The 72,089-nt window shown below is 38.0% G+C and overlaps 1 protein-coding gene across 1 annotated transcript; it reads left to right on the forward strand.

The window, feature by feature from the left end:
- The first annotated feature begins 5,044 nt into the window (after positions 1 to 5,044).
- ALKAL1 (ALK and LTK ligand 1) lies at positions 5,045 to 42,109 on the forward strand. Its single transcript, XM_074897729.1, has 5 exons — positions 5,045 to 5,418; positions 32,180 to 32,233; positions 36,087 to 36,167; positions 38,498 to 38,574; positions 41,498 to 42,109. Exons 1-4 carry the CDS (start codon positions 5,091 to 5,093, stop codon positions 38,560 to 38,562), a joined length of 528 nt encoding a protein of 175 aa, XP_074753830.1. The 5' UTR covers positions 5,045 to 5,090; the 3' UTR covers positions 38,563 to 38,574; positions 41,498 to 42,109.
- Positions 42,110 to 72,089: the final 29,980 nt, after the last annotated feature.

A 72,089-nucleotide genomic window follows, 5' to 3' on the forward strand; every position in this document is an offset into this window, starting at 1 on the left:
GTTTTTAATGGTGAAGCCAGTAGAGATTATTATAGCTCTGTAGTAAAAAATATTTAGATGTGTTTGTAATAATAAAAATAATCTCCTATTTTTTAATTGGAAAGATAATCATCTTTATTTTATGGAATAAATATTTGAAGCCACTACCTAAAATCCAGTTAAGAATATCCCACAATTCTCTGCTATGCTATTTCTAAAAAAAAAAAAAGCTGAAAAAATAGCATCAAGTTATGAGATGCACTAAGTTTTAAGTCATGTTATATATATATATATATATATATATATATGGCACACTGATTCTCATATCTCTTTTAGAAATACTGTTTTACTTTAACTGCATGGCTTTCCACTGTCAGGCAGTTCGTTAGCATGTCCTGTGCCTTAAAAGCCGCTTTGCAAAAAATCTGTAGATTCACAGAAATAAAAGACTGCAAAAGTTATTTAAGAGATCATCTGATCAAGTCCTCTGCACTAAGGCAGGATCCAGTAATCATCCTCAACATATTATATGTACATATATATGTATATGCCTGTTCAAAAACTCTGATTTTAAGGGAATAGTGTGATCTGAAAACCAGCTGGAATCCTCTATTACTTATCAGAAATTACAGCAGCCATCTATAAATTACTGCCTTGGCTAATACATTCATGGTTTTGAGGGCATTTTTCACTTCCTCACCTCTCTATTAGTAACAACACTGCATTAAATCCTAGCTCAACACAGTCAAAAGGAAAATTCCCATGGACTTCAACAGAACCAGTTTTTCTTCTGTTTTTCTTCTTGATTTAGCTGAGTGGCCATGGAAATCTTTGGCTGACAGATTTATTTAGAAACAGTGAAACACCTAAAAATTTTAAATCTTGCTTTAGCCTGTCTTTTATTTTAGTGTGTGCTTTGGGAATACATTTAGATAATTTTTATGTTTCAGCGTAAATCCCAAAGTAAAATGTCACTACTAAACCAACATTTACCAATTGTTCATTTAACGGATTTGGGTTGAAGTGCTGAACTTGAGGGGAAAAGTTAGGTTTCTTACTGAGCCCTGATGACATAAGTGCAGTTAGCTGTGCCTTCGGCAATGGAAAACACTAGATCATCTCTCCAAGTCCCTGTCAGTCTTATGATACTTTAACTAGTTTGTTTTAACTTCAGTCAGACATAGACTTCTGGCTAAGACAGATCAGAAAATAAAAAGGACATGCCACAGGAAAAAAATGTGATGTGCTTGTTTAAATCCATTGGCTACAAGAAGTAAATAACCAGACTTATTTAGGCTCACTATGAACAGGTTTTCAGTTCCTAAATAAGATACTAACTGCAGCCTTAAAAAGCTCTCTGATGTAAATTTCATGCTCAGGTTCGTTCTTGATAGAATGATGAGGAGGCACATTAGAGCTACTAACAAAAGGGTCAGTGTAACTGTGACCTGAGAATGGGTTTTCAACCTGCCAGAATTGCCTGGGATTAGTAAAATGGTCATCTTCCTCTGGTTGCTCTCGGGTTGCCATTCTTTCAAATGTGCCCTGAAGAATTCACATATCAAAACAATTTAAAAAGAGACAAGGTTTTGCACAATCATAGAAAACAAATATTTTGTTTGTTTTTTAAATAAGTCTTTAAAGCTATTGGGCATAGAAAGAATCTGAAAAAGCTATTTAAAACTTGTGATTTATATGTGCTGTGGCTCTAATCAACTGATTCTTTTAATTTCAAGGCTTGCCCCAGATCATACAGCATTGAACGGGAATCATTGCAGTAACTTCAGGGCCTGATAGATCTGCCTCTCAAGCTGCTCTGCAGGGACACCCACTCTCTTGTTTCCTTGACTTCTTGTTTATTCTTTTGAAAATATACAAAGGAAAAAACACCACTCCAGGTAACAAATGAAGCAAACAACCTGTCTGTTTAATTTAAAACAGTAATTAAAAAACAGTTTATTGCCCTCTGGATGGATGTAATGTCAGTCCAAGGAAAGAAGGATGCAGCTCTTCCAAAGGAGGGAAACAAGTGACAGCACAGGTAAAGGACAAGAATAAAACTGTGTGGCTCATAATGGTAAAGGGCCTAGTTGGTGTCTGATACAAAGCTTTAAAACCCTAAATACTCAACATATAAGTTAAAGAACAAAATTTAGTGGTCTTAGTATTTGTAATGGTATTTGTATCTTAGAAACCCACTGAATGTGGGTGATGTATTTGACAGTCTTTGCTCAAGGAGTCACAAACGTTCCCAAACTCGAATCTCCAGGATGTCGTCCATCAAGACCGCATAGTCAGCTATAGCACTTGCAGACCTCTTAGATCTTTTTCTGGGATGTGGGGAAGAGAGGAGGGACTATTCACTTGCCCTCTGCAATACTGCCTTTAACTCTAATGAGTATTTTGCTATCTATCATCTGCCGCTAACAGACACCCAATAAAGACTGATTTTTTTATGAGCAGAAAAATTATTCTGTCTTAACAGTGCTACATAAATTTCCTTCCCGTATGACCTGCTCCCAGGGATAGAAGATGTAAACCCAATCCATGACTAGTTATGAAGGCGGGCAGAGGAGCTTGAGTCAAGGTAATGCTTTGGTCATTTCTAGCAGAGAATTCAGTCCCATTCTGTGGTGGCAATACGTGTCTCTAAGGGTAAAATAAAAGCAAAGAAACAAAAAGCAAACTGAGAGAAACTTTGGGATTTATTTTGGAGCTGGTAAATTAATATGCTTTGTTTCTCAGTTTATCACTGCTCTCCCTTTTCCTCTTCACTCAATCCAACCATCAGCTTGACCAAAGAAAACTCCTTAGATGCCCCAAATAAAGGTGTAAAGAGGAAATCATGTAGTGAGAAAGAAATTGACACTTCTCTTCCGTTAACCTGGGAATCCACAGGTAAGACCAGTGTATCTAGTACAGTACACTGATCTCTAAAAAAAATTTTGTGATAAAACCCTTTGTAGCCCCTCATTAGTTAAATTTGGTTTGATCTCCAGTCTCTGGTATCGCCCCCCCCCCCCCAAAGGTGAGTGAGGATGGCACAAGAGTAGGAGGATGTGAGGAAGAAGCCAGTTTCTTCAACAGTGATGATGCAGGCCCTGTGATATACAGCCCTGATTGTGCTCTTACTGAAACAACCAGAGAAGGGTATGAAGGACGGTTTTGAGAAAGAGACAGAGTTTGTAGGGAAAAGTCACATGTCAGTCAGATGCATAATAGTTTCAATCTCTTTCAAATTTAAATTCCCCCTTTTCCCATTTTCAAGGATATCTCAAACCCTTATTTTTCTTCCACTCTTATGAAGTAAATATCTCAGAAGTACCTTCCAACAAAGAGTTATAGTTGCAAATTCTGTCATAATGTTAAATGTTGTCTGGTATAATTTTAAAAATTTGCATTGCTTTTCAATCTACACTCAGACCACCTGTATGCACTGCTCTCTGGAAGTTGAGATCTTATTCACTAATTACCTGAGTACATATTTAGGCGTCTAGGAGGCAAGTTTTTTAACCTGTGGGTTTAATGGTTTCATTTGGTCAGTACCTTTTTTGCTAGCTTTTCTTTAAATCTCAATGTAAAAAATTTTTAAAAAGCTGTTTTGGAGAAACAAACTTTTACAAGCTCCTTAGGTTGTGAAGTCACCCGCCAAAGACAGTCTGCCACTTTCCTTGCCATCAAAACAGAACCAAATTTATACACCCTTCAGACTTCGCTCACGGTTGCTTTGTTCAATAAGAAAGGGGGGGGGGGGGGGGGGGGGGGGAATGGGGAATAGTTCTCTTGCTGTATTCCCAAGGGAACTCCGTTAAGTCAAAGCACATTTTAATCTCTTGAGCCAGCAGCTTTATTAGTAAGCGTTTCCCAATCTTCAGGGAAATCTAATTTCACAAATAGATCAGAGCCACTTCAAACGCAGCTTTCAGTTGCCATTCACCGGGGGACAAACGGGGAGGAGGAAGTTTGTCAGAACAGACCTTCTCTGAGCCCAAGAGTGATTACCAGAGGTGTCTCCATCGACTGCCACCCACCTAAAGTCGATACTACTCAAGTGAGTACGCCGGTGCGGACTATATAAGAGAAGCGCATGGCCCTGGAGGGCGCATCCCCCCTCTCCGGGCGCAGCACCGACCGCCCCGCTCCGCGCCCGGCGGAGTCTCCGCGGGAACGCGGGCTCTCCGCCAGCTGCCGAGGACGCTTCACCCCTGCCCGCACGCACTCGGCGCCCCTTGCCTCCCCCCGAAGGTAAGCAGCCGCCCCCCTCCAGCGAAGCCCCGGTCCTTGCCCGGTTACTCCCCGGGTTTGCCGTGCGCCCCGGCGGCGGCGGAGGGAGGGACGGAGGGAGGGAGAGCCCGGAGCCGTCGGGGAGAGCCGGCTCCCGTGCGGCTCCCATTAACTCCTTCGCCCAAGAGGATCCGCAAGGGAGGCCATGTATAAACCGGTTTGTAAATCACAGAATTTAGCTCCCTGCCCCTTAATCCCAACGGTTTGCTATAATTAGAATATCTTACTTAGGGGCATTAAGCACCGCTCGCGAAGCCTCAGCCTGTTGTATTGGGTTTGCCCTTTACACGCCGATTTGCAGCAGTTGCCGATGCCGCTCGCCCCTAAATGAACTCCGTCCCGTTGCCTGTCCGTACGCTCTCGCCCGAAAACCGCGGGGGAGGCGGGGGCCCAGGCTGGCCCCACCGGGGCTGCCCCGCCGCCCCGCTCCGCCGGCGGAGGAGGGAGGCGACCGCCGGCGCGAGAACTCCGGGGGTGAAGGGAGCCGAGCAAATCCCCCCGCGAAGCCCTGGACCGCGAATACGTGCGGCGGGGTTAACACCCTTCCCCTAATCCGGGGAACGGGCGAGCGCGGCGGGGCTGGCGGGGAGGCGCGGCGGGGCCAGCCGGTGGCGGCCCGTCGGGTCCCCGCACCGCGCCGCCGGCGCTCCGCGGGTCCGCGCCCGTCCCGGGCGTTGCGGGAGCGGCGGGCGGGTGCGCACCGCCTCCGCGCCCGCGGGGGTGCCCCCGGGCGCGGCATGGGGGGCGGGGGGGAGCGGGCGGGCGGGGTGCGGGCCGGGCCCGGCGCTGACCGCCTTCGCTCTCTGCCTCCTCCCAGCGCCGCAGAGATGCGAGGGGCGAAGAGACGCCAGGCGCTGCCCGCCATCGTGCTCCTGCTGCTGGCCTCGGCCCCGCCGGCCCCGGGCGCCGAGGGCCGGGACGTGCCCGCCGCCGGAGCCGAGCGGGGGGCGCTCCTCGACCTCCTCCTCCAAGCCCTGGGCGACGGCGGCCGCCCGCTGCCGCCCCGCCCGCCGCGGCGGGACCGGGTGATCGCCCGCCGCTACAGCAGCGGCGCCCCGCCGCCCGACCCCCGCCCCATCGCCGCCGCCCCCCGGCCGCCCCCGGCCGCCGCCGCCCCGCCGCCGCCCCGGCTCTTCGCCGCCGCCCGCCACGGAGGTAAGAGCGGCCGCGCAGCCCCGCGCAGGGGGCCCGGGGGATGCAGCCCTCCCCCCGCCCCGGCTCCCGGCCTCGCCGCCTCCTCCGGCGCCCGAGCCCGACGGCTCCTCCGCCGGGGCAGCCCGCGGCAGGCGGGAGGGGGCGAGCGGAGCGGGGCGGGCGCTCGCCGTCCCCGAGGCGGCAGCCCCCGCGCAGGTTTCTGGCTTTGCTGGGGTCGAGCCCAGCTGAGGGCGGCGCAGCCCAGCCCCGCGCCCCGGCAGGAGTTCAGCTGCGGGGGTACCCGAGACACGGGGGAGGGGGGGCCCGGGCTTCAGCATCTTCCGTTGGGAGGTTAGTGGCGGCCACCGTCGGTGCCCCAGTCCCTCCGAGCAAGCCTCCCCGCTGCCCCGCGTTGCAGCGCCGCCAGCACCGAGGGAGCCCCGTTTCTTTCCAAACTTGAGACTGCTCCTCTAATTCGCACGAGGAGGAAAAATGCCTAATCCGAGAGACAGATGTCTGGACTCGGTCCTCTGAACTTCCTCTTCGACTTGACTAGTTCCCGTGCGATGCGTTTTTCTAGTTTTGGTGGGGCAGGTCCGGGCGGTGCTGGGCGTGGGGGCTTCTTTCACCTTCCGGAGGGGGCTCAGGCTGCGGCAGGGCGCCCTCCCAGCACTGGCACTGGTCGGGCCTGGCCGTGACAAGCAGGGGCAGTTCAGGGACAGGAGCAGGCGCCTGGTGATCGGCACAGACTGTGTTTGGCCAGGAGGCTGGGCGGCGGGTCACCTCTGCCGCCACTGGTTTTCATGCAGAGCCACGCAAAACGTTTCCTGCTGGAGTGGAGCTGCCCAGGGAGTTTGTCTGAGTTAGGGTGGTGCAGTTCAGCAAGAAGGAGATTATAGTTATTGGCTTTTGGCTGTAGCCCACTAACATTTTTCTCTTGTTGCCTGCCAGAGAAGATACCTTACTGGAGAGGAAGCAAGATGAGGGAAACTAATTTTCATTTTTTAGGTATTTGTGTCGCTGGAGAGCGCCCTTGGGGTTGATGGCTGTTAACAGGTGAAGTCTAGATGCAGCCCTCCCCAAGTCACACTGGTAGACTTATTCTTCTCTGCCCAGTGGTCTGTCTTAAAGAAAATGAAACCCCATTTTTGGAAAAACTTGGAAGTTGTGTGACAAGTTCAGAAGTTAGTAGGTAACTGATTGGTAGGGCAGGCACTTGAACAGTGAGATTGCTGCACAGTCTTAGAACGCTGAACTGAAAAAATACAAATCAAGCAAAGAAGTAATTAATGTTCTGACCTTGGAAGCTTCTGCTGCATGTGATCTGCCCCATGTACCGAGCAGTCCATCAGTGAGGGGTTATAGTGTCCCAGTGAACTTCCAGATATTCTTGCTTTTTCAGATCATCAAGTCTGGGGTAGTTAACAGAAATCCAGCCCAAACTTGATTGCCACAGATTGGTTTGCTGACTGGAAAAGATGTTGCTGGTTACCAACATAACTGGTCATGAATGATTACTTAGTGTGGTGTAAATTCTTTATGTGCTGTGCTCAGTGTACACTTTTCCAGGGGGGAAAAAAAAAATAAAAACGTAAAAAGGTCTTTACATGAAGCCTTAGATGTGTCTTATTTTCAAGAGAATGAAAGAAAAGTATAAACCTATGAGCAATAGTGTCAGGTAGCCTGAGGAAAAAGTCTGTTGTGGACAACATTATCTCCTATCTGAGATATTTACTCCTAACTAAATAATTGTAATGAGCTATACAATGGAAGGTGTAAATATTTAATAAAATTTATGGAATAACTTTGAAGGGGAATTCTCTTGAATTCATCAGTAATATATGTAATAAAGCTTTGTTTTCTATTAATTGTTAGTTTTAGTAACTGTATTGTACACAAGAGGAGTGGAACTGCTGAACATCCTTAGAGAAGTTCTCTAGTTGTCCCTGGGGTAGATGCAGTGTCCTGTGGGCAGCCCCAGAGGTACTTTTTTCTCCAGCCTAGAAAGTGCAGATCTACAAGCAATTTTCATATTCATTCAATTTTTTATAAAAAGCAAGGATACAAACTAGAACCTGTTGTGATGGTATGTGTTTGGTTTTTGGGATAGAGAACTGTGACAAGGCTTTTCTTACGAGTCACCAACACTTTTCTCATAACTCCTGTAACCAACACATTAACAGCAGCCTTTTACTCCAGCTGGTAGTACCTGAATGTCAGCCAAAGAGGATAGCTCATCTTCGCATCACTCAGGAAAGGTGGTGTATTCAGCTGAGTACTCAGCCAAGCATTTAAAACCAGAGATATATATTTGAATTGGCTGTTGTTGCTGAAAATCAAACCCAGGTGTCTGATTTAAAAGAAAACTGAGCAGCCCAACTGTTTCTTTTGTTTGAAACAAAAAGCATTCAGAACAGTGCCATATACAGAACCGAGCATGCAAGAAGTATCATCTCTGTTTGTTTTATCATTTTTCATTTCTGAGGATGCTAATCTGTATTATTAATGAACTGATTAGCAGGAGGACTGAAATGTGATTCCCCTCGCGTTCTTCTTTCTTTCCCTCATTCTCAGCACGGGTTGCAGCCTTGGTCTAACCACATGATGAGCTAATTCAACTCACTGAACAGCACCTCAACACACACCTTTCTTTTATTTTATTTCATCTAGGGGGCTTGGTTAGCTATTTGTGTAGTGAAGACAGCTCATGTGGTGTGCCACTGGGTGAATTTTAGGAGCAGCGCAAGGCAAGTGGCCAGAGGATGTGACAAGGGGCAAGGGATGAGAGGGGATGGGACATCCTCCTTACTGTGATGGGGACCTCATTTAGCTCAGGACATAATGGAAAAGCACAACATCATAGGGTGTCTTCAATGAAGCTGGAAAAAGAAAGGTGAGACACTGTCAGACATCCTACATGTATCACTCATTTACAGATACATAAATAAGATGATGTAAAAGCAAGAGTTGTTGGTCTGTGATGCCCCATCTGGATGTGGGTTACAGGCAATTCAAGGGCAGGTCCTGGGCTAGAGCTATGTCATGGCAGTAACAGTTGTGCTCTACTTCATGTGGGTTTGTTGGGAGGCGAAGGGACACAACGGCACTGAAGTAGATGGATGCTCAAACCTGCCTTGTCTGTTGGGGCATTAAGATGCTGTGACCTGCCTGGAAATAACTCTTTAGGTCTTTTTTTCCCCTTAAAAGTTAGGGATATATTCCATGTCATGTGCTTCTTGGCCACATCAAGATTTGTTTCTTGTGAATCTTGTAGAACCCAGGACACCTCCATATGCAATGAAGATAGCAGTTTCACCATCACTTTAGCTGTCTTAACTTCATACCTCTTTTATCCCTACGTGTTCAAAAGTCTCATCTCATGCAGATCTGTCCCTGTTTTTCTTGATGTCCTGATTAATGAGTGTAAGGCTTATTGGAAGAGTATACTTAGAAGAAGTAATGTAATTTCAACTAATCAAAAAGCAGCCTTCATCTTTTGCTAGGATTTCTGGTAGGATGTCACTAAAAATACAAGTTGTTCCTTCAAATTATTTTATCTAGTGGGATTAAATTTTCTGTCACAACATCCTTTACTTGCCTGATTTCCATGAAGTTTCTATGCTTGAGTGTGTGGGTTTTTTGCACTAAGTGTCTCATAAAGTTTTTAAGCTTAGTGATGAAAGGTCCTCAATGGGCAATCTTTTCCATACCTATCCCCTGCTTCTGATGTGTAACTGTGGTCATTTTTTTAAATGAAGAACCTAAATATGTATTGTCACAAAGAAGACTCAGCATCTGGTTCTTTTTGAATGTCACGTTGGGGAGCTAGAATAGTTTGTCAGTCTTCTCAGATTTTCTTTGTTACCTTTATCCACACACTTTCCACAGAACCAAAATAGCTTCTATGTAATTAGATTTAAAGAAGTCTTGGGAAGTAAAAGAAGTCTGCATTAACTGTTCTTTCCTTACACATTCCCAACAACAGTGAAGAAATGAGCTATGTAAGTTTACAGGGGGTAGGGGGCTGAAATTTGTCTTTGTGTTGGGAGACCAGCAAGACATTTTAAAACATTTTGATTAGTTATTTTTCAAGCATGAAGGAATGAAGATAAATATTGCTCGCAATTTACCAGTGTGTTCAAATTAGCCTCTGGAGCATATCTACTTCAGTTTTAGAATAATATATCAAAGAAGAAAATTTGGCCCTCAAACTATTTCAGTTTTGAGGTTAAACTTAAGAGTTGAGTTTTATGCCAAAATTTCAGCAGCAGAAGAAAACTGAAAGTTGTCCCATGACATGGTGCTAATTTAAGTATTATTTGTAATGCATTAGATTTGAAAGATATGTTTGAGGTTTGTTTTAGTTTATGGCTGAATCAAAACCATGTAGCCTTATGTAAGGCATAGGAAAAGTTTTGTTCTTTTTACTCACTTAAAAAATCTCCTGTAGATGTAGTGATAGTTACGGCTGGAAGTCCCTAATTCTGCAAGACCTGCTGTGCCTAATACTAAACTACTTCAGTGAATGTAATTGCAGATCTGGAATAAAAAAAGGAGACCACTGAGGAATGTAAACCTTGTGTCTAGGAAATGAAAACGTATGGTGCGGCATAACACAGAGTTCTTTGTAATACTTATGTTTTGTCCAATTATTATTCCTCTTAATAAAATTGCTGGTTTGTTTTTTTTTTTTTTTTTTTAAGTATATTGTGTTAATAGGAATTGCCAGGCATTCAGGAGGCTTAAAAGAAGATGAGAGTTAATAAAAATCACATTCTCCAAAATCACATGCTTACCAAAGCAGACATTACCTCAGAAATTTGCAAAATAGTGGATGAAATTGGTTTAAAAGAAGAATAACTGTTACATTAAAAAATCAAAATAAATTCTGTTGGCTTATAGTAATTACTCCTGATTCCACATCCAATGTTTCTGAATAAATTATTTTTGCAGTGAAGTTAGTGGGTAGGCATTTCTGGAACAGAACCAGACAAATACGTTCTGCTCTCAGAGGCTTAATATGATCCATATTCTGAATGGTTAAGGGACTTACTTTCTTTATTTTTATTGAAATGGACATGATAGGCAAATAAATTATAACTCTGCACATTTAAGATCTAGTAATTAAAAGAAAATATAGTCTCATAAATTAACAAACTGAAAGAAATGTCAGATATTATTCCTCTCAACAGAATATCTATATGTCAGTCTCCATGGAAGGGTGCAACTGGTTTGGGTACTGGAAGCAGTAAAGAGGGCGTAGGACAATACGCTGCTCAAGCCAGTGGTTGCAGAGGCAGGAGCAGAGGGGCTGTCAGGATCTCGCCACACCATGATGCAGAAATATGAACAGTCCCAGTGAGCTCAGTGGAAATAACCATTATCTCTAATTGTGCCAATATTAGGTGTCAGTTGTACCCAAAATATATGAGCAGGCAGTATAAATTTTTGCTGCAGTGTTTCATTTGAGTGAAAAGAATTATTTTTCATTAAATGTATTGATAGCATTTTGATCTCAAAGCCATCTTCAAATTTTCCTTGATAATTTCTCCTAAACAAATGGATATTGACCACTTTTTAATGACTCACTACATAGTGTAATGAATATATAGTTCCACACACCGATAGATTTAATTCTGACAAGTGCATATTTGTACCTGTTTTTGCATTTGTAAGCACATTTCTTTTTCCACCATTTTTGCTATTTTTATGGAACGAGCCTTGACTTTACTGCCTTTCATTCAGGTCAGCTGTTATTTATCACCAGCATTTCCTTCCAGAAAGTGTTGCCTTTGTACTCATTCCCCAAACTGTAAAGTATCTGTGATCTCAGTACCTCCAGTTTGCATGCTGACTTTCTTAGTTTCTAATTTAATTAAGTCCCAAATGCTGCAGAGAGTGTGTATTCCTTTTGCCTTCAGTTCTGTGCAAGTCCTGGGATCTGTCATTGTGTCCGGCTTCTTCATGGTTATGATGCTATGACCTGTAACCCTGATGCTACATTTCTTTCCTTGACTCCTTGGGTTTTTATGTGTATTGTGCAGTATGCTTTGTCGTAGCAATATTGTTTGGCAAACATGACTGCCAGGCAATAGAGCTAGGCCACTGAACAGAAGGCATCCGAAATCTAGGATAAGCCAGAAATCTTCCATATCATGGTGGAGAATGTCGAGCTGACGGACCAACACTGGCAGTTGATGAATGAGTGAGCAAAGACAAAACGTAATTGTTATGTATATGGAGGTTTAAAATATAATGAAGTCTGTCAGAGTAGTCCTTCAAATGAAATGATGACATGGGCTCTCCAAGGGGCTCTGCTCTCACTTCGGTTAATCACAACTCAAACCAAGGGTGCTCGATACCTCACAGTACCGACCTGAGGTTGCGCACTGCCTGGGCACGTGAAGGCAGAAACCTTGTGGAACTGCAGTTCACTGGGCAGCAAACATTTTGGATGGCAGTATGCCATGCCAGGAGCAAGATAGCATGTCAACATATGGAAAAGCTTTTCTTTTTGAGCTATTGCATACAAGAAGTCAGTGACTTTTTCTTTATTCAGTATGAGGAGATCTTCTGGTCTTTGTTTTAGTTCTATTTCATATTTTTATAAAAATTATAGTTAGCATGGCAAGAGACACAATTACTAATGTGTACGGTTCTGGTCCTAGAAAAGTGAGTGTCATAATTTTTACTGAATTACACCAGGACTGGGCCTGAAGTACACCAGGACTCCTCCAATATGCAGGGAAGTGAATAACAAATAAAACAGAAGTTTCACTTCAGAGTAGATCCAAGACTGTAACTGTCTGTAACTCAGAAACTATAACATGCATTTTGAATTAGTCTAGCTTGGCCCTGAGCCTTTGAGCAAACTGAAGAGTTGATATATTTTGTATTTTTTTTCTTTACTGTAGACACGACTTAAATTTTCAATCAAGGAAGAATGGCAGGTTTTATTATTTCAGGTGTATTCCCTATTTGCTAGGGAAAGCCTCTGAGAGGTGAGAGAATGGTAGTGCACAGGTATAAGGCTTTGCAAACATTTATTGTTTTGTTAGATAAGCATTATTCTTGAAAATACACTGCTTCATGTCTGGAGATGATGTTGGTTTTTAAATATGTATGTATATGGGGAAAAAAAATTTAAAATGAGAAGTGTAACTATGTATATATGCATATACATAGGCACACACACTCATCTTTTAATTAATGGCTTTTGGTCAGTTTGAGGGAGAATGATGTGGTGTTTCAGGCTTACATGTGATTTGGAAGTTACAAAGGTGGCTTATAAATGTAGACAGAATTTTCAAAAGTGCTTAAAGCAGCATAAAAATCATTGCCTAGTAGTAATCACTCTGCAAAACTATAAGCAAAACCTCATAATTGATAAGGGACCTGAGAAAGGTGCACCCCCTGGGAAAATAGCCACTGGAAGGCTGCGGAGGGAAAGGGGAGATTGCTTCCATGTCTAAAGTATACATAGCGCCACTCTCTGCATTGGGATTCTTTTATTCTTGAAGAAGATCTCTCCAAGTGACCTGAAAGTAGTTTGTAGGAGGGGGAAAATATCCCCCTTATTAACACTTACCTGTTATCTAGAGAGCTAAAATTTTCAGTGGTGTTTATCTAGTACTTTTCACTAAAGTAAAAAGTAAAATTACTGAAAGGTGAGCAAATCTTATGTTAGTATTTTGTAAGACTTGTTTTAAAACATACCAAATAAGTGCACTTCAATAGTCATAGTAAATATCTTATTTTTCAGTAACAGCATACAGCTGATGCACTGAAAAAATTTTTTTTGTGATAATTTGTTGCTTACATTTGGTTTTTATGGCGAGGAAGAACATTAAAGCAGATTGTTAGAAAAGAATATGATGGTTTCTGAATGTATGCACACATGAGCAGTGTTACATGGGACAAGATACATGTTTTTAGTTGGAAAAAAATGTGTTCTCTGGCACTTTTTTTTTTTTTGGACACTTAAGCAATTACATATACTACTTGCTCCTGAGACCACAACTGAAACTTAACTCTGGTGAAGAAAATATGTCAAAATGAAACTTGCAAAATTACTAGAAATCAAGAGAAGATACATGATAGAAGGCATTTGGCTAGAGAAAGCACAGCTGATCTCCTGTGTTAGCTGATGGTTAGGCTTTTCTATGCAATTTAAGGATGAATGCTTCATTTTGTCACTTGTGAATTAGAGGTTACTACTTTTGTGGAAGTCCTACAGGCTATTCTTTCATGTTTTGGGTATTTTTAATGTCGGTAAATTGGAAAACAGTTGCTCCAGTGAGGGAATTGACTGACTATTGATTACATACCGAGGGTGCAATTCTTTATCTTTAGGGTATAAACAAAAGATTTAACACATGAAGGATCCAAGCATTTGATTGGTTAGTGGCCACTTTTATATTATCCTATGTTTTATTATATCTGCTGGGCAAAAAATCATTGATGTGCAACGCTCCACTGATTTTACTAAAACAGTGCATGAAAATGTGTTTGTTTACAATACAGTCTTTAATACCAATGGAAAATCCTGTTTGAAATTACAAATTGTGGCTTTTAAAACAATTTAAATACAATTAAAATAGTTTTGTAATCAAACAAATCCACTCACAGTAAAGTCACAATTTTGCATACTAAGCATATTTAAACTTTTTCTGTAAGTTTTTTTTTTTTTTTAAGTCTATTAGGTCTTTCTTTGTCAATTCAAGTAAATTGGTTAGATTGCATTTTGGTACAGGTTCCTCTTACTCCATGGTTTAAAATCTGTGTCTTTGACTAGAAGAAAAACATTTAAGGTTGCATCAGGAAAGCAACTATTGTCATGTTTCTTGCATATATATTTTGGACAACTTCAGGAGTAACATAGAACAAATCCGGTTAAGACTTTACTACTTAAATTATGTTCTTTTTACTTGAGCCAGTAAAATAAAGGTGAAAAGTAAAATAAAACCCTACTGGAAGAGTCAGACACCCTTTTTTCCTTAACCTGTGCTGTTTATTATCTCAAGCTGTATGTGGTGTGTTTCAGTAGAAGGAACCTTTGAAATGAAGTGTTAGGAAATGCATCCTCTTGAGTATATGTGGCAGTACTGGATATATGCACCAAATTAGTAAAACCCTTAAATCGCATTGGATTAAAATAGCTGAGGAGATAGCTGTGATGTTATTACTATAATCATGATAGAGTAATTACTTCTTCCTTGTCTGTTAGTGGCATAGCATGCCTGACATGTGAGAGACTTCTCTCTTGTCACTGAAATTTTAACTTAGGAAATTTAGGAAAAACTCTTCTTTTACACAGTGGACAAAGACTTACAGCCAAAACATACCAGTATGAGGATTTCTTGTGGTCTCTGAAGAAATCTTCTGGGATAGAAGACAATCTAGAGCAGACTGATCACTTTTGTTTTATGCTATGGGCCTAAAGTTTGAATGGTTCTGTTATTCAGTAGTAATTTGGCAAGATACCCCATACAATTTTTGTTTCCCATTATTATATGATCAAATCCCAAGTCTGCATGTCAACCTAACATACACAGATTTCCTTCCTATATTTAGTAACAAGCAGTTTTTTCCAGATGTCAGGCAGTTTTTAGACTTTCAGAAGAGGGATTACTACAAAATAAAACATTTGTGTAGATTATGACCTCCCCAGGTACAGCAAATTTAACACCGAGATGTACTGCTCAGAACAAGGTAACTCTACATCACCGTCATGGTGGAGTCACTCCATGTGTATGTGTGTATATGTGATTCAGATGCATGGGACTATAGAAGATTATTTAAATTTATTTAAACAGCAGTCAGGGCTTTTAAAATCCTTAAAACATATCCAGACTGTACATTTATACTGAAATCTGCTGACCTAGAACTGAGCAGCACCTCCAGAAAAACCTTGCTTCTCCTTCACTTTTGTCTGGGATAGCTATTCCTGTCCTGTCAGAGCAGGAAGTGAAGCAAGGAGTAAATCTGGAGATTAAATAATACTAACAAGATGAGTGTTACTTGAGAATAGATAGAAAACCTCCTGAATATTGAGGGTAACAGTTCCTTTTCTCTGCAGTTACACTCTCCATCTCAGAATACCAGGATATTTTAACAGTGAGACAGTATTAAAACCCAGGAAAATTAAACTTGCTCAGTCCCAGGATATGGAAAGTGTTTTCTGTTCTTTATTTAAGGTCAGCACTTTCTGTTCAGCACATTTTCACCCACTGAAATGTATGGTTTTCATGTATTTTACATCTGCTTATGGTCCTAAGAGATAAGACCGCCAATATCAGTATGTCTAAATAGCTCACTATGTTTGATACATTTATATGTAACACTTAAATAAAATATTTTGATCATTTGTAAGATGTCTCCTTATGTAACTGTGATAGGGTAAAATGACCTTAGACCGAGTATAATCATGGCATATATTCACTGGGAACACCTTTAAGATAGCAGTTTGGAATAAAGTACTTATAAGGGAGAAATGATGGATTATTAATCTATTGTGATAGTTCTGAATCTGTTCTAATTTGGGAAGAAATAGAAACATTTCTAAAATAAGCACAGGAAATGTAAAGTACAGTTAAACATTACCATTTGCACAGCAAGCAACCTGGAACCTATTCATATTTCAAAAAGAGCAGGGTCTAATTAAGCCCGGCAAACTCAATTCCATTTCCTTTCACTCTGATAGAGTTTGCCTATGTTTGTCAGTGCTAAGTTTGGCTTGTATGCAGTTAAGCACATGTCATCAGCTTTCATTCAGATGATTCAACTAGTTCATATATTGCTTTTGATGTATTGCAGCTGTTCTTGTGTTTAATTTATGCAAATATTCTAGAATCTACATTTTCTAGCAGCCATGATAACTAAAACAGAATACTTGCATAGAGTGCTGCAGAATTGCAAGAAGTGAATTTCCTCTTCATATTTATCAATGTGTAGTCTCTGTATCTCATTCTAAGAGTGGTTCTGCCTTCAGTCAAGAGCTCTCCAATAACTTTCCAGGCATAATTTGGAGTCTCTGGATTCAGCTGAAATATCTGCCTTGAGAGTTTAGTGATTTCAAATAGCTGATGGATGAAAGGAAGTTGTTATCTGTTTCAGAAAAAAAGCTATGAATAGGAAAAGATAGCTTCAATAAATTAATGTCTTGAATACTTTGACCAGTCTTACCTATATGCCTCATTATTTTCAGTGAATTACCCTTTTATAGTTTAATGAACAATTAGTATTGTAATACATCTTTCCTCTTAGAAAGAGTGAAGTACATATTCACAGCTTGGTATTCAAAGTAGTGAGGGTTTCATAATGCCATAGATTTTCCCATTTGAATTCCTCGAGGGATATCCTCTGTTTATTGGAATCTCTTAGAAAAAAAGAGAGCTATTTTGCAGAAACTCATTCATAATATCTGTAATTTTTTGAGATTTTTTCTTTTACTTTTCAAAATAGATATGTATTTCAATGTTTTCCATGTTCACAACTCTGACAGAGGAGAAAAAGAAGAAAAAGGGTGCTTTTGAATTATGCACACAGTACTTATCTGTATGTGTGGTGCTGTTTGAGCAGCTCAGTGAGAAGTATAGTTGCTAAATTCTTTTTACATTTCCTTTTCAAATGTAAAACTTGTCAGAATATGTTAATCTAGTTCTATATCCATTCCAGTTCTGTTTTCTAGAGTGATCACTAATAATAATAGTAGAAAAGTAATCATATACATTACATTTGGCTTATTTCTTGATCCCACAGCATTTTCTGATGGAAACAGGGATTTACAGAGAGGAAAGAAAAGAAATTCATGCTTCTTAATGTTCTTTTGCCAAACAAATATAAAGGTCTCCACAGGCAAGGATTAACTAATACAAATATGCTTTCTGAGCGGCTATTGAAGTATTACTAATAAACATCATTATAGCTGAGTTCAAGATATTCAACCTTGTAAATATGTTCTGTTATAATTTCATTACAGTTGGCTGAAGCCCTAGGAGAAGCCAATGTTTCAATCTCTTTGTTCAAGTCTTAATGAATTATTGGAAAGTGGCTGATTAGAAAGCATTGAATCAGAAGGGGCCACTGCATTCTGAATGTTACTCTCTTTGATGTTGTTTACCTCCCAGGTTGGCTCATTTCCTTGGACAGAAATCTTGGTACACGAAACTGTGAGCCTACTCTGCTGGGCATATAATGCCTAGTGCATGTCTGGAAGTCAAATGTGGTAGGTCACTACTTAGTAAACGTTGTAAGTGTTCACAGAAACTCACAGTTTTAGAATAGGATTCTGCCCAGAAGTGGGGCACAAGTGTATTGTAGCTAAACGAGGTACAACAAAAGAAGTGGGATGCCCAAGTAGAAGTTTAGTTTCTCCTTACGGTAGACACATTTTCCATACTTACTCCCCTACTTTCTTTCTATTTGGTGGATCTGCTTGCTTCCTGCTTCCAATTGCTTCTGAACTCAGTGCCTCTTCAGCTGTCCAAGGCAGAGTCTACATTGTAATGTGGAAATACATTAAAAATACATGAAAATACCTGTTTGTGACACTTGGGCCACCGCACTCTGCTGGATAAGAGCTTGGGCCTACACTATGTATCAGCATGTACTTGAGCTTTCTCTTCTGGACAGCTCCAGAGTTTAGGTGATGAAACACGAGCACAGGCACAGGCATAAGGGCTTCTGATTGGAGTCAGATCCTTGACTACTTCCTTAATAATGTAAACATATTCAAAGAGGTGGATGAAGTTTGAGTAATCAGTTCTGTCTTCACAGTGGCTTAGCGTGGTTCCACCGCTTCCCACAGCATACTTAGGGGGCAGTCCCTCTGTGAGGATTCACATTTCCCAGCAGATCATTGCCTAAAGTAAACTCAAATAAGAGCAGTGATAAACTACAGACTGATTTTTTCATCTCCATTAAACTAGTCTCATTTAAAGATCTTTTCATTGGGTACATCACCTAAAATAATGTAAAAGGAGCAGCCATTAATCACAAGATTCCCCACTCAGACAATGGTTGACAAACACTCTAATCAAACTGTGTTTTCTTTTCCAGTTGAACCTATCTTTGGGGTACCCCTGAACACAGCCTCTGCTCTCTTGGGGTGCAGAGAGGGGTTAAAAAATTAGCTTGCTTGAATTGAGGGTCTTTTCTTTAAGGATGAAGTTGCAATATGATTAAATTCTTAAGCATGGTATGCACAGATAGAAGCGACCTATAGTTTAAGGGTTCAGATCTGTTGAGAGGTCTTATATAAGGTAATACGCTTTGGACAGATCCTCAGTGGTATGTCTTCCGAAATATCGCAGAAAGAGCATCGTAACAGACTGTGTTTTTGCTTTAATTACAATAGCCTCTGGATTATTTAAAATTAACTGGATAGCTTTAATTTGAAGAAGCAAGTATGCAGACTAAGAATATTTGAAGCATGGTAATGAGGGCTGTAGCCAGGCCTCTTTCACATGAGAAGATGGCGAAGGTTCAGAGGGTGCAAATGAGGAAGGAAATAACATGAAAGCTGTTTTTGCCAGACAGGTAACGACTTATTCATGCTGGGAGAATATCCAGCTGGGAAAATCCACGGTTGTTATAGCCTTTGTGCCACCATAATAGAAAAAAGGGTTGGCTCAGAGAAGAGAAGAGAATCTGGCTCAAAGAACTTAAAATAAATATCAGATGTCAGAGCTGTGACTTAATTGTTTAGCTAACTAGATCATGTGAATTACACACAGATTGTGGACCTGTTTTTGCTTCTATTGAAATCAAGGAGAACGGAATCAGGCCATACTGTCCTTCCAGTGTCTTTCAGCCCTCAAAACTGTTATTTGAGAGTATTACAGCTCCTAGAATCATTTCTAGTACCAGTCTAGTACATAGCTGCTTTGTGTTTTATTACGGTAGACATAAGCTAGGACTCTAAACAGAATGCATTTCCCTAGTTGCTCTTGGGTTTTAATTCAAAATTTGACATACAAACAATGGGTTCTGTGACTTTAACTATGGAAATTGGAACTCCGGGTTTAGACATTGATTTCTGACAATAGACAATTTCACAGAGTTACATTGAAACTTACATGTATTTTCCTCTTTCTAAAGCAATTTCAGATAACAGATCTGACAGTCTCAGAGTTAGACCTATGTCCCAACACAAGGACATTAACTTATAAATATCCCCTTGAGAAACTGTAGTTCTGAAAGCCTTATAACTGTATAGTGAAAATTTATCTTTTTCTTCCTTAATGAACATGTAAGGGATGTTTGTTACCATTATGAATAAAAGGAAATCAAATATTTTCCTCTTATCAGTACACTATTTCATGTTTCCTTTGGCATTTTAGAATTTTCTATTAAATAAAAAAACCCCATGTTTAATCATGAAGGCTTTGCAGGAAGTGAGAAAACTATCAGAAGAAAGAGAGTGGCAGCTGAAAACTTGAATAGATTGTTTAGTTATAACCAAAGCTAAATTACCTGGAGCTGACTGACAATCTTACATTAAGGAAGATGCGAAAGGTTCTGGGAGAAGGTTTCACATGTGCAATTGAAAGTACATTTCCATTACCTGACTAACAGCCTTCACATAGTTCTACTGACAGGGTGAAATATTGGTAGATAGGTGACAGAAAGAAAAATATTTTTAAAAATCTAGAGCCAATTTGCAGACTGACATGTATTTCTACAACTTCTTGCTGGATGATGAATGGCTGTTGGTATAGCATGTAACTGATGACCTTATAAATAAACAGAGCATGGAGAAATTACTTAGTATCATATTTCTGGACATACTTGAAAGATAGTGCAGGAAATACTCTGATTTAGATATCGCAGTTTTTAGGTGCTGGTTTCCCCATTCACACTATAGAGGGCATCAGAGTGGCAAGCATCTCTGTGCCCTGGCCACCTAGGGTTCAGCCTCTCCAAGCTCATGATGATAATAACATTGCTGCAGTCTTTTAACCAACACATGATTTCTTTTTCTGAGAAATGGAAGTACAGGGCGAGCAATTACTTTCCCTTCACAAACGGTGAGTTAAGCAAAGAAAAATCAAAGTTTGAGGGAGAGAGGAGGAGCATAATATTAGCAGTGTTGAAAAACATGAACAGTTCATAGCAGGCAAAACTATCCTCCCCATCCCCTGTCTGCGTATCCTGACACTTCAGACATGATTATATGCTTCTTCTGTAGCTCAAGTGAGTTAGCTCCCTCCAGCCTCAGGTTATGTCCTTCCCACAATTTAGTGCCTAGGCTTGGAGGAGACAACTCTAGGGATAATCTGTTGCCCTTAAGAGGGTGTTGAACTGAAGGCTGGCAGCCCCTTTCAGGCTGTAAATAGTCGTTGCTCTGCTGAGGTAGGAAGGCCTCGCTGGAATTACTCTTCGTGCTGTTAGGTGTCTACTTAGCAACGATTGCTGCTAACTATTCCTGTCACTCTCTGTTCCCACTCACAGCTCAGCGGAGACCAGCCAAGGTGAGAAGGCCCAGCAGAGCACAAGGGAGGGGAGAAGGCAAAGTGCAATAGCTGGGCAAGAGTAGGGCATGGGCAGGGAAGAGTGGGGGCAGTGGCTGGTTGGGTCCTTCCCATGGATGTGAACAGGTATTTATCATCCTCCCATGACTGCAAGTCAACCTTTTATGCTGCCAAGAGTACTGGAGGGACTTAGTTACAGTTTTCCTCCATAGCTTCTGAAGAATTGACCTAAGTATGGGCGAAGGTAGGAATGATAAGTAGGTGTCCTTTTCCTGTGCCTTGTATCCTGTGTAGGTGCTCCAAGTGATACAAGGTGAATACCAAATGCTTCCATGCCTGATTCTCCTAATTCTGGATGCGTTTTCCAGCCTCCTCCCTTGTGCTGTCACAGGTGCTTTCACTTTTGTGTGATACAATAATGTGGATTACATGGAGTGGGAAACTCAGACAACATGAGCAGTTGTGGTATCTCAAAGGTGGTCCTGTAAGTTCAAGTCAGAAAGCTGAGTTATAAAGGCGCGAGTTTCCGTATCCTTCCCAAATAGCATCATAATGAAATGAAGAAGGGAAACTCACATAAAATTAGGATATATTTGCTTTGTTGGCTCTTACTGTTTTGATTTTGTGAAAGTTTCTGTTGAAGGACTGATTTCACTTGAAGCATAAAAACCCCTACAGACAAGAGTTTGTCTCAGAGGACTTTGTGTCACTTGCCTGAAAGAAGGCAGGTCTCCCACAGATTTTCCTTGAAAGGGACCGCATTGGCAAGAGTGCCATGATAATAGCACATGAGCTTTGACCAGGGACCTCTGCTTTCATTGTGTCCTGTGACATCCAGTACAGAGGTACAAGGATTACAGGACTAAAGGTCTTGCTTTCTTAAAAAAGAGGACAAACTTTGCTTTCATTCACTTTCTACCACAGATAAACGGAGAGAAAACTGCAGCAGTGAAGAAAATTTGGATTACAAATAAGTACAAATTTAGTGTATAAATGAGAACATAATGCCTTGCGGCAGCATCATGATTGTGGTTCTGATGTTTTGGAAAGAGAAACTTGACAAAAGTGGTCTGTTTTAAAAGTTATCTGTCTCATAACATACACCAAAGTTTATTTACTTTTAATGAAAACAGCAGTGGTTTACGATCTGAAATATCCAAAAAGGAGCAAGATAATGGACATACTTTTCATAAAAACTAACTGAATCAGTAGGATGTTACTTATGGATTTTCCCTGTGCTAGAAATGTGGCAAGGAGCTTGGGACATTTAATTTCTAATCCCGTGTACTCCTTTGTAATGTAGTAATAAATAAATTTAATTAATTCAGAAACTAACTCCATTTATAATGATTTGCAGTAAACAAAGAATGAGGGAGTTAGCAGTAAAACACTATAGCAAGCAAATGTATTTCTTGGGGTGAAAGAGCATGTTTTGAATGGCTCATCACCATATATTTACAAGCTTGCATAGTCTTTACATAAAACTTAGCATTTGATCAAAAGGACTCTATAGGTGCAGGAATATCAGAGATTCTGGGGGAAATTCTTCCCTCTTAGGTGTTCTTAAGCCATGACCCAATGAGGATAATAGGACATAGAACATAACGAAGTTATTTGTTAAATTAAAGCTAGTGTTTCACACTTAGAATCATATGGCATAAACCTATTTGGTTTATTAAATCCAGCCATCTGCTATTTCAGGCAACGTGTCCTAGAATCTTGTTCATAACCTTTTCAAAGAACTGGAATGCGCCTAGCTAATGTAAGACTTGTCTTGCCCGTTTATCGGTTAGCAGAGATAAATAAATAGCCCTTTCTTCTTGAAGTCACATTAGCCTTGGTTTTTTGTGTTGCTTTTTATATTAGATTATAGCATGTACAGAATCTTCCATAATATTTATAACACAGTGTTGCTAAAGCTTACTGCCCCATCACTCAACTGAAAGCTATACATCCAACTGAAACCAAGTGTCTAAAGTTAGTCATCTGTTTTCTTGGTACCCACCTGAATATCTCTCTAATAACAATACAGCTGAAAAATATTTGGGTCCAATAACCCATCCATAATTCCCTTGCAATTACGTTAATAGGGTGTTGATGAGTGAGGGGGACTATGCAGCTGTCAGTGAGAGTGGAATTTAACCCTAGTCACTGTAAAAAGGCATCACTTCGAACCATTTCAAGACTATTTTTAGAAATCCTAAAAAAAAAAAAAAATCCATTCCAAACAAAGGGTGAAGAATTAGAAATTTAGAATACTTCAAATCTACTCCAGACTGTGGTACGCAGATGTCAATCCATCAAACAGATGTTATGAGGACATATAAACATATAGTTCTACAGACAAAAACAAGGCATGCTGAATTAGGAAAACAGTATGCCTGTGCTCTTTCTATGTTTTTGAATGTGTTCATTTTCGCACTTTACTGTGGTTTGTAGAAGGTGTCCTTATCTGTTTTTATCATCAGTTTTGGAAATGCCTTTATACAATACTTCGTGCATTTGTTTAAAATGTTCTGTATTTGCAATACTGCGCATTTGGTAGAACCAAATAGATTTCAGCTACTCTCCTGTGAATGCCCTGTGAATATTAATCCCCCTGAATTTAAGGGAGCAACTGGTGTAGATAAGGCTTACAAGGGTGAGTAAGAGAGATATGACATAGGTGAGTAGAGACTCTGGGATAAGAATGAATGATTGTCACTACTTGTGCTGGACTGGCAGAGGGAAGAGAGATAAAAAATAGAAATTGTGACTCAATACCAGACTGACATTTTAGAAGCTGATGCCCATCTTTAGCACATATAAGGATTACACTGATTTTTGTGATGTAGTGCTCTTGCCAGTGGTGTCTGACATGGTAGACTTTATTGGCCATAATGAAAGTGAACCCTGTTAGGCTTTCTCTTTGAGGTCATACCATTGTACTTCTAAATTGACTGATGTCACAGCCCACTTATTGATCAAGTTCCTGATGAAAGTTACAGAATGAAGACTTAATTTTATATATATAACACCAGATACTGTATTCATAACTAAAGTTGGGAGAATTTGAAAGTATATCAATTACTCAACATTTAAAAGGAGTATTATTTGCCATGCTCACATCAGAAAAATATTACTGGAATGAACATCAGGGAAAGTGAACATTCAGTCACTAGTTTAAGTATCCTAAGAAGCACCATTTCAAACCTATACAAGTAAATAAGCATGGAGGCATTCATTTAACTTGGGAATGGAACTAGAATTTTAGGACTTGACTAATGAGGTACAATCATATGTCACAAAAGTATGTTCCAAATATTCTCTATAAATAAAGTTGAAATACTAAACAAAGATGTTATGGACAGCAAATACATCCAGAGAGATTAGAATGCTGTTTATGTCTTCTTTTGGAGAAGCAGAAGATAAATTGATCAAGTCATTCATTATAAATTCTTAATTGCACTCTTACATGTCGCCCTTAACCTCTAGAAAACCCTTTGTATTGCAAGAGCTAGAAAGGCTCCTGTTAGATGGAGTAAATGGGAAGCCTAGTAAACTCCACAATCCGAGTAGAAAGGTATGCATAAATACATTCAGAGTATTCTACATTCAGTAGATGGCAGTGGTATGCAGTTGTAGATTAATTCAGGATTTTCTCTTGAGCAGATGCTCTCATCTCTGTGAATCCAAGCAGTGTTGATTTTGGGGTTTATTTGAGACTTTTTTTTCAGAGAATACTAAGATACTAGATAATTCTTCACCTGCTAGAGCAGACAGTGATAGAAAATTTAAAAAAAAAAATAATTGCTACTTTATTGTAATCTTAATTACACAGAACTTGGAAGATTATGGTAAGTTTTGAATTTCAACCAGTGATATTACATACAGAAAGGAATGCATCTGTCTGGAGCATTGACTCATTTTCCATCTATGCCCCATGGAACTTAGTATGTACACATCAAAGTCTCAAAATAAAAAGTATTCAGTAAGTGGGAACTGTGTGTGTTACTTAACAGAAGTAGTAACACAGTGACGTCTCGGAATACTGTGCACAAAAATAGATATTTTCCCTTGTCTAAAGGAATGAATTGCAGATCCGCGGAGGTAAAGTGTGTTTGTGTGTATAAGCAAACAAATTACAAAGACAATTAGAAATTATTGTAAAACTTTTAATTATGGAAAACTGGAAGAAAAAGAACAAAACAGAAACAGAAATACCATTTATGTGGTAGAAAACACAGATGAGGAGGCTAAGAGAAATTACATCATTTAAGTAGATATTTTCTCATATGGCAGTTATTTCTAACACAAATAATAGAAAATGTTTAATGATTTATGATTGTTAATGATGGAAGGAGTTCTCTGTTTCACAAAGCAATGTTTTTTCTTGCCTCCCTATGGGAAACTACAATAGAAAATGCATTAAATATATCAGCCTGTGAACTGGCTTGTTACACAACCACAAATGTCTCCTAAGGATTTTGAGCACTCTTGGACTGACCCCAGAATCAATTGGTGGTCCCTGAGCAGGGAATACAAATGTCACACATTTTCAACAAAGAACTGTGTACTCTGTTTCTCTGCTGTATCAGGCACCACATGAGGATCCAGAGAAATATTTCAATCTATATTAACATGGCTGTTGTTTGCAGAACAAAAGTACTGCCATTCTGGTAATAGAACAGCAGCATAAAAATATTAGTATCTCCAGCATAGCCAAAGCTTCTGGAAATCTTCAGTTTTGCAGGTAAGAACTTTGTCCAGTCATGGGCCCAGAAGAGTTTTGTGCAATCTGGTCACAGCCAAAGTATAATAATGAAAGTAGGAAATTAAGACCTTTTAAATGGCTAGGGTGCTGAAGAAAGAAGTATGTTAATTGTTTCAGCTCTGCATAACATCATCTGCTGCTGAGGGCTGCGTTTAGAAGCCGTTCTCCTGAGCACTGTGAAGCTGCGGTGTGGCAAACTCCCTAACCAGGGACTGGGATTGACTCCCAGTCACAGCTGCCCACAATAGTGACCACATAGTTCTATCTATGTCTAGCAGGAATACCTGGGTCAGAAGTCTAGATTCATGCTTCATACTCCATTTATTCATAGGGTATTTTATCATACAATTCCCATGTATGACACTGTAGTCAAACACCTATGCTTTACTCCACACCATACTCTTACCAAAGTGAATGTTACCATTTTTTATCCACTAGGATGCCTTATCTTCACACTGTTTACTATTTTGATTGTTAATTTTGAGCAAAACTTGGTTTTGTTTGTTTTTGTTTTTGTTGTGGGTTTTTTTTTTATTATTTTATTTTCTACAGAGGCTATACATCTCTTCCTAACATTTGTAGAGATCATTACATATGTAAATTAAGGCATACAAAGGAAAAATGGTTTTGGATCATTAAGGTTTCTGATTATCTTTTGTGTGCTTTTTGTTTGAAACCACTGCTTTTGGGAAGTTTTCATGTGTTTTTAAGACAATCATGCTGAGGCTGCTTTCATCCTGGCATTGCAATGCCATTTCATTCACTCATGTTTCGAGTATATCACCTTACCTGGGTATTTTTTTCTTCTGTCTGTTTTCATCTCTGTTGCCTAAGTTCTTCTGACACTTTATCAATTCTTTATGAATTTACATCTGAAAGATCTTGCTATCACTTTTATCACTGTACTTTTTATTTTTTTGTAAACTGAATCCATCTTGGCATTGCTGAATGTATGCAAACCTACTATTACTAGTGTTTCACCTTGCAGTATTGTCACAGTAGACACGCGTTGCCATCTTTTAGGCACTCTGGGGAGTTTCTAGTAAAGAAAGGCTCCATCCAAATAAATGGGACTTGTCTATTTTAACAAGTACTGGAAGCAGTTTTGCTGACAGTGTTCCAATATTTGTAGAAGCGTGATATTTCAACCACTGCAAGATTTATTCCTCTGCTACAAACCAATACAGCCTTTGTTTAAACTGAAACTTTGAAGAGTCTTGTCCTTCTAAATGTCACTTTTAATTAAAACTTTATTAACACATACTGTGTTGTAAGCAGGTTCATAACATGAAATGGTCTTTAAAAAATAAAATAAAATCACATGCTATCATGCCAAAACATTTTTAGAAACCTGCATCTGGGTTTATAATAGAAGAGTCACCAGCATCCCACTGCTGACAGTTTTATTCTGCCATTTTACAGACAGAAAAAAGAAAATACATAATAAAACTTTTTTTTTCTAAACGCCATAGTTATAACTTTAAACAAAATATGTGGGGATTAAGTTTCTCATAAGATTGTGTGTGTGATGGTTACACAAAATCTAGATTAATCTATATTAGACTAGGCAAAATTGATTATAAGGTTGGTAATGCAAGACCTTCTGAAATCTGTTGCTTTGTATTAAAATAAATTTGTCTTGAAAAGGATTATAAAGTAAAAGAAAACAGGACTAGGAAAGAAGAATAAAAAGCAAAGAAGGAAGGGTAATTCTAAAGCATTGCCCTTTCTGAAGAACAGACAATTACATTATCTCAAAATGGCTTTACCAGAATGAATGAAAACCAGATCAGGGTCATATAACCATTATATGATATAATAAGATATATTACCATTGCTGTTGACTATATCTTGGACTATGTATTTTATTGTAAAAAAATTTTGGTGAGGTTATAATCATTTGAACAGCCTAACTCTTAGTTAAGTAACTTCTTGAAGTGCAGAACAACATAAAATCAAGAAACACCCATTATTCCACTGTGTGACATGTCATTTAAAGGATTTTTGTACAAAGTAACAGTAGATATTCTGGAAAATGGATAATTATTAAACCTGTCTAAAGATGCCAGGCTTTAAATACTGTAATTGAAGTGTGTTGTGGAGAGCACTTTAGCACCTGCATGTAACTCTGGCAAATATTATTTAGGGGTCAGACAATGGTGTAATGATAACTAATGTAATTTCTGGTTTTATGTTCTGTTGGATATGCTTACATTTTCCTGAAATATTTACCTGCTATGGAGAAGTTTTCCATGAATGTTTTAAGAGTTGATTTTTTTCTCATTTTTTTTAGTAATTGGTGAAAAATTGCTTTGTATTTTATTTGGATTTTTTTTTTAGATGTGTGAATATTCTTACAAAAAGAGAAGATTATGATTCATAATGAAGACATTTTTATCTTATGTAGAAGGATTAAGGGACTTGGCCAATGAAACATAGCCTGAGCTCTGCTACTTTACATTTTCTGCACTTGCCTGCAGTGAGATGTAGATTCCACTGGTGTAGACCTGGACTAGGCCAAGATCTGGAGTAATTTTTGCTGTCAAATTTACACTGCTTCTCTGACTAAGCTGAAAATAAACAAAGACTGCCTATTGGGAGCATAAACAAACTGAGATCTTGATTTTTTTCTGCCAAGGCAATATCACCTGAAGATGCGGAGTTTTCATGCCCCAAGTCAACAAACTGTTGTGTGGATTTGGCTTATTTCAGTGTTGTGGGCACAGCTCTTCTTGTTATTTATACTACAAGTCATGAATTTTCCAGGCATGATTATGGTGACATGGTGCTGGAACTAGTGCAAACATGGGGTAAAAATCAGGACTTACTGTCACAGCTTTTCAGTCTGAACAGACAAAACACAGAGAGACTGAAGGCACAGAAGGTGAAAAGCCTGATCCAAGGTGTAGAAACTATGTTGCAGGTTAAGCATATGTCTGAGCCCAGAGCTGTGGCTTATTTAGTTTTCTACCTCTTTGTAATCATGTCCAAATTAGTGAAAAATTAAACATTCACGTCAGCTACCAGGTGCTGAATAACAACTGAAAAGTGCACAGAATCATTTTCTAGAGAATTAGCTTAACAACAGTGATTTAAATCAACTTTGGAAAGTTTACAACAAAATAAAAGAGTGGGGAGCTACAGCAGCTGTTGCACATTGCTTCTTAGCTCAGACCTTGATAGCTCTCCCCACCATCCCATTTATCCCAGCATGGGATAAAACTCAGATCCAGTCATCTTTTACCCAAAACCACAAGACCTGTGAAGTGTCACAACTTGAGAACATTAACAGTACGGGTGGTTTAGAACCAGATTTGCAGTATGAACTTAACCATTCTGTCTGTGAAGCAGAGCTGGAAACCCTCAAAATTTATCTTGCCCCTAGATTTTTGCCACAAAAATTCATAGTATTTTAGATGATTTAGTGGCAAATCTGTCCTAGCACCATTTAGTAGTTGTTCGTGGCCATTGCTGTCTGCAGAAGGGGTGTAGGATGGGCAGGATTTTGCCTCAGATGAGTAGTTATCTAAGGACACACATAGGGGTCGTAATGTAAGTAAAAAGGAAATCCTTGAACTAAGATTATTTATGATTATTAACTGAGATTATAACCAGTATGAATCCAAGGCTCAGTTACACAAGTGCCTTTTAACCCAGATGTACTCTCTCTGGTGAGCAGTGCAGATTCTGTAAACCTGAGCACGAGAATGCCACTGTCCAAATATTCTCCCAGCTGATTAAAACCAATCAGTTACTATACCCCATGTGATATATATACTGGCTCTATTTTACTAGTTTGTGTAACATGGTCTTGAGGCAAGAATGGATTGAATAAATGCTCTCCACTCAATATTTCCTGTTCATGTGGGTTTTACACTTAAAACATTTTATTCTTTCATTTTCCTGTTTCTTTTGTGCTTATGCCCAGTGTGACTTTCAAGTGTTTTGATTTTAGTAATTCTTTGCCAGTTTTTCTTATTATATTCTGCTTTCTTTTTATTTCTTTTATTTCTTTTATTTCTGCTTTTCCTTTGTGAAATTAGTATGTCAGGGGAATTTAACTTGCATTGTGAGGATGTGAGCATAAATTGTGAGAATGGATATGAAACTATCTGTCTTAATAGGTGATAGATACCACATGAAATGGGGGTGGAGTAACTAAGAGTTTGTAGAAGCCAGGAAAAGCTAGCATAGAGGTTCTGTTGTGATGATTTTTCACTGCTTTATAAAAGCATCCTTTATGGACTTGAGATCCTGCTTCTGGCTGCGGTGTGATCTGGTTGGGAGTCAGTGATACATATTCTATTCAAAAAAGATGGTCATTAGTTTGATTGAAATACTGAGTCCTTTGAGACCTCAGCTTCACAGCTGTGTACAGATAGGAGGGCTTGGCTATGTAGCTGGAAGACAGAAGATTACTGTGCTTGTGTTGGGCGATTCAAAGTTCAGGCAGAGTTGCCCCTGCCATTAGAGCCAGCAGACAGAAGTGTTCCAGTAACCTGTGCTGCCCGTGATTTTTATACAAATGAGCTGAAGTTGTCTTTGTGGAGGGCTAGGGGCTCACTGATTGTGTTTTACCAAGCCAATGCACTGTACTATTAAGAAAATGAACACTTGAAGAAAGCTGAAACGTGGGCACATGTTGAAAAGCTGATTGCTGCCCGGAGGGATGGCAGCCACAGCAGGGGAGGAGCAGGCACGCAGTCAATATCATTCAGCCACTTTCCAACACATGACTGACCTAGTTTTCCCTATTGGGACAGGCGTAGCTGGGCTGGTGTGAGCCTTGGGCCAGTGTGGGTTACTCGTGGGAAGCGGACCCTTTAGTGTTCCTTCTCAGGCTTACCAACGCAGTTTACAGCTGCAATTTCATGCTTGCAATGCTTAGCCCCTTGCCTGAGCATCAAATATGTCATCGTGGTTTACCTTCTGTGCATTCAGGCATGGGGTTTTGGCTGTATACTGTGTTACAGACTGTTCCTAAAGAATTTTATGGGGCAAAAGGCAGCTACTGTTCCCATAGCAAATTCTGTAGACTTTGAAAGGACCAAGTCTAAATGTTCTTTGTCAGAGTAAGACTGGCCTGTTCTAGCCCAACCTTCACCAGGCTTTGGTTATTCATCAGTACTAGTCCACTTAGGGCATCTCGTTCAAAACTCACACAGATTGTTTTACTGTTTTGGCTTTTCATATGCTTAATTCTGTGTAATTTTAAACTACCTGACATTTCATGTCAGTAAAATTCTAAGCTTAATGGAAAAGGAGTGGTATTTCATTTGCAATAAGGAAACAAGTTAAAACTGAGATTTTTGAGGAATCTTAAGTAAATTAGGTCCCCTAACGTTGCTGAGTTGCAGTAAGACTTGGGCATCTTAGCTTAAAATCCTAGCCTAAAAATACACTCATGTGACCTCTGAGAAACTGCTTAAAGCCAGTGGTAAGGATTTATTTTGGCAGATAACCAACATCTTCCTATAGTATGAAAGGAAACTTGCTCTCTCCTGAGAGTTGTTAATTCAGATGGGGAGTTGAAAAGAAAAGTAGGAGAATATGAAGATTTAAAATTACATTAGCAGTAAGGAAATATTTCTAGTGAATAAATATATCTAGCTGCAGGTCCTAATGCTGCAAGTTAATCATGTTCCTTGTATTAATGCTAAGAAAGGCATTTCTTCTGAATTTAACAAAACATGCATCTGTTATATACTCACTGTCTGCAATAATAACTGCAGTTACTCAAGAATTTTTTAATACAGTTTTTCAGTGGAAAACTTTTGAGATTAAGGGGAAATGTACTAGTTCTGAGCATATTTACTTGCATCAAAAGTTTCTGCTGTATGCCAGAGGCAGCATCCCACTGGGAAAAAAAAGAAAAAAAAAAAGTGAGTAGTTTTTTCATTAGCTCCAATTTCTGTTCTGCCTGATTCCTTTGGCTGTTTCTGGAATTTGTATTTTCTCTTACATTTTTTGGAAAAAATACCATATATGGAAAGGGAGGGAGTATTTTAAAACCCACAGCAATTTTCACAGGAGAGGAGTACTATTTTTTTGACTAATAATGCAATGAAAATATGCATGGCTCATATCTATGTTAGATGATCTGTAGGAGACAGGTACCTGTTATTTCAAAACCCCAAATACGGTATCTGGTTTGTATTTCTCTAGGTATTTTACATATTCAGGTAAATATGTAAATTTTTGGTAAATATTTACATGTTCAGGTACACAAATACTTGTCATAACATGATAACTTATTTATATTATTTATATAAATATTTATAAAATTATAGCTCAAATAAGACCTAAGATGTGTAGAAATGATTGTTAGCAAATCAGTAGAGTGTGTTGTAGGATGACCATTTGGTATTCATCTGTGAATTACTTGAAACATTTGACAGTGTTGTTTGTACACACACACACAAAACAATGATAATTAATATCATAGTTAATTTGGGAAGCTATTTGGTCTCTTTACAGCAGACATCTTGACATATTATGCTTTCAAAACATTTTACTGTAATTCCTATATTGCATACTTTTTTTCTTTTCTCCTCAGAAATTTTTCCAAGAGATTCCAGTCTAAAAGACAAATTCATAAAACATTTTACAGGTAAGGCAGCTGATTGCTCTTAATTTACCTACATATGCATATTCTTAGTAGCCACAAGAGTCATACCATCAGCTTTTTAGAGGTTCTGCATCAAGTTTAACATGAAGTGAAATTTGCATTGTTTAGGACTAGAAGGTTTTACAGAACTCTAATTATGTTTAGGTTTCAGTCTCTTTTTGAATAATCTAGCCTAAAATAACTTTCAAAACATGATAAGTTAAAACATTATGATTTAAACCCTATTGTTTGATTTTTATCATCCTGTTGCATGTTGGTTTGCAGCTACACTACGAGTTTAATAATAGTAGGTACTGAATGTATACATGTCTGTATGCTGTAGATACTGCATTGTATATGTACATGCAAACAACTTGCAGTATGGTGTTAGAAGCGGAATATGCATGAGCACCTATCTGCTATCTCTGGCAAGTAATATTTTAATGAGAAAACTCAGTACATTTTTTATTTTAAATATATGTAATTTTTCTATATTTTTTGTCAGTTCTACCATATTTATTTCCAAGTTCACCAATTTTAAAACTTCTTATTGGACTGCATATATCTTTCAGCAACAGACCTTTTTGGTAATGTAGGTTTTCACTTTAACAGGGAAACACAATTGTCTTCTTTCTCATGATGTATATGTGTGGATGCTTATTTTAACAAGACAAACAAATAGAACAAGGAAGGATTAAACAGTGTAAATGAATCAGAAAAATAATTTGCTATTACAAATATGAAAGTTTAATATGATTACAGTCAAGTACTTGTACTTGAAAACTGAGATGAAGTTGTATGATGCACTTACCTCTGGGACTCTATTTTGTAACAACTGGAAAAATGTACCCTCTTAATATAAGCAAAAAGAGTTGCTAACAGTAACATGCTTGTGCTGTTTCTTTACTCTCCAGTTCCCAATGTTCTGTAATTCAGAAAAGTGAAGGTCTCAGAGTATGACACTGCAAATCTGTTGGTGTTTTTCAATGTTATTAGGATTAGTAAAACTAAAAACTAGAAAAATAGTTGGCGGTTGGAGCATGAGAAAGAGAATTGGAAATAATTACACATTTCCTCCTTGCTGGAAATTTCAGACAGTTCTTGGCAAGAAGGGAAAGAATTTGTTGTCTCTTTTGCATGGGGGAGGGTGTCCTCAAACCTTTAGGATAAGCACGGCCTTAAGGATCTTTCTGCCAACTGCTAGCTGCAGCCGAACAGCATCAATAGGGAATGTGGCACACCCAGCTGGCCCTTCACTCTTATAGTAAACACACTAATTATGAACCTTGCCATTTTCGGTCCATATGAGAAAGAAATGAAAAGAACATATAGATTCCAACTATGCTATCCTATGTAGCACAGGAATACTGAAAATGCCTCTCCTGGGGAGTACAGACAAGAAAGATTTGCTTATGTTAATACTTAATCCATTTCCTTTTCATTTCTAACTTTGGAAACTGCTCAGCTACCATAAAAAGCTCAACATAAGAATCTAGGGTAACTAAATAATGAATACAGAACAAGAACTCAAAAATAACAGTGAAAAACAACTACGAGTTTCACAGAAAGTATTCTGAGAATATTAAATCATAGAAAAGAAAAAGAGAAAAAAATACTTGAAGGCCTGTTTCTGGAGCCATTCATTAAATTAATAGTCCTTTTCTGCAGGAGTAGTTACCATAAAAAATGCTGAAATTATTTGACTAACATTAGCTGGAATGGATGAGCAAGGAAAGTTCATTCCAAAGTTATTGAAGTTTATTTCTTTGTTTGCTCAGAATTTCTGCCTACATTTTTGTTCCTTCTTTTTAAAAATTATGCTAAGTTCTTCAGTGGTGTGTTTTTCTTCCTGTTTGTTTTTTTTGTTTTTTTTTTTTTTTTTCCACAGCTTTATTAGGTCCTGTAATCCATAGACATTTTCTTAAAATACAGCCTAACTTTGGTTTTCTTGATTCTGTTCAAATCATAATCCTTTTCCTATCAACCTTATTTAAGTAAACTGTTCAGATTTAGTCCTTACTAGTTCAAGAGTTAGAACATCCTAACTAATGAAGTTATGAAAAAGAGGGGAGACGAGGAAATCAACATTATCTTTACAGTTTCGGGGTTAAGAAAATTATTGTACACTTCTAGTGTGCCAAGAATAGTAGACGCATTTTAAAGCCAAATAAAACCCATATGTAACAGTCCTTGAGCATAGGAAAAATCATGAATAATCCTCTGAGTCATAAAGCTATCTATCAATTCAGCTTGAAAAGCCAGCTGACACAGAGTGCTCTGTAAGGCACAAATAAAATTAACAGCCCATTTTTTGATGGCAAAGAGAGCTAGAAAACCATACATTATCTGAAGGGACATGGAATTTATTTAGTGACAAAAGCTGATGTTATCTCCATATATCTTGGATAATTTAAACTTACTTTGTCGAGCCTAATCACTCAGATAAAAAATGGCAACAATCTTCCAGTTCAAAGTTGTAAAGGCTGCTTTGTCAGTTTATTGGAAAGCTTATCTGTGGCTGAAAAAATCTCATGAAATCAACAAATTATTGTGAAATATATCTAATGTTCAAGTATGTTCACTGTCATGGATAGGAGTTTTCTCTCAGGCTTGTGGCAGTTTAGCTCCACTGTTCAGACTGAACTGTCTTGGTACGTTTTACCAGGCTGATAAAACCACCTTTCAAGTTCTGAAATAAATAATTTTTGCCCAGAAATGCTTACTATGTTCCTTTGACAGGAAAGTTAGTCAAAGCAGCATGCTTCTTATAGGTCCTTTTGCAGGACTGCTTGAAACAAGCTATTCTTAGTTCTATTTGTGCTGAATTTTGAGGATGCAAGTTAAATTTAGTCTTGTTCTGTTAGTGTCAGTTCATGTCAGTGTTTTCTGTCCAAATCACAGGAAGTTCATCCCCAGCTGTCAGTGGTAGTTTTGCTAAGCAGGTTACATGATGCAAATAGTACATTTTTGCTCTGCTTTCAACTCAGATGCCATAAGTAATACCTTCCCCAGGCTATCAGCAATCATGGAAAGGCTCTTTGGCAACTTGTTACATTTGAGCCATGTTTTGGAGACTAGTATCTATATATTCTTATCAGATATTAATGTGGCCAGATGACACTGATATCTAGTGAATGGAGCACAGGCTGGAAGAACAGAGACACAGTACACTACACCCTGGGCACACAGGGATATGCCTCACCCAAACGTTGAAACACATGCTGCCCTCTGCATATCTGCATGCCTTCTTGCTAGGACTACGTTAACAGCAAATCAGGTTCCTAGATGCTATTCAGCTGTCATTTTTTTTCCTCAACACCTACATTGTATATTCAGAACTTCATAAACCATGTTTGTGCAAATTAGAAGCACTAATACATGAAGATACTTCAATTTTCCAAGTCTGAGAAACTCATAGTTGCTTAAAATGTTGCTTTTATTTATCTTTAGAAATAATATCTGCATTCCATCTACATTATTCTTTCTACATCAGAGTACTGACTACTGAGCAAAGGAATTTCTGCTGTAGTTGCACCATTCTATTTTTCACCATATAAGAAATTTTACTCTTAATTTTGAATTACTGGAATTTCAAGACTAAGCCAGTCCTTTGTTTCTAAGGGCCATTTTTCTGTTAGATCATGAACATAATAGAATAACGATAGTATTTCTTTCTGTTATTTCATTAGCATTGTTATACTTGTGTTACATCATAATGGTTTAAGGTGTAGTAAAAAATTAAATGTAAATTTGTGAAAACACATGGAAATTAATTCTATGTGTTGATGTCATTAATTGAAACTGCAAAGCAGTGATGCTGAGAGCTTGTGGTTAACTCCTGCTGACTTTCAAACAGGGCCAGTCACATTTTCATCAGAGTGTAGCAAGCACTTTCATCGACTGTATCACAACACAAGGGACTGCTCAACACCAGCCTGTAAGTACTAATTAAATTACCTGATACTTGTTTAAAAGCAACCTTAATTTTCTACAAAGTGTTTGATGTTCTGGTCCTTTTGTAACTTTTGCTCTTTACTTCATCACTTTAATACAAAATATACCAAAGGTTTTCTAATGTACAAAGATTTTTTTCTAATATACAAAGATATAATGGAGTTCCTTCAAAGTGAGACTAACATAAATGAGATGAGAACTATACTCTGAAAAACCAAGCGGGCACGCCTGTGTAGCGGGCAGATATGAAACCATATTCTCCTTCCTGCTTCCTTTACCTCTACTTATTAACTTGTGCAACAAGATAAAATCTGAACCATCCTCAACCTTCTCTTATGCGCAATAGTATGGTTATATCTTGTTCTTTTAGTATGTTTTAGTTTGGGGTGATAATTTTCTATTGTATGCCCATTTTTAAAGAACATAAAATCAATTAATTAATCGTTTTTGTTACTGATACATACAGTTCTTATCAAACAGTATTCCAGTATGAGATTGTCAAAAGTTTTGCTTTAACTCAGCCTGAATGTAATTTTATCAGAGAGACTGAAAAAGAACTGTCACAGATGTTATTAAATGGATAAAAGGAACAAACCAAACAAACAAAAAATCCAAACAAAATATAAAACCCTTAAAAAGTTACTTCAGCATTCTGTATACAATGGACAATTCAAATAAAGTTAGTGGAAAATAAGCAATACCATTTAATTAGAAAAGGTGAATCTCATTAGTGATGTGTAAACACAAACTGTGGAGCAGAGTACTTTGGAAATTTCTCAGCATTTAACATGAAAAAATAATGACACTTTTTGTCTGCATCACTTACAAAGATGGTAAGCACTTTTTGTGAGCAGCTGAGATGCTCTCTCTCCAAAGCTCAGTACCTTGGAGGATCTGGCTTCTGAAGGGGGCTGGAGCAGCCCTTGTCTCCATCTGCCCTTACACTGATCAAAAGTTGGAATATAGAAATCCCTGGCTGATCCTTGAAGGATATACATATAGATTTGTAAGTAGACATATGAGTAGACTAGACATATATTTATTACATGCTTGCATAAGAAAAATACCACGCGTGTTGCATATTGCATACCTTGATCCATGGATCCAGAGTGTATGAACATTATTCGGACTCCCCTGTATTGCCTGAGTGCTTGACTTTATTTATGAAGAAACACAGTCATAAAATTTATCTTCTAATTAAATAGCTTTTCCTCTAAATTTAAAAAGATTGTGGTTATGACTGTGTGAAGAACTGATTTTAAGGTTCAACTATCAAAAAAAAAAAAGGTAAAAAATACAATTAAAACAAAAGCAGTTTCTTTTTTTCTCCTTTACATCAACCAAACCCAAAGCAGACAATAAGTTTCATTCAATCTGAAATGTTCTGTTGATCTGAAAAAGAGAGCTAAATCCTCAGAACTGTCTCCACCTTATCCAGCACTCAGGGTTTAGAATAACTATCAAGGATGATCATAGCTAGGATCTTTTCATATCTCTTTAGAGGGATTTAATAGTTTCTTTCAGGGACACCTTAGCCACCATAGGGTGTCTGAGGATGAGTTACTTTCTCTCCTTGATGACATGCTTATATTCTGTATCAACATTCCCTGAAGAATCAAACCCAGGTTAACATTCAGTCTCTTGCTGTTTGGCACTATTTCTATTAAGTTTTATTAAAATACTTAGGAAACAAGAGGAGATTGCACCTAAGTATTTATTGTTACCAAATAGTTAGATCTTTCCATCAGAAAGGATGGAAGTGGCTCTAGGGACCACTTCAATCAAGTGGTTACTTGAACCAAGGACACCAGAGAGAGAAATAACAAGTAGGACACCAGTATCTCTAGCCTGATGATTAGGAGATGGACACGGAAAATATGGCTTTCCATCAATGTTAATTGGATTAATTGTTAAGTGGAACAATAAAAAAATTTGAAAGAGCTTGACCTCATACTACCTCATAGTCTGATGGTTAGAATAGCCTCCCAGTTAATGAGCTAAATTTCTTCAAGTAAAGTTGGGACTTGAACCTGGTCTTCTACATCTCAGGAGAAAACAATCTGGTAGAAAATTAGTTGCTACTATCACTCACATTTCGTCTAGAACCCTGGCTAGGTTAAGGTACAATCTAATTTTGCATCTTGCACACATAATTTAATAAATTTCCATCATAGAATGCTTTCACTGTGTAGAGTGTCTGAATTTCTAGTACAATTTTACAATTCTAGTAAATTCTACATTTAATTTTATACATTTTTTGAGGGTATCTGGTTAAGGAGATTCATTGTTGCTGTCGGTAACTTTGTTTTATAGATTACAAAAGGTGTGCAAGGTTGCTAACAAGATTAGCAATGAGCCCTTTGTGTACACAGTCCTAGGATGTTTGCTATGTAAGTATAATTTTCCCCACTCATTTTCTTACTTGTCGAATGGCCTAGTGATTTACTTCGTGCTTGTACCTTGCTATCAGGCATGCATACAGAAATGTGATATTAACAGAGTGCATCAACGTGCAGCTCTGGCATTGCTGTAAGAATGGACTGGTTCCTCATGGGAATACATAGAAGCACAGATACCTCTGATAGGCCTCACTGTAATTTCCTACAAGTCACTTGTGGCACCATAGTCCATAATTATGCGCTGGCTGACCTCTTACTGTTCAAAAATTTAAGAAGGAGTTTGGTTGGTGAAAGAAAAATGCATGAGAACTTCATCAGCACATTTATTTCAGGCCTTTCAGAAGAGGGTTTTGTTGTTAATCCCTGGAAAAAGCAGAATGTCTTGGTCTCAGGTCTGCTAGTGCAATCTTCATAGACACCCTGTCACTTTATTCTTCTTTGGGACCACTTTTCATTCCCAGATTGTCTGCTGAGGATTTCTCTAAAGTTAATACCACTTCATGATGATGGAAGTAAACTGAACATAGAGATGTGACAAAGCTAAAGGCTTCAAGTAACAGGCTGTGGAAGGAACCAGTCCATTCTTGTTTATGAAGAGCATATCAAATGTTTTAGTTAAACAGCAGTGTCAGCTAAACAACATTGTCACTGATAAAAGGAACATCTTTTAAGTGAGCTGTTTTCTCCATTTTTTTGAATATCAGTGAGATGGTTACATTTCTAACAGTAATTTCAATAACTGCACTGGTTTTTATTGACCAATAAAATACATAAAATGTATAAAATGCATAAAATGACTGAAATGAATTTATTTAAATTTCCTCAAAGATAGTATCCTTTCACCACCTCCTCCTGACAGATACTGCAAGCTCGGAGTTTGGGGGAGTTGTGTATGTCAGTTCTTCCTGCATGAAGACTTCAATTCATACTAATCAAGAATAAGAAAGGAAGAGTAGGATATGAGTCAGTGTTAGCAGATTTGATTTCCAAGTGGAGGTGGGATTCATTTTGGTGGCTGTGAGAAAATGCTTTGAAGAATATGGCAATATTTCAGTGCTGAGAAGAAACGACATCATTTCTTTCTCTTCTCTTCTCTTCTCTTCTCTTTTTTTTTTTTCTTTTTTTTTTTTTTTTGGTAACAATTTTCAGTCTGTTTGGCCTTTTGTCTTCCGGGTTTTACAGATGGTTTTGAATATATCAGGGGCACTGAACCAGAAACTGCCTAGGGATCTCATTACATTGCCAGGATCTTCTTTTCATGACTAAGACCAGGAATCGTTTTCTGAATACTCTTTTTTTATAAAGTCTTGTTTGTTTTGTTTTGGGTTTTTTTGAGGTGCCTAAATTCCTGTTTGTTAGTATTCTCTTTCAATACTCAGCTTTCTAAAATATCCTAGAACTCTCTCATTTTCTGCACTTTCACCTATTTAGTCTGTTTTTCCCTCATCTGTATCCCTTTATGCCTCAGGGTTCATGGCTCAGGGCTTCCAGAAAGATTTCTGGGTGTTCTGATACTTTTTTTTTCTCTTTTCTTTCAAGAGGATGAGTCAAAGATCTGCCTCCATATCCACAGTATAGAAGCAACTATCTCATGCTATTTCCATCTTTAAAATACAAAAGGATCAAAAGTTGCTATGATTTGCAAAGCCAGGTCTTCCAATTTGTCTTCCAAAAATACACTCAAAGAGATGACATATGGGGAAGGGAGGGTTTAAACGGTAAGCAATGTTAGCAGCTCGTGCGCACTATGTTCACTTAAAGTTTTATCTAGGCTGACTTTCTCTCTGTTAAAAATAGAGAAAACATTATAGGAAAAAGTAGAGTTATGATCTGAGTGTTTCCCAGCTGCCTCTCTGCTCTCTCACCCTGTTTCTCCACTGAGTAGATAAAGTGGCTATTTTCCACTAGAGATAAGACAGGCTTAGGTCTTCATGTTTACTCATATCCAGTATTGTTTTGGAATTGAAACATTTTCCTGACCGGGATGAAGAGAGGCTTTCTCTCCCGTCCAAACAGACTGGGCAGCACAGGAGTTGTGTATGTTCATCCCTCAGTAACACTGCATTTCTAGCATGATTCTGTGATTGCTTCTACTCCACCTTTTGGCACACAGGATCCGTTTCCTTCACCACCCTAACACTAGCTTAGAGAGGACAGAGGTTCATAGTTCTTGTTTACTCAAGGGAATTTGCCTTTGCTTTAACATCTGAGAGAGTCTTGAAGATTCTAGGTTGACTTGAAGAAGGAGGCTTTCCCCCTTGAAAGACCAACAACTATTTTTAAACGTTGCTCCTGCATGTCCTGAAATAGGCTGCGTTTTCCTCATAAAAAGGAACTGCAGTGACATTATGCAAATATTTTCCTCCCTCTCCTATAAGTACCCGGGTACGAAAAGGAAACGAGGTTTTGCCTGGGAGGCGCCGATCTTCCCACGGGAGTCGGTAGCGCGGGCTGCTGCCGGGGGGCGCGGCGGTTTCAGCACCATGGAGAGGGGCGGGCGGGGAAGGGGGGGGCGGGGCTGCTGCGCGCAGGGACCGCCGCCGCTTTGAGACTGGGTTTCGGTTGGGTCTGGGGTTATTTTTCCAGTTCAGATCCTTTGCAAATAGAAGCCAAGAATCTGCTGAAACCCCGAATCTAGAAATGCGCGTCCCTCTGTGCCCGGGACACTCACTCCCTCGCAAGATGCAGCAGCGTGGACCACTGCGTGTTAAACCTCTGAGCGTTAACGCTGAGGATTTGCCGCGGCAAAACTCATGGGTGGTCACAGGAGGGCAAGACCCACTGGCATTCTGGAGTTAACCTTCAGATTTATGCAATCCACAGGAAACTGTGATTTATAAACAGAATTATACTAGGCGGTCTGCCTCTGTGTTTTGAAAGTAGTTATGAAATGGTATGTCCTTTTCTCTTGCAGACTTTCTACTAAGGAGAGAATTCTGACTTGCCAAGAAAGTGCCTTGAAATCTTCCGAGACAGAGAAGACATCTTTTACCTTTTTGATTTACAACGTTTTGTTACTAGATGCATTTTATTTTCATATATTTGTTGGACATTCCATATTTGTGTGAAACATTATTTTATTTTAATTTGTAAATTTGTTGCCTATAGCTCAGACAAGCCAATTATTTAAATACGTTGTATATAAAGAATACTAATGATATACTGATTAAATGTTATAACCCTATGCAGGGAGTTGGTAAAGTTTTGCTGTTTCTCTTGTTCCATTGTATTTACATCATTCTGCTCAGGCTCTTACTTTCATTATTTGCACTAACTTGAAATGCAGGAGTCTATGTAACTGAAATCTGAATAAGCTGTAAGTGAGGAAGTTTTACTTGCCATGGAAGATATTTTATATTATGAAGCTTTGTTAATATATACATATATATTATTGCGCATCAGAAAAAAACTTGCTCAGAAATGCACCTTGCTTTCAGGAACATTTGTATGACTATTCTGGACTTTCATCAGTTACATTTGTACTGGCACTTATGGAAAGATTTGCAAATAATGTAAATATAAAGACTGGAAAACTGCAATGCAGTTTTGGTGGAATAAAGAACATAAAAATAAACTATTTTCCAGGAGGGGTTATTTAAATTTATTAAGAGATTACTTAGTTAATATATAAATTTAATTTATCTGGTGAACTTGAAATAGTCTTCCACTAAGAAACTTGTAGGTTTAGTTTTTTGCAGCATTTCATTTTCAGGTGGTACATTTTATTCAGATACATATTCTTCAGCTGAATGAGGTGCAAACAAAAATGCATCATGCACCCACTGTGAACAACAAAAGCTTTCTGTGAGGATGAAGAGAGAGTAATAAAATAGCCAATTAGATGAGAAAATGAAGTATAATATCGTAAAACCAAGGGGTATAATAAATTAATTTGGATGGTGACACATCAAGCTTCACTATTTGGGAAGAATCCAAAGCACAGTTGCTGCATTTTTCTTATTTAAAATCAAATTGTGATGATAACATTTGCTACCTATTTGTCCCAGCTCTTTTATTGCAAGCTTATATGATTGCTTTACAAAGAACCTACTATAAAGTGAGGTTTTTAGGGTCAGGCCCAGGATAGTTGACAACACACATTGATTACTGTGCCCAAATTGCAGTTCTTGTGATTAACTGACTATTCAAATTAATCCCCTCAGTTTAGATGTTGTCTCTATCCTTTCCTTCTGTGTGGGCTTCATGAGCCCCTTAATTTCTATGGTGAGCACTTTTCCCTCTACAGAACAGCAGGGAAGCTCGGTCCTGGGATTCCTTGTCAATAGGAAACAGCTGCCTTGTTATTCAAAGGGGTTTTCTTTCTCCTTTCTCCATCGTTCAGTGTGTTTCAGAACCAAAGTTATGCAGTGTCCTGTGATGCACCAGGCAGTGCAGCCCATAACTTCTGCAGGTACTGTCATGTTCTGTCTGGGCAGCAAAATAATACAGGAGCTGTTTCTAACCAGCACCTCTGTCACAGCTGTTGAAGTAGTTGTTCCTTCTGTAGTCTTGTCTTGAAGGTTGTCCCAAGCCATTTGTATTTATGCTTCAAACAGTTGTTTTTCAAACTGTTTGCCATCGTGTTCTGGTAAGAGCAAAGTTTTCAAGCCTCATTCTAACCCATGTTGGAGACAGTATTCATACTGAAGAATCAGTAGCATATGGAAAATCCTGGTGGCTGAATGGTGAGATGGGTAACCTTGTTTTTCTGTGAGTAACATACTTCGTAGAGGGATTATCAGCCAAAACACTGCAGCGAGAGAATAAAGGATGAGGCCTAAAATAGAGACCAGAGGCTCCAAGAAAAGCCTCTTTCTTTAGCCCTGTTTTTGGATTTCCACTCTAGTTTGTTTTCGTCTCAATTTTTTAAAAAAAGTCCCTCCTTTCTCTCCTCAACAGACTGAAAAAAAATAAATAAAAGAAGCAGAAAAAGTGTTTCTTCTGACAGTAACCTTTTGTGATACCTGAATTCCAATGAGAAAACCTAATTTGGGTTACTTAATATAGTTTTGGGGTCCAAATCTAATGTGCTAAATTAAGAGCTTCACCTTTGTAAAAATAAAGACATTCACTTCCTCTTAGGTAGAAAAGTGATCAACTCCCTATCTTTGAGAAGTTTCACAGATGCTACAAAGATACTAAGCAAAGATTAGTATGGCAAGTTAAAATGTAGATGAAGGGGAAAAAAAAGTGCCTGAAATAAATAAGAGGATAAGAAACCCAAGTTCTAATTTCCCAGAAGTCATATGGCTTAGGCTTTTTCTGGAGGCAAGTTATTCTTTGAGACAGCCGTGGCATGGATTCCTTCTTTCTGTTTGGCCCTAGAGACTTTTTGATGCTCAGTATGCTCTGAATGGCTGGAATTAAACCCAATCTTTTCTGTACCCTCCCTCTATACATTCATTTGCCACCATTCTTCATCATAGTTACACAAAGCTGCTAAAGTTAATAGTATAAAGATCACAAAGTAGCACACAGCATAGTCAATTTACCATTTAACCTGAAGCATACCTTGTATTCTTCCTATTCTAAAGTTTGTTAATGGCCTGCATTTTTGGATTTTTATCACAACACTGTAAAAGGTGTTCTAGTCTGTGTTTTGGGTTCTATGCAAATGCAGGACAAAAACCCTATTCTCATCTCAAAGAGATTAAAGCCATAGAGTAAAACAGTGTGAGGAGAGTATATATGGAAACAATGACTTTGTGATGATTGGTGAGGTGGATAATGGCTCCATTGTGAGCTGTCTGGAGGCATCACTCAGAGATTTGACAGCAGACAGCAAGACAGCCAAGCAGAATTTTATTATAAGGCACTCTTCCCACAGTGAGGGCTCTGATAGAAGAGGGGATTATTGGAAGCTTTTCTAAAAATTAAAAACAACAAAAACAAAACAAAAAAAGAGCCAACAACTTTAAAGCCACATAGCCAGTAAGTGGTGGTATAAAAGCTTTGTAAGGGTCATAAACTGGACTTTCAACATGGGATGAGACATTAGTTTTAAAAAGATAACATGAGGACAAGCAAAAATATAGAAAGCAAAAACCTGCAGAATCACCTTGGATACAGGCACCTAGTCACCTTTTGTGAAGACCAGTAAAAGTGAAGGTGGAGTAACTGAGATGTAACATAACAACATGAATATATGCTCAGATCATATGTGAAAGATTATATAAGTGGCTATAGAGTTTTTCAGCTGGGGGTTGGCAAACATGGATGAAGTTGAGACTTGGTGGCCAGAGAGATGAATAGTGGGCAGAGGAGACCCCTGTTTGTAGAGACCCTAATTGTTTCAGCCTGGCCAAAGAAACCAGCACCTCACAGATATCGTTTTCAATCCCACCTGATCCTCCTGTTCCACCATGGTATCCCTAAATCCTGGATCAGAAGCCTGCATTGGTCAGAAGTAGAGACACTGCTCCCAGACATGTCAGAACAACCTGGCACAAGGTGGGCTAGCATGAGAGACTCTGAGTTGTGACATCTGGTTTGTGCAGAAGGCTAGGATGAGTGTCTGCCATGCTGGGAAAGAAAATATCTGTCTGACATGTGCCCCACTATTCTCACCATCCCATGGCCACATGCCACCTGCACTGGACCTGAGCTGTGAAAGATTGTTAGGAAGAAATAAAGGAAAGGTGCAAATAAAGGCAGTGAAGGTAGGCTGTGCTTATTGCACTGGAGTATGGGATTGAACTAACTATCTTGCTGGTGGCCTAGGTTTAATTTATATTCTCCTCCATTAACCATCTAACAGCTGAGATTACCACCCAGTCTTGGACATTACCTCCTCATTGTCTCCATGAATACAAAAGCCTTACCACCTGCTCACAGACAAGTGATCAAAAAAATCAGATGTAAGCTAAAAATCCACCAGGTCAAGATTTATGAGAGCATAAAAGACATGACTTCAGAGGTAAAACAGGGGCAAGATCACTTCCCTGTCCCTGCTGGCCACACTAATCCTGATACAAGCCAGGATGCCATTGGCTGCCTTCTCCCTTTTGAAGCCTACTTCTCCCAGTAAATATGCCTATGTCTTACAGTGTTCTGCCTGCTCTGTCTAGAAGGTATGAAGAGCCACATAACTCATGCATTTTCTGCATGACACCTTGACTGCTTAGGTAGAAATATGGGTGAACCTACCCTCCATAGTTCCTTTGCAGATTGCTCAGATGAAGGGATAGGGACATAAATATTGATTTCTTCCAAGCATGCTTTTGGTTACATAAGACAAGCTGATGTTTGCCCACAAAATTTTTCAAAACTAATAGGTCCAGAACACCAAGCTCCCACATTTGCCATTTGCCTTCATTCATACAGTCAGGACTGTACCAATATCTAAAAACTGGAGTGTGAAGATAAGCTGTGACAACTTGCTTGCAGCTGACTTCATAAGGAACTCAACAGGACATATACCAGCTCTGCCTATGCTGCTGATAGAGCTCCTTTGTGCCACCTGTGTTGGTGGGGGTCTTGACCTCAGTAATTTTTTACTGTAGGTCTAATTTCCTGGGAATGTTGTAGAACTGGTACTCTGTGCTCTTTGGTAACATTTCAGATACCTGGCATAAGACTGCAAGAACAAAAGTAACAATGCACCAAAATGGAAGCTGGCTCTCCGATCCTTTAGGATCTATGGAAATCAGGAACTGGCAGGGTTTAATGTGAATACTAGTTTGTAGAAAATAGCTTGCATGGGAAAGTGCTATGGGAAGACCAAAACTGCTACTGAAAATGTCATGACACTAATGCATAGCATACAGGGGGGATAGCTATAGAGCACAGGAGGAGAAGCAAGGTGCTAAAAGAGATGCAGCCACTGAACAGTTGGGTTCCCGAGAGCTACATCATCCCAGCTGAGGAAGTCATACTCTGCTGAGCTGTAAAAAGACATGAAATTTACATCTCGTTCAGAAACACTAGTGTAGGGCAGAAGTATAGCCACAGGTGGTCTTCCCTGACCATGGTGGGAACTAACCAGAGGAGTCCTTATACCCTGCAGGGAGCAGTATGCCATTCAGTTCTGCTCTTCAGTCTTTTTTCCTACTATCACTGCCTTTTGGAGATGAAGGCACCCATAAAGCTGTATGTGTTCTGACACTTTTTGGCTAGAGAGGGAAGGGCTCAGTCTGAGAATCTCAGCAGATGGTAATGATAGAGGATTTAAAAAAAAAAAAAAATAATCTTTGTAGCCTATTCTTATTACAAAGGTTAAAAAAAGGAGATGGAATATAATCACTTTGGGATGCCTGGATTTTTATCCTGAAGTTTTCAATGCAAGAATTCAAACAAAGTGTAGAATAGGTACATTTTCTGGACAACATAAACTTTCAATTGTTTAAAATTACTTAAATCCATAAATGGATGACGTTGAATCAGTCAGTACTCTTATACAAAGATGTCTGAATTTATGCTACTTAAGAGGTCAACTCTTTGTTATACAAAGATGTGTCAATTTATATCACTAAAGAGGTCAGCTTGGCCCTTATGAAATGAAGAATATCTGAACTAACCTAAATAATGTACTGTGGTAAGGATAAAACAGAAATATCCCTCATGAGTAATTCTGCCATATCACTCTAACTGTAAGCTCTTGTGTCTGTCCATTGCATCATATACTATAAAGAGAATCATTGGTCCAGCAGAAGAATGTACATCTTCATTATGCATTAATGGGTTTCTACTGGGATCCTTTTTCTCATCGTTCTTCATTTAAATTGTCAGCTGCTACTTACACAGATAAGATTTTTGTGTTTCTATGGGTTTAAATCTTTAAATCTGCAAGTTCTCAATAGTTGGCCTTGGAGACTCATAAGCAAGCTGATACATGTGTCCAGTGGAACCTTCTACCATGACAGTGGCTAATAGAAAAGTTTAATTTAATTTGTTTTTTTTTTTAATTGGACGATTGAAACATTTTATTAAACACTTATGATGAAAAAGAAAAAAAAAGATCTGAAGCAGATAAATGTAGGGGTAAAACTTTTACTGCACATCATAAGGCTGGGCTGACTCTCATTTTGTGACTCTATCAGTTGTATATAATCACCGCAGAACTAAAGCTGCAAAAATTTTCTGGAAGTTAACACTGTCTCAGAGCTTCTGTATGCCTGATATACAGAGATAGACACAGCTATGTCTCTCTCTGTATCCATCAGCATTACTTCACAGTCAAGAACGTTTCCAGTCATAGTAAAATAAAAGTTGTCCCCATTCCTATATTTTATCATTTCCATTTAAACTGTGCTTTAGCAGCAAAACTGGCAATATCTGTTTTATAACACTTTAATTAAAAATGAGACATATTATTTCAGGGATTTTTTTTTTTTTTATTTTTTTTTTAATTTGCTAGCTGTCTGCTTTTCTCAAATAGCTCTGCTAAGTACAGCTGAGTACCTTGTTTCCAGATACTGAGGGGAAATACTTTCAGAAGTGCATAGGAGAGCTTTCCTGGGGAGATAATTTCTCTGCACTTCAAAGTAAAACCCCCATTGAGCAAATAAGGCTATATGAGCTGACTCAGTCTTGAGGATAGTGTATACTCAAGAATATTTTCCAGTCAAAGTGTTTTCATCCTTCCTCCCATCTGATATGTATATAAACATTTACCAAACAACCTACTGGCTTATGTAGGGGTACCTTATATCTTATTCTGTTGATCTATTAAATCTATAACTTTTACCTTTATCTTTTAAATCGATGTACTGATGTGATTATTGTCTCTTACATTGTAAGTTCATTCTAAATTTTATTAGATATTGTTTTCCAACCAGCAGCCAATATTGCTTTGTCTTTAATGATCTCCTTATCTTTCATTGGACATAATAAACTTATGTTATACTGCTGTCATAAAAGCACTTTGAGCAGAATATTTTTGTCTCTCCTTATGTTAGTGAATGATGTAAGTCAATGTGCTATATGAAATGCTGCTTAAAGTTTTTGTATCTCTAAATTTCTGTGAACTTGAGCTATTTAGCACCTTCTATGAGAATGATGGTTTGTCCTACTTCCCAACAAATCAATTGTGAAGGGCAGGGAGAATGGGTATTTCTTATACCCAAATAGTTCATGTAAGAATGCATTTGGAATTAAGGGAAGTTTGAACATGAATTATGCAAGTATTTAAGAGGAGTATTTTGAAAATATATTGTAAAGTACCCATTTTATTTTTAAATGTGCCAAATGTGACCCATTCATAGATCTCTCTTCAGGTAAAACCAGTCTGGATTAAGAGGTTCAAAGGGTTGCCAGTCGTTTTGCTTTCTGTGAAATACAAAATTCTTGAACTTGCTGGGATATTAAGTATATCCCAAGTATTCTTTTACTGGGTTCTGGGGCTGAGACATTGGAGCCAAATATACTAGATAGCTAGAGGAAATCAGTTTGCTTCCTAGGAAGTTATAGGAAAATATGTCATGAACTAATCTGTTCAGAAAGGAAAATTCCTAACCTGTATCAATTATATCTAATTTGTTAGAAGTTTTGGTTTTTATATTTCTTTTTTAGTAAAACCAGAACCAAACCATTCCTTTTTATTCAGTGTAACCGGGAAGAAAATTGAGTCCATTTTACTAAAATGGATGTATCTTCTCTGGAGTACTCCTTATTAATCTTTGCTTGTGTTCATACTAGTCATTTGCTAGCATTTAAAATTTCAAAGGATTGAGTTGAACTGAATTTGTCTGTTTTCTTAGATAGATGCAGAACAACAGCTGAATCACTTCTATAAAAATGAGGAAGCTCTTCAGTAATCACTCTCTTAAACAGTTTTAATACTGCAAATCTCTTCTTTTTCTTTCTTAGTTATGGTTCTATATAGTAGTCTGTCTTTCAACCACACAGAATTTCTTCATCCTCTGAGCACCATTTCTTCTACAGACAGTAGAATTTGATTGTAACACTGATGTTTTAAAATGTGTGGTCAAAATCGTACTTTAATTTTACAGTCCTTCAGGGCTTATTGAACTTATGAATAGCATTGTACAGTTGAATCTGCAAGTCCAAGAACTTATATTAACTGTTGAGCTTTTCTGGACTGAGTAGGCGAAGACATTTTAAAGACAGAGCCATGAGTTTAGTAGAGTAGACTTTCACTTTTGAAAACATATCTCACTGTTGTCATCATATCACACATGATCTCGACATCTTTACTGCAGTTCCCATACAGTATTAATCACTAGCTCCTTGGCATAATTCACTGTCTTTAAAGTCTATATGGTGATGTACTCTATAGGAGTTAGCTATAGGCAGACTTAAGGATGATGTTTAGAAAGTCTAAGACCATAATTAATTTAACTGTCAGATTATGAAACAGCCTTCTAATGGCAGTTTTTAACATTTTTATGATGGGACTCAATATGTTTATGAATGAAAAGATTATAAGATAATATATAACAGCTAAATTATGTGTCTCAAGAGCTCTCTCCCAATCCTATTCTACAAAGTCAATAAATGAAAATATTGACATCAGAGACTGAGATTTACAAGATGGTAGGGAAAAGGTCTTAAATTTCATCTTCTCTTGAAGAGTTCTGAACACTAGAGGTTTGAACATGGCCAACCACGCACAAACCCAGGGTACATAGCAGACTGGCACACTGCATAAATCACTGGCTTATATTTAGTTGCCACCTGAATAACAGGAATGTGTTTTTAAGTTTATATGAGGCTGAACTGTTCTTGGTGAGACTGGATTTTGTCAGTTTATGGACTTATATTCTATTTTCCTAAACAAAATAAGTGTAACCATGATATCACTTGAATTCTTGAAGTTAATCCATACGCTGTCTCACGTCTGAAGGGTGGCACCAAACTGAATGCCAGACTTCTGAGGGAACTAGATTGTTCTCAACTGTCTGATATCCTCAGGCCAGGACAGATAGAAATTCTTCAGGCCCAGTGCAAATTTAATGGAGAGTGGCAGTCATTGTCACTGCTTTGCTCAAAGAAGGCTTTGGATTGAAATATTTTTCTAGTAATTTTTCATTAAGACTTGAAGGTATCACTAATAGTAACAATCTGAGAGAGTTTTCTTTTAAATTTTAATTATCACCCACTTTGAATAACAACAAGAAGCACTGATTGAGTCACACTCTTTATGAAGAAGAAACAAGGCACTCAGAGTCTTACTAGTATGAGACAAAGTAGCATATTGCAGGCATGGCTTCTAGTTTATTAGACTAGAACTGAGCTAGAATCTTCCTTTACTCAAGAGATCCTAGAGACCTCACAGTATGGTGAAGACTAATGTGCTTTGAAAGAGAACTAAACTTTGTTTTCGTATGTGTAAATTATTATTGGAAAGAAAAGAGATGAATTCCAGAGTGGTTTATGTTTGAAAGGAGGGAATGATGCTTAGAACTCCCAAAATTAAATTACATGTCTTTAAATTTGTAAACAGAACTGAAATGCAGATGCCGATGGAAAACCTTCTCTGGATAAAGAAAGAAACCTGTATTCCTGACAGAACAAGTGATCATGGAAATGACAAAAGCTTCCGGAGGTGATGAAAGTGTAAAACCTAAATAGAAGCCATCCTAGAGCTCTGGAGGGAGAAATATAGGGCAAATTGCACTAAACCAAAAAGAGGGGAGTCCAAGATGTCATGAATAGGTGACAAAATATATCATAAAGTATGCATACACAAAATTTAGACCATACTTCACTATTTCCTAATTAAAAAAAGGGAAATAAATTGGACAAATATTCAAGGCAAGCCCACATGGGAGATGTCAGAAACCTGCTGTCCCAGGTGTAAACTTGGTATCATTCATCCTCTTTTGGTGGGTAAAATACAGTCCTTTTGGTTTATATAATTTTAACTTTTCCAGCATAAAATAGTGAACTACATTATTATTTAATGTTGGTCATACATGCAGTTGGGGGACAGAGAAGAGCAGAGGAAAAGTATGGGATAGTTTCAGTAGACTCTCTGGTGGAATAGGGAGTGCATATTCCAAGGCATCTTTCCAGTTGGTGCTCTGCCCAGAATAGAAAACCCTAAACCAGAACCACAATACGTGAAGCTGCTTCAATAAATCTGGCTTACACAAGTGTTTTAAGTTTATTAAGACTTCACTGTCTGAAAGCTACTTGGAATTATTGCTACAGCTGGATTATAACATTCTCTCACTGGTCCAGTATTCTTTCCTCCATGGAAATCTCATAACTTATGTCTACTCCATCATGATGATTGCTAGCTCTGAGCCAGAGGAGGCACATGTACGATAATATTTTTGTCATGTGGAATTTTTATTTTTAAATCAACATAAGGTCTAATAATAGCTTGCAACATGGTATTTGCAGAATATCTCAAGGAAGATGAGATCTAGTCAAAACTTCCACTAGAAGAAACTGTCTGTATGCTAAATCTGTCATTCCTAAATAGAATTCCTGTCACTTGTTAACTAAAGAAAATGCAATGGTAACAAAAAGACTTGGAAGTGACCTTGAGACTTGACTCACTTTCTACAAGATTTAGCACTCTCCCACACTGATAAAAGTTAGATACAATTATTTTACTTTCTGGCATCTAATCATAGGAAAGAAGGGATCTGGAAAATGGGGAGAAAGTTGAGAATTGCCTAGGCACAACAAAATCAGTAACGCCACAGCTTTTAACCAAAATATTCCAATCCCACCACATGTTTTAGAAAGTGCATTCTGGTATCAGGCTGCTCTCTGTTTCTGTGGCTGCAATCTTTGCTAAAAAATATATGTTTTCTACCTTTTTACCATCTCTCAGTGCAAACTCGAGTATGTGAATAAGGAGAGAAATGGAGTTTGTTTTAAGAGGCTGCCAGTCTGGAGAAACAGAAGATTAGAAGTGGGAGGAGAGCATGTCTATTTACTTCATTGCCTCCCAGGCTATGAAATGCTGACTGACAATGACTATATTAGGGGCACAAAATGAAGTAAGGACTCTTACTGTTGTTTTTTGTTTTTTGGGTTTTTTTTCCCCCTGAATTCTAGACACACATTTATCCATATGACCTTTATGTGCTAGACTGGGTGAATTCAAGCAGCTGTTGTTGAACGAGACAGTATGGGCTCTTTTCTTATTTTAATAAACTTTCTCACTTTGACTATCTCATTTATATTTTGTCTTCTATGTTCTATATATTTTATATTTTGTCTGTGTAGAAACCAAAGTCACATTTAGACAGATTACAAATAGCTAACAGACTGATCTTCAAGGAATTGATGTCAATGACAACTTGTTATTAATTCAGAGATGTTGAAAAGGGGCTACGTAGGAATTAATGTTTTTAAAGCCTATTCAATATTGTTAATTTATGATTTGGAAGTATGAAGCTATTGCTGGTAACAGTCATGTTAAGTAATCACAAAAATATGGTAATCATATGGATTATTTGATGACCAGACTGATTTATAAGACTAGCCTGCTTTATTATTGCTTTAATATTAGGAAAACTAAGGGTACACATCTAGAAATATGAAATACAAATCTTATTTATAGAATGATCATATCGTGAAAACTCTGGGAAGAATTCTATATTCATATTAGGTGTGCTAAGAAGCTTTTTACTGAGAAACAAAAGTGGTACTACTTTTGTAATATGTTGCATCACAGTGTTTTGCTTACCTTTATAGTTCCATATCTGTATCTTATCTGCACAGCTCCAAGGTATGTAGATTTGTTGCATAAGTGGAGAGAGAGCAGGGAAGGAATACAAATGTCTGGGAGCTGGAAAGTATATGTTAGAATGACAGAACTAAAGGGCTCAGTCTGCCTAGTTATTTTTTAAAGGCTACGAAGTAATGAATAGATTTCCATGTTTAATTACTTTCCCAAGGGAAAGGCACAAAGGGACTTCATAAATTTGTATGGAGAGGTACAATAAAGACCAAAAGCTGGAAGCTGGTGCGATGCAGATTCAAATTTGGCATGGCCCTAAATCACTAATCATCTGTTCAAAAAGTTAATGTATTGAGGTATGTTGGATTCTTTAGAAACATCAGGAAAGAATTAAAGATGGATGTTTTTCTAAAAGATGTACTAGGTTAATTCATAAATTATTAGGTTAAATAGGTAGCTAAACATATTAAGATGTCTTGGCATGCAACACATAAAAAGTTGGATAATCTAATGATCCTTTCTGGCCTTAAACCCTATGCTTTTCACTCTGCCTGTTTCTTTCTAAATAGGACTTCAGGAGCGGACTGGCAATGGCTATACTCTATAATTAGGTAGCTCTGTAAAACATGATAGGCCTGTCCTTTTCCACAAAAAAAAAAAAAAATCAGTTTTATTGATACTATACTTACACCATACAATTAACCTTAATGTATCTGAAACTTCAGATGCAAAGGGACTTCAATTGGAAGCCACTTTGTTATTCTAGGGTAAAGAATAAAAACTATTTTAATTGACACTTCTCCTCCCCTATTCCCTAAACTATTAAAATTAAGTCTCTTGTGACAGCTTTGTTCTAGGCACAGGACAGATACAAACAAGACAAATAGCCCTGTTATATGACTGAGTTAATAGGTAATGACACATTATATAGTTTTGGCTTTTCCTCTTAGTGGCTGTGTATGTGATGGGAGATCAGATAGAGGAAACAACTGTTCTGTGTAACCACTTTTTCTGAAGTTGACAGAACACAGTGAGCGTTTCTTTTTTTATTTAAAAATATTTAAAACACTTCCATGCTTTCCCAACATTATTCTAATGCTATACTTGATGTGTGTGTTTTGTGGCTGACTATGAGCAGCTATGTGAGCCCTGTACAATTGCTATGAAGAGAGAAATGGAAAATGCAATGTCTCACTGGAGCAATCCAAATTACAAAACACCCAGGAATTCTTGCTGTACTGTGACATTAAATTGTCTGAGGATGAAAACCAGGCTATGATTTAAAATGCCAACCCAATAATTTTGTAAAAAGTAGTCTTCTGGTATTTAAAAAAAAAATCATTTTTTTTTTCTCTGCCTGCCTTCCTCTAATATGACATACCTAAAAAAGAAATATAACAGTCTTTGTCTTAACAGGTAGTTACAGGAGAGGACCACTGGCAACACTAAAATATTGCCAATGAATAGCAGGTGATATTTTATACACTGAATTTATATGTGTCACCATCACATGGGCAAATGTTTCTGATGTCTAGTACAAAAATAGAGAAATAAGGGAGTCCTGCTAGCACTGTTTACTTTGGCTGTCATGGAATAGGCTATGCATCTTCTTCTATGCTGAACTTCTTATACATAAAGGTCTGCTAATGTCTAGAACAGTTCCCACAGTCTTGGCTTGTGATGAAAGTGACCTTCTCCCTGTGTCCTGCATGGCCTGTTTCCCATTTGGCCAAATCTGAGTCCCTTCATGCCAGAGATCTGTGCCATATATCCTTTGTATATCTGAATCATGACAAGGATCAGCTGATATAAAACATGAGGAGAACATGAAGGCCGTGTTTGCAAGAGCCTTGTGACTGCAGGGGGCAGATTTGCACTAATTCACATCAGTGGGGTGTGTCTTCAAAGAATGTAAAGCTACGGTTATGTGAAGAAGATCATTTATGCCATCTGGCGCTCAGCTGCACTTGTCCAAAATGTTCACTGTGCCAGACCTGTTCTGCAATAGCAACACATATATCTTGACCGTTTGATCTTAAGGATAATGGTATAGGTCATCACTTAGGAAACTGCTCTATTCTGTAGCACAGATATGATTTGAAAATCAATTACTCCAGTTACACAGATTACTCCAGTGCTCTGGTTTGACTGCATTGCCTTATGAAGAATATTCTTACATGTCAGAAAACTTCAAGAACAGGTAGACAGTCTGTAAACAATAGCATAGTGTTTATTTCAGCATGTCATTAAACAACCTTGTATGTAATATATGAGTAGTTCCTTACACTTCTTTTGGTAAGCTGCACAGAACTTGTGTTTTTCAGTTGTGTTTGAGTCTTGTTGTGTGGTATTGTCAACCAGAACTATTTGAGCATGCTACACAGTGATACTCATGTAAAGATCACCACTGGCCTTTCGCTACCAACAGTTCATGTGATGTAAATTGTTTACTTCCTCTGAATAGATCAATGAAATGCTAGTGAGTTACTAGAAGAATATAGAGTACATAAATTTAAGTCCCGTGTTTGCTTAACTCTTCCCCCTTATTTTTATAGTAAGGATTTTCTTCTTCTGGTGTAACCAGGTGATGCTAAATGTTCTAGTTGCTATTTTCAAATAAAATTCTGCCATCGGGCACCACTTGTCTTTCAAAGTACTCTGGATTTGTCAGTCACCTCAGAGTACTTTCTTGCTATATCTTAGCAGAGATGGAAAGATTAGAGGTTACTTTGAAAATGGTAAGAAAGCTAAGGAAATGAACTTGTATGGTAGACAGAATTTAACACCCTAAGACTTTGTCTCCAGATATCTATAATTAAGTATAGGAGAGCTGAGTCCTATATCTGTGTAGGACAGTTACTGTTCAGTATCAAGAAGGTACCTGGACATGGTCTGAAAATTTCTTTAATCTATCAGTGTACCTAGAAATTATTGTCAGTGTAGTCCATGCTATGGGTGCTCAAAAAGAAGCCAATTCTTTTGTAACTAATTTTCTGGAAAATCCTTTCTATTCTTATTTTATCTGTTTGATAGTTCTCTAACTATAGGCAATTTTGAAACCACAACTTTTTTTTTTTTTTTTTTTTTTCTGTGCTCTGGGTTACAAAAATAAAAAGCTTATGTAATTTGAATGCTTTTTATTGTTCTCTTATGTGTTACTTGCTGAATAAATCATGATGATTTGTAAGACAGTAAAATTACTGTTTCCAGAGTCCCTAGATGGTTTAGGTTAAACTTTCAACAGTGTCACCTAACTTCTTGACCATCTTGAGAAAGCTGTAAATTCTGACAGCACTTAATTACTTTTGTCACTGCCTGCTTTGCCCAAAATCAATTAACAAGGCTGGAAAAATAATTTGAGTGTTTGTGTACTCAAAAGCAATGCTTCAAATTTTATACACTGAGTTACTCATAAACATTCTCTAAGTAGCAGCATTTCTGGAGTTGATGAGTTTACTCCTGAGATTTGGTCATGTGTTTAGGGCTGAATGTATCCCATCTAAATTAAGAGTAAATGTGTCTGATTTTCCTACATAGTAAAAGAAGGAAGAGAGGTGGAAACATTCCATGAGTCCACATAAAACCAAAATCTAGAATCTGACTCTAACTGGAGGAGCTTGTTCTTTCCATTGATATGTAGGGAATTTACAGTGAAAACACTATTATCTGAAACTGATGAAGTTGAATAGTGTTGATGTGGAAAAAGACATGAGAAATTACTGGTATCATGAAGATAAAAAAGGAGGATAAAGGAGGCTAAAGGATTTGGTCAGTTACTGTGAAAGTGTTCCTTCCTAAGTGAAGGAAGCAGAGGACAATATCAAATGTTGTAAAATATGGAGCAATGGAGCAAATTGTTTCCATTTGTAAGGAGAAGGTTTTGTCAATATTGCTGTTTAAGACAGTAGATGTATGTGTAAGGCATGTTCCATTTTGGTATTCATGGGGGTTTTTTTGTGGGTTTGGTTTTTTTTTTTCTTTCAAGTATAACAGCAGAATTCGAGTGGGTAAGGAAAGGATGAATGTGTCAACAGAGTGCACTGGCAGTGGGGTGGGAGATGTGGAAAGCAGAAACTGTTAGGGATCTGGATGAGACTAGAGCATACCACAAGGAGAGGGAAAGAGGAGCAGAGGACCATGGCCATGGAACTTGTTGAACCCATCTGGGACACCAACCAGAAAATAGTTTCACTATTTATGGAAAGAGGCATTCTCAATGTCTACTTTTGGGTGAACAACTCAGAAAAGGAATCACTAGCTGTACCCAAGCAAAACTGTTAAGTGAAAAATTCATGGCTGACACATAACAATATTGGCAAAATACAACACTTTACTGGATTAGGCTTGGCACTAACAGAATCAATGTGTTCTAGGCCAGTTGGTAAAATGGAAATAAATCATAGCAGATGGCTGCTTGGGCTAAGTGGGTAAGTAAAACTCACAGAATTACACAGAATTTGATGGTTTTAGCAGCCAGGCAAAGTTGCATGGTGCATCTTGATGCCATTTTAGCCTGGAATTTCCAAACGCAGCTGATCTGGGTAAGTCTGCCCAAGCCAGAAGGTTAATTATTTCTTAAGGATGGAGTTGCTTAGAAAGAAATACTGCTTGTGTTTATATTTTTACCACCAGAAAAAATAAATGTCATTCTTCTGCCCGAAATTTAGTATTTCTTTCTGTCATAGTATTCATTAGTCTCCACCTTTTTCATATAGCCTAATTAAAAAAAAAAAATATATATACATATATATATATATATATATAAAATGAGAAGCGTGGGTTTCATTTCCTCAACCAAACAATTGCCTTTACTGTCTCCTGAAGGCAAGCTTCTGGGTCTTCCAGCTTTCATGATTCTGAATTGAGAACACAGCAGACAACCTCAGACACCTTTGGTCTTATTGAAATCGTGACAATCTGCTGTAGCTGGTTTGTGTAAAAGTGTCTGGGATCTCATCTGACTAGCGGAACATCAGTACAGCCTCTTTCAAGCTGCCGTATCAGGGCTGCAGGGAAGGGCTAGGTTGCTTGAAGCAAAGCCATTTGAACAAGAGGAACTACTGGCTGTGACAGACAAGGTGAGAAGCCAGGAAAAGCTGCTGATGGCAACATGAGGGAGGGCTGGTTTTCATAGGTGGTGAGGGGGTGATATGAGAGCCATCTGAACCTACAGACAAAGCAAGGGGAGTGCTGGTGACATGCTGGTGACAGCAGCTGACAAGGTCACCAGCATCCCAGCCTGTCCCACCCCCCCATCCCATCTCAGTTGATGATGAGACTGCAGAAATGTGCCTCTGCAGCACCAAGGGATGTTCCTCCTCTCCTGACCAGCATGTTGTCCGCATAGGAGCAGCGTGAGAAAGAGCCGCAAAGCCAGCCATGCCATCTCACTACAGCAACAGCCTTCCAGATTACCTGGGCCTACAGGTTTGCTTCATATCCATAGCATACTTCATATCCTACTCTCTTCTCCTCCAGTTGTTTTCTGCATACTTATCCATGAGTAATCTTGCAGATATACATAGAAATGTACGTATGTATACACATCTCTATGGTCTAGATCTGACCTCTATATTTACAGACCTGATTTAGATTTATAGCTGGGCAATAACCCAGCTCTGAGACATTTGACTAGACCTACAGAAACTTCTTCCTGCTAATATTTTTGCAATTTTTACATTGTCGTATGTACACCATTATACTCAGTTTTCATCTTGCCGGTATCACTTTGTACAGTATTTCCTGGCAGAAAGTCCAGCTGCTCACATAGAAATGCAGTTAATACTTTTTATGTGAACAACCCAGCTTTCTTACTGAAGGTGCTTAATCATTACAAATCAAGTTAAATGGAGAAGGCAAAATTGAATCTATTTGAAGTACATCATTGAAACATTTATTTTTTACTGTAGCATCTGAGTACTTCTCAGTTTTTAATTTACCTGTCTCACAGTTAAATTTTGGTGGTAGAAAATCTGTGTTAACTGTATTATACCTCTAAGAAATGGAAATGAAGAGATAATGAGGATGTAGGGACCTATACTTGATCCTTAGATCACTTGGAGTCACTGTTTAGATGCTGCTAGCCCTGGAAATGAGTGTATTTCTGAGGTACTTAAAATCTCACCTCGCAGTCTCTAGACTAAACTAGAAATCCCTTTTCCTATCTAAAAAGGTTGGTTTGCCACTCCAGGCTTTACTTGAGCTCCTGGTATCTGAGCTTTGTTTCAATTACTAGGTAGAAGAAGAAATCACAGAGCTTTAATCTATCAGTTTACATTATATTTTAGAAGTGTCACAGAATTTGTTTTCAATGCTGTTAACAATATGGTAAATTGCAAGAGCAATATGTATAGGCCAACAATTCAACATGATTATATAGAAGGAAAAAACTTCCTTGCTGTTGTCATAACCATTTTATGTGATGGAAAGAGATTTGCAGATTTGGTAATGCCAGCTTATTTTGTAAAGCTCTCTTGTCTTCTGTGAAGTTTTCAAAGATTATTATTTTTTGGAAGGCCCATTTTCTCTGACAAATACCAAAAGTGTAGACCTGAGTCTCAGATATCGAGTTTGGAATAGTCTCTGGTGAGGGAAGAAGTTTTGTGTTGGGTCAGAACTTTCCCAGGCCTTGCCTAGCACTGTGTCAAATCAGACCTTTCCTGAAGCCATGTGAAAGTATGTTCTGGCCAGGTCAGGGAGGCTCAGATCAGCCAAACCCTAATTAGCTGTTGAGAACAGGAAAAACTGAAACTGAAAAGTTGTTTAGGTCTGTGAAACAGCAGTTGAAATTTCAGTACTGAAAGGCTGCTTAAAAGTTGGGCTGTTTAACTTTGAGGATAAATGGTCTTGAATCCTGTTCCATAGCTTTCAGAATAAAACTGAATCATAAGAAAATAATATTTCAATACACAATTTTGAGTTTTGTACGGTGGAAAACAACATAGACTTTGATACGAAATATAGTGTGTATATCTCAAGACTGATTTGAAGTCATTGGTTGTCTTCTAATTCAGGCATGGAAACCAGGCTTTGAATTAATATTGTTATAATTACTTTGGCAAGGATATAAATCTGAAATCTGCCTAAGTGCTGTAGGCTTTACTTATTTCTCAGGGGATTAGTTATGCCACAATAAACATTTGAGCATGGAATAAGTTAATATGATGAAAATAGGATAACAGTAATATTTTAAAATACAATAAAACCAAGATTTCTATTTTTCTCTCAGCGAAAAAATTACTGCTTTTAAATATTCAAAAGACATAAAATATCATTCAAAACAAATACAGTAAATCTGAACAAACAATCACACATACGAGGCAATGGTCTGTCTTTCATTTTCAATCTCTTGTATGGATGTTTACCCATCAGTGCTTTTCTTCATGTGTTGCTTTTAATATTGTGTCACCAGTTCATATAACAGGATCTTCTAAATCAGCCTTTTCTGTGTGGCCGATGTGGGATTTTGCTTATGAAAATTTATAAAATAATTTGAAGATACTAACTATGAAGAGGAGTAGAAGAAGACATGCCAGCAGCTTTGGCAGTGGTCTTTGCAGAATAATCTACATTTGCCACCAAAAGCAAGTTTAGGGACTGGGGAAGACAGCTGAAATTGCAATCTTACTAGGTCAAATGAGTATTACTTGAAAAATAGGGGGAGAATTATACTGAGTTTACTCTTCCTTTTCTGTTTTTATGTAGCTATCTTTTTGCTTACTCTATCATGGAGATGATAAGTGGGCACATATGCTGAAATAGACACATTTGCTTCAGTGTGAATAAGGAGGATGAAACATGTGTGTTTTTCCATGGGAGTGAATATAAATATTTGGGTATGTTCTGCTAAGGCCAACCTTTCTTCTTGCCTTTTATTTCAGCTTCCCAGCTTCGCTGCTTGTACTGTATCCTTTCTCCTTTAGGATATCATCTACTTTGTTTCTCCTGTCTTACGCAGATGTGTATATGCCTACAAAAGTATCTACACAGGAAATATTACCATGTCAGAAGCAGACTTTCTAGGAAGAGTCATGTGTTAAATCTGGCCCTAGAAGTGTTGACAGGAACATATAAAGGGGCCAAGAGGATTTTCTCTGTTTGGCATTCTTCAACCTCTTATTTCTCTTGCTTTGCTTCTCTCTTCAGAAGCTGGCTTGAAACTACAGTAGATGGTGAAGTTTTTAAAAAACAATACAGTGTTAAAAGCATTGAGTGATACAGCTGCCTCCTAAATTCTTTAGCATCTGAAACAACCTTTTGTTTCAAACTGGGGAATGAGAAAAAACATAAAAAACTAAAAGAAAATAATGAACTGAGTTTATTCAAGATTTCATTTTGCAGAGACTTCTGTAGAATAATTTCCCAGGAAATACAGTGGAAGCCTTACTGCTTGAATTTTTATATTAATTGAACAAATACTCAGAAAAGTATATTGTAGAGAATACTCTTGCTATCCAAAAATGGGTACCATGACCTAAAAGCCATTGCTTCTGAATTAGATTCTGTTCTCAGAAGCTCTCATCACTAACAAAATCTTGCAGAGCCTATCTCTGTTTGCCGCACCTGATCTGTGCAGCGGACTTGAGCTGGGTATGAGTCTATGATCTGAGAGTTACTCAAAATGTAATGTATTATATACAAAAAGGTCTGTATGCGAGTTTATAAGGGGTCCAATGAACTGTGCATTAATTTCATTTAAATCTCTATTTTCTGTGTGATAGTTCTTCAGCAGCTGATGAGTGGGTGACATGCAATGTCAAAAAATAATCAAAGATAACACAGAGATCAGTGAGCCTAGATATTAGAACTTGAAAGGATAAATCTTATTAGTATATTTATGATTTAAAGACAGATGGTGCAGAGCTGAGCCGAGGGAGATTGGAAAAACACAGTTGGTAAGCAATGTCTCTCTTTATTTTGGTTAATAAGACATTCAAGATTGCACATGTTATTGCAGAGATCAATTTGATTACATAAGCAATGCCGAAGATGGATAAGGTTAAGCTGTTTCACACACTGGACTCACTCCTCAGCTGTCTCCACAGAGGCCTGCTCTCTTCCCTGGCCCAAATCCTCTTTATAATCCCTCCTCCAATACCCCCCCAGTCACTCTTCCCAATCTGCATCAGAAATTGAAGCTAAAGAGTGATTGCACTTGAATTCCCTTGCCTAAGGGCAGGCTCATGGGATCACAGGACTTTCCCAAGATTTCCTGGCCACACTTTCTTCCCTGCCCAAAATACAAACCCATTCAGGGAGTAATGGCAGGAAGGAGAAACTGCTGTTGGCTGCTCCAGGATCTTGTTTCAGTCCTGGGAGCACTTTGTTTAGTTTCTGTTCTGTAATATGGCCCGTGCTTTGCCCAAAGTTGTAATCACCGCTTTTGTTCTAGGCTCACAGCTATTGTCTCTACAGTGAACAATAGGAGAACAAACACTTAATGTATGTCTATGTTTGTATCGTTCAGAATGTATCCTTTTAAGCTCATGATAGCATAGGAACCTAAGAGACAGTAGGAGAGCAATGCTTTCTGTGGTTCAGTAGGAATCTTTTCTTTAAAACATTAATTGTTCACTAATCTGTTCCGTTCTCTAATCCACCTCATGTAAGTTTATGTCCCTGAGTCTGAGTAGAACATTTTCAGGTGTATCTCACTACTACTGATCTCCTACAAAGTCATTGTCATATTTACCTTCTTAGACTGCCAATCAACTCAATCATTTTAGTATTTCAAAGTCCACTAGTCAAATCCCTGAAACCAGAAATGTGAGTAGCTTTTGGACAGCTTGATAAAATATTTGAACTGTATTTGTATCCACAAATATTTATATTGAATTAAGCTTATTTGGCTAGAATAAAACAATCTGTAGCCCAGAAACTTGACCAGTAGTATGAGAGAAATATGACAGTAGAGTAACAGTGGTAAAATGCCAGTGGAAATTAAGGTATATTATTATGTTTGGGTATACATTGGTAGAAGGACACCAGTTGGTTAGAAGGCTGGCAGCAGGTAAAGTAATAGAATAATGTGTTTGTATTACTTGTAGCACACCTATCATTAAGGATTATTAAAATCAAATAAGAATTAGTACCTGAATTGAGACTGTGACAGAGACTCAGACACAAGCATTGACATAGCTGGAGTTAAATTAATTACAAACAGGTCTAAAGTTTCCTGATCTAAGTGCGTTTTCATGTATATCAGGGGCAGCAAAATACTAATGCACTTCCGTGTATGAGGAAAGAAGAAAGCAGCAATGATTAAAGAGAGGTCTTGGAGGGATTGTGTGAAATTTTGTTTCTGCTGAAGTATAGAAGAATCCCTGTGGATTTTGTCTGTATTTCCTTCATTTGTTTTTCAAATTATATTTTACCAAGCCTACAATTGTAACTTAATAGCAACTGGCATGTTCTAACTAGCTTTTCAATTTTTATTTCATCAATATAATTGAAGCATTTGGAGCAGTTTCTTAAATATTGAGATATAGCAGTTTCTATAGTGATGTATATAAACACGATTCCTCTTCCAGACCATGAAGGCGGTGACTCAGATACTGCATCATTCTAGACACCTGTGGTTAACCTGGTTCCAGATCCAGAAACATGAAGTTCCTCTTTCATATTTGTTAGCCCAATGCATATCAAATACCTGTGGGAGTCTAAAATGGTACTACTCCTATTTTTAAAGCACTTCCTTGTTAGTGATACTAAGTTTGGATCAAAATCTGATTGACTTATATAGATTTAGTTTAGTGGTATGACCTGCATATCTTCACATAACCAAGATCAGTCTTGGCCCACTATATCGATTGTAACTTGTCAGGTTCTAATGAAATAGATAAAATTATGTTCATTCTCTGGTTATTCAAAATTATTTTATAAACAGAAACAATATTTCATATTTGAGTAGGTTACTAGTACAGCAATACTGAGTTTTATGTTTTTATTGGTTTTCCATGTGTATAGAACTGGAATCTCAGGTGTCTACATGTATTGCTATGGCTAAATGATCCTGCCTGGTATTAAAGAATCCATATTCAGTAGCACCAAAAGTAAAATATATTTCTGAAAATTTAATAAAATACCTTTGCACAGTAAGTTTGGTCGTTGTCCACTGATTAGTTATGTTTTGACATTCAATTTGACATTTAATTTATATTTTTAGTCATTTTGTCCTCAGGGAATGAACAAATCATTATGAATTGTAATATTTTCTTCTCACTTGGTGTAAGGAAAACAATTGATCGTGTATTAGAGAACAGACTAAAACAAAATAAACATTTGTTGAAAACCTATGCTGTATCTATTTCAGGTAGTATGTGCTGCTTTTATGCATATGACTGTTTATCAGACATAGGAATACAGAAAATGATGGAAAAAGATCAGTCAAGTCTACTGAGTAATCTAAACAGTGAATTTTCAGATATTTATGGTGTTACCCAAGTAGAGTTTGAGCATGCATAGACATTTTAAATTGTTTATTTTAAAAGGTATTTCATTCTGACCCATCTGATCTTCATGTCTCATCATACATGAAATATGAAGTGTCTGAATGCGAATGCTTACAATGACATCCTTAGAGATTATTTAAAATAGAAAAGTGATAATGACAGCAATAACTAATATATATATATATATATATATATATAAATCATGATGTAGTAGCAACTAGTCTGTTTTTTTCCTCAAGCACAGCACTAAGAATGGCATGTGCACAGTTTAGATTATTAATACTGTCTACTCAGACATCTGTGATTTTCTGATAACCATCCAAACTTTGATCATGCTACACTGTTGCTACTAAATAAAATAATATACTTCTGTGATTTGTTTCATTACTATCTGGTTAATATAATGTACCAAGTGCGAGTCTTTGATCCCATTCATAATAGATATCAGGGCTGCAACACCTCTGTATAGGTAAATAACATTCCAGCAGTAATCTAAGGCCTATATTAAATTCTTGTGGTCTACTAAGCAATCACCATTCAAGTATCTGTAGGCATTGTTCTTTGTTTTATTTATCCACCTAAATTGTGAACAAATGAGCTACTTCTTCATCTGATGACTGACTGATTTGAACCTGAAATTTGCAACTAAAATCCCAGAATACTTAGTAGAACTGTCCCACCAGAAAAATTTATTTCCTGTCAATCATGTGACTAGGACAGTGTGTTGGCTTCATCCAATTCTTTTAAAATCACAAGCAAATAAATCTCCCCCCAAGATGCCTCTGTATTCAGAATTATTTAGACAGCGTGTTGGAAATATCAGCTTGTCTTGCCTGGAAAGATTCTGAAAACCAAGTGCATTTCTATCATATGTAGCCTCTGACGTATATGCGGCAGTTGTGCACAAGCTGGGTGGAAATAAAACAGCTTTTGTTTTGTCTAAAAATTTGACATTTTCTCTAAATTCCCATCATTAATAGCCTAATTAGGCTGAACAGAATAGTTTATAAACTGTATAAACATACTATTTAGTCTAAATGCTATTCAAGGTTATAATGCATTAATGCGCCTTTAATCTAATACATCTACTTTGCAAGACTGCAGACTAGAGGCACAAAGGAGGCAGAGATGATTTTATCCTAAGCACTTACGTTGCATCCAAAACTTTTCCTATGCCTGGGGAAGACTAAATTTCTCTGGGTGTTAGAGTTTTCAGCAGACAATTCCCAGGGGTGCTGCCCATCTATTGCTTGGTATGTACAGCACTGTTGAAATCTTGAAAGAGCTGGTGAACTCCGTTAGCCTAAATAGTTGAGGGACTTACAAATAGAGGTGTGTCTCAAGGAAACACACAGGCAAGTGATCTTGTGCTGCCCATACTGCAACTGGCCATGTTTGCCAACTACAGTCCAGGAGCCATCTAGACATTAACACAGTTCTGCTGAGAGAAGATGTTTTAGTTTGGGCACAGGGCCATGCTAAAATGGATCTATAGCTCCCAGACCACAGCTGGCTTGTGTCTGTGAGCTTGGAGAGCTGGCAGAGGAACTCTCAGATGTCTTAGGCAAACGTGTGGGGTAGGTTTATATGTTTCTCTGGACCCTGCAGTGGAGAGAGGCATTCTGTTAGATAAATTAATAATGCTTATCCCCAAATAAAACACAGCAGGGGAGAAAAATACAACCTCAGTTCTGATCACTCTAAGGCCTGGTCTGAAATCCCTCAATTTCTTGGGATGATTCATACTCCTCATTGCCAAGTTCATGCTCATCATTGCTAAGTTAGAGGGCAAAGTTGTATGTGGACAGGGTCTCTCAGCTCTTTAGCTTGAACCTCTTCCATTTAGGGGTGGGCTAACTCCACAAAGAAAAAACAAAGTCATTCATGGATGTAACATCTAGAGTTGCTGGTGTGGTGTGTTAGGTGTTTCACACGAAGTGGGACAGTTTCAGTCAGAGATAATGAATAAACCCAAACCTGGAAAAACTTGTAGCTTTTAATAAACTGCACATTTCTTCATACAACATGCAAGAGTTGCAAACAGGAATTTAAAAGAAAAAGGTACTAGAAACCCAGCTGTAATTTTTTGTGTTAGTATACAGGATACCCAGCTTTCTATTCATTTTAATGAAACAAAATACTGCATATGATTTTAGGAAAAATATTGAGAAGTTCAACAGTTATTTCTCTGCCACAGGTTTATGTAGCTGAGTGGTAAATCTGTTTCTTTCCATTATACCAACTCTAGTTAATTACCCAGGGTTAAATCCTGCAATAGACGGTTTAACTTATATCAGCTTAGTGTTTTGCCCCAAGGCTTTCATGCAAATTTTCAGTATTTTGAGAACGTTATGGGGCTTGACTAAAAACTCAATGTGGTCTTTACTAAACAATGTAATAACAAATACTTACAAGAATGTTTGCCTTAAAACACTTCAATACAAAGAGCTCTCTAGCGGCCAACATGACAGGCCCAGTTCTACAAAGTCTTTAAACTGGTAACCATGTCAGTCCTATGGCCTTTCATAAAGTAAGGACAGCATGATCAACTCCTTTGTGAAATTGTTCCTGAATGTAAAGTACCTGACACTTCTGACATGTTCAAACTCTCCTACGGAGCTTAATACCCTGCGGCACCACTTAAATCTTGAGAGCTGTCATTCTTTTAAACTCTTTCCCACCATCAGGAAACTGTCCTTCACGTGGTAGCGTGGCTAATTCACAAGTTTCAAATGCAGCTTTGGAACACAGAACAGATTGGACCTAAATAGAACAGTGAACACTGAACACACTTGGAGGAAAAGAAATATTTCCTTTTGTTTTTGTGTTGAATAAAAAAAAAAAAAAAAAAGAACCATAATTTCACATGAAAAATGCTCTCAGGTGCCATTTGATCACAGACCTAAGGTAGTGTTGCAAAGTGAGAATCTTTCTGCCACTAACTGCACTCTTACACCTGAAGGAAGGGAAAGTGTTATTAAAACAAAAATAGTATAGCTTCAGCTTATGCAGCTTGACTAAAAATTCTTTTTCTGCTGATATGAATCCATGCAGTCTTTTTCTCTTATGACATGCATTTATAGCTTTTTAGACATGAGTCATCTATTTAAGCTAAGCAGACATTATTCTGCAAAACCACCATATATTTTTAGAAAGTGTATTGTGAATTAAGCATCTGTTAAAGCAGGAAATCTGCAAGAAGGACTAGAAGAGTTAGAAGGAAATGAGTTTTTCTTTTCTTTCATAGTGTGTGGTGGTTGTCTGCTCTTTGAAGGATCAAGGAGAGCCAGCCAGCACATTCCAATAAAAGAGATTTTTGAAAAACATATTAATTCCTGGAATCCCAAAAAGCTACATTCTAAACTTTGTGTTTCAAGGCAAGAGTTGGAATGAAGTCTGTCTGGCAAGTTCAACTGATGTCGGAGGAAAAATAGAATCTGTATCAAGCTCCGTATCTGTAGCCGTCAGCAACACAATTGGCATTAGGGGCAATCCAGCCACCTGTGGAAACAGAGACACCATGTTTATTTACGTGGTCTTGAGCTGTGTTTTCTTGATGTGGGATACAAGTAAACACCATGTTTCACTGCTGAAACTTATAAATGACTTTTATAAAGGCTGAGGATGTAGTTCAGAGGAAATGGATGCTCATACAGGTGAAACTGGAATATGAGTCCCAGATAGTACAATCAGATGGTGAATCTACAAAGTAAAACTTTAGCTGCATATTCAGATTTAGAGAAAATAAACAGTTAATAAATGGATTTTTAACAGCAGAAAAAAAATCCAGGATATGTACTATACTGTAGGAAAAGTATTCTTTCAATATTTACTCAAAATGTGAAGCTGCATGTATTTTTGGACAACTTTTTAATGAGCATACAATTTTGCCACATAATTGTTATACAGGAAAGATAGGATTACTAAACTTTAGGAGGACAAGAGCACTGTGCTTCATATGAGAAAAATTTTTGTCCCAGGGTCAAGTATATCTTGGCTGCAAAATTCATATATAGAGGAAATGTGTAATTGCATTTTCCTAGGGATTGAAGAGTAAGCTTTGATTTTCTGTTTCCTCAGGCAAACAAACTGGAGAGGAGACGTAGATGTCCGTGGCGGCAGGTGAAATCTGGGATGATATGCATATCCATAAACAAAATAAGCCAGCCCTTTGTCAGTTCCATGATCATTCAAACAAGATGCTTATCAGATTTGTTTTATTCAAAATTACAGTTTCAACTATTTCTGTGTTATAGAAGGGACTTGTTAACTATGTAATTTTCCATATATTAGAGTTTAATAATTTGATTATAAGCACTGTTTTTCAAGGTGTGAAATTTATTGATGTTTTCAGGATAGCTGAAGTTGGAAGGGACCTTTGAGGTCATATCGTCCAAGTCATGATTCTTCACTAACCGGTTATGGTGACAGCAAGAAAGCAAGAAAAAATGGTCTAAATTAAGCAAATGCAATAAGAATATTAGCTAAGCTTGAAAGTAGAAAACTATTGAAGTACCAATTTGTAAACATCATCACATTTCTTACAAGGGACAAGCAAAAGAAAAGCAGAGTTTGAAGGTTAGAAAAGTGCAGCTGTCTGCCCCTTATATGGGTTACACACTAAGGAGAGGAAAATCTGTGTCTTAATAACAGGAAGAGGAAATAGGCAGCTCTCAGAGCTTTTTGTTTCATGAGAGAAGCGAGAAGGTTAAATGGTCATCCTCACTTTTAACCAAGATGAAGAGGCTCTTCAAATAGCCGTGAATTGATAAACACAGGTTAGAATTATGTTTTCTTGTCTTTTCTTTTGTAATTGTTTAATTGCAGGAAACACATTACAGTTCAAACTTCAGCAGAGCTAAACTCTTTTATCTTATATGTTGATGATTATTGAAATCATCTAGGTAACCTGACAACATGCAGTGCCATTCCCACATCGGCAAAGCAAACATAATTAGGGTGTATTGATTACTCCTAAATGACAGGTAACTCAGATCTAGGAGACCAAACAACCCATGCACCCCCTTCTCCATGAAGGTGTTAAAATCTGTCTTTAAGCTCTTAAATTGATTGTGCCAGTGTCATGGAGGGAAGACTCTCCCTTAGTCAAAAGAACTGTTAAAGGAAAGCAAAATGATTTTCTGAGGGTAGGGGTAGGAGGAGTGTGACTTTCCAAACTTTTTATGCATCATTCTGTTCGTGTATGACTGTTACCCTTCAAGGAAAAGGTGGATATTTTTATCCCTGGGTAGACAATATTGAACTATATGATTGAGAAACAAACAAACAAACAGCAGCTTTTTCCTGTTCCTGTGAGGAATACCTCCAAACTAATTATTTTATTCTCATATTTTCTCAAAACAGTTCAAGCATTGCTGGTATTTGAAGGTTCTTCCAATGTAGCATGATACATTGTATTGTTTAGGCTTTTTCCTATATTTTATTACCCATATGCCTGCCTTTTGTTGACTGCTAGTGCATGCATTTTCCTATGCTTGTATCTGTGTCTTTGGTTTAGATAATTAGGCTCATCAGATCTACTTGACAAATATTTTGGTTTCTCAGTCATATCTAACTGTGTCCCTAATACTGTTAATTCCATAGAAATTACTTTCTCAATTGGATATTTTTTTGTTAAAGGTTTTTAAAGCTTTTGAATTTCATGTCTCAGTGTATTTTCTAAATACATACAATTTTTATTTGAAAAATATACATAGTTCACTATTATGAGAGATTTCTCCTCTTTAATTAACTTCTTTTTTTCATTGAGGTCACATCTCATTTTATATAGGCTATATATTTCTCTGATTTTAGAGACAGTGATTTTTTAAAACTAGAGCTACCTTCTATCTACCTTTTTGAACTCCGTTGAGTTGCATTCAGCAATTTTTTGAGTTCAAATATTACTCAGTTATTCTTTCCTTCCTCTTGGTAGTACAACATCAAGTGAACTCCCAAGGTGAGCTGCTTAACATAAATGCCTGAAACGTACTGTAGACAACTGTTTCCATGTGACCTCTTCTGAGAGGTTAAAACTACTCTTCTTAACAAGCCATTTTCCTCATCCACTCGCAAAGCCAAGAAGACTAAATCTTGGAAGCTTTTTCTTCCTTGCATAGGTGGTGGTGGGTATGTGCCAGCAGAAAGGAAAGAACTGAAATGGATCACACGAATACATGAAAAATTACTACAGGATTTCTCCTTTTATTTCTTTTATGTTTCTGAAATTGTTATCAAAACAGTTTGGTTTTTCAAGGCAGAGAAGGCAAAAATTTGGTTTAAAAAAGGTGCTTGATATGAGAGAAGATGACATACTGAGACTACAAATGATACCTAAGGAAACTTAGTCATAAGGTTTTGTAATTGTATGAGGTTTTGGTGGGAATACCTCTCCTAATCCCTATTTACCAGCTATTGAAAACAATTTGTATGGGAAAAAAAAGTAGCTGCTAAAAGAATGAAAGGTTTTAATTTTAGAACAACTGTTAAAATACAGTTTTCACTTGAAAGAAATTAATTCTAGAGGTTCTTAAATGAAAAAATGGTGAAGAATTACACTTTGTCATCATGAGAAAGTAAGTTCTCTCATAATTGATTTTACAAGGAAACAAAGTGAAAATTCTGGAATATTCAGTAGGAAACATGCTAAAAATGGAAGTTAATAGTCTTTTTCCAATGATCAGGAATTATTTAGATTTCTGAGATAAAAATGTTTTTCAATCTGCAATTTACCTTTTGACCATATACTAATTTTTTAGCTCATTTCCAGTTAGTAATTTAAAGAGCAGATAAAATAATTGATAAAATCTTTTGAACACAAACTGTAGTCTTAAAGGTGTTTAATGTTCTAATCTGTGTGCCAGGTGGAGTAGATTGTGCTCCCATTTCTTTGAAGAATTTTAAGGGTGATGTTGACGAAATCACCAAGGTCAGCTCAATTTGATGAGGAAAATAACAAAAATTAACGTGGATGATTTGTCCTGAAGAGATTACAAAGAACTCACAGTATGCCTTCCAGCAATACACCGTAGGTAGCAGAGGAGGGTTGGGAGATGGGGGAAGAGTTGAGAAGCAAAAAGCATCTGGGGAATGTGCATTATCCAAGCAACACAACCGGACCTTGGAGAGGGTACGACTCTACAGTGTGCTGGCTGGGTCTGTGTGTGGCACATCCAGCAACAGCTGCTAAAGGTGCAACTGCTGCCAGATGACACCATGGTCTAAGGAAATTGAATGCATGGGGTACGGGAATTTCTGCAGGAGGGAAGAAAAACTGAGCAGCAGGAGAGTAGCTGTCTCTAGACCCTGTTCCAGGAATAAATATTGTTGTTAATGAGCTCATTCCTGTGTCACTATTCCAGGGATTTAAGTGCTAATCCACCAACAATTGACCCTTCAACTGCACAATATTTTTGTAGAATTTTATTTTGATAATTGTGATACATTCTTAGAGG

The sequence above is a fragment of the Athene noctua genome, chromosome 2 (assembly GCF_965140245.1).
Source record: "Athene noctua chromosome 2, bAthNoc1.hap1.1, whole genome shotgun sequence".
NCBI lineage: Eukaryota > Metazoa > Chordata > Aves > Strigiformes > Strigidae > Athene > Athene noctua.

Bases quoted from the DNA above. Each gene is read 5' to 3' on its own strand.
- ALKAL1 (XM_074897729.1), top strand. From the start codon at position 5,091: ATGCGAGGGGCGAAGAGACGCCAGGCGCTGCCCGCCATCGTGCTCCTG. The intron at 5,419-32,179 runs GTAAGAGCGGCC...TTTTCTCCTCAG, and splicing joins CGCCGCCGCCCGCCACGGAG to AAATTTTTCCAAGAGATTCC. The intron at 32,234-36,086 runs GTAAGGCAGCTG...ACTTTCAAACAG, and splicing joins ATTCATAAAACATTTTACAG to GGCCAGTCACATTTTCATCA.